We start from the raw sequence: 72089 nt of genomic DNA on the forward strand, positions 1-72089 counted from the left end.
CACACGAGGCTCGGCGACCGCTAATAACAGCTGCCGAATCACAATACAATACTTTTTTTCTATCTGTCTCATTACGGTTCAGTTCGAAGTTTGGCACTTTTTTTCCTGGCGCTACTGACCTCGACGAACCATCATTATTTGTTGCTGTCTCGGAGATTACCTAGCCATTTAAGAGTCTGTCATGGTTAAAATCGCGTCGGTCATTAGAGAAACAGCGTGAAGACTCGTCCTTGCCACCACTTTTTTCCCGAGCGTCCGAAAGCAGAATTTCAATAAGTTTAAAAGGTGACTTGAATGCACAGCTTGAAGGGATCGGATCGCCTTATAAAGCATTGAGCTAAACTGAATGGGAGCTTTGTGGCGTCCCTTCATCTTGATAACCTTGCATTCATGTGCTTGATTTCCCTGGATGTGTAGATTGTCTTGATAAATGGGGCTAATTCTTCCTGATGGCCTCCTAAGTGGTGCGGTTAGCGGTAAAGATGTCCAAGGCGGCAATACTGATGGGGGGAGGAGACGTGCAGCAGTGAAGGATGGCGCGAACTCAGCGAGGAAGGAAGGAAACGTGCAGATAAACTTTTAGTGTTGAAAGAATTACTTCATAATAAGTTGTGGGGATGAGGGAGGAAAATTGTACCTCGGAAATTTACGTAGAGGAGTTTGAGGTGACGTGAAGTGAGTTACATTGAGCTTTTGGAGTTTCTGAGCTTGACGATGGTTTGTGTTTTAGGGTCTTTTGGTTAGCGTGGAAAGAAAGAGGTTATAATGAATTATGAAGGCAGTGGAGGTGATCCTTACATTTAAAGTTTGAAAGATTTTCACTGGAAATAAGTGTGTTAGTAAGTTGTAGAGCGACGGGAATGAACTGTATATTATGAGGCGTACAAAATTATAAGAGCTGTGGAAATACGTGTTTTGTGAGTTACGGAGTGGATAAGGAAGGCAAAGGTAGGGTTGAAACTCCAGTATGGTCTGATCTACAATGGTTCAATCTGCTGAAGGAAAAAAAAAAAAAAAAGAAAAGAAAACAGAGGGAAAAAGAAGTTCAGTCCCAGATTCCCGTTGTTTCCATATGTTCGTGGCGGGACATTGAACTGACCGAGGCGAGCAAGAACACGTGACGAGGGACGAAAGGAAATGATCACGGCTGACCAGTTCTTTTCGCTGGATGTGGTCAGCACGCCACTCTTCCTGTTTCTCGTGCTATTGTCACTTTTATGGCGTCTGGATTAGCTGGCCGCTTCTACCTCGCATCTACCCTGCTGCTACACATCCACGTGCCCTCTGCTGCCCCTGCTTATGCTGATTATGCTTTATCTGCCGGTGTGAGGACGAGCGGTATATAATCTTTATGGTCATCTAAGAAGAGTCTTGCAGGTGTGGCTGTTAATGGCGCCGCCGCCAGTGCAGTAGCTGTCCCTCTGTGCTGCATTATATTGCTACCTTGATGGAACCGCTTCCTGTACCTCCTGACCTTGAGTTGTGCTGTTTTCTCTGGCTACCGTGTCTGCTGTTTCCTCCGCTGGCGTTATAGATAATATTTATTAACCACCGGACTTGTCTGGGGAAATTGAGCGTGTGGAAATTACTCATGGTAAAATTAATGCGTTAGATATCATATCAGCATGCAAGGTACAAGTGTGTGACTGCTAACCTGTTTCCCACGTAAAGAAGAACAGTTCGTTAGTAATCTTTGGACAGCTTTCCCCGTTATTAGTTTGTGATGGATTAGTGTCAGGTTATTGGCCACTCCCAATCCTTCCCCGCCACCTCCCCCTGGCTGCTGTGCGATGTGTGCTGTGGGATGTGCATGTCTGGTATTATACTGTACACAAGCGTTGGTATGTGGCATTGGTTTTTCAGGCGTATTGCTTTGTTCCTTCCGAGAAAAGTGATTTGTAGCCGCATGACCGTTTTGTTGGCGTCGTGTTGCGGATTAACGGCGTGGACAATTCGCCACCTCTCACCGCCCGCAGCGAGTGCCACACTGAATGTAAATGTAACACTCACAAAGTGCGCAGGTCGTGTGTGTGTGTGTGTGTGTGTGTGTGTGTGTGTGTGTGTGTGTGTGTGTGTGTGTGTGTGTCTGTCTGTCTGTCTGTCTGTCTGTAGACTGCTTATTTCTAAGATTCCCGTTTCAGTATTTTATTCTTGTAAAAAAGGAAAAAAAATTGTATTTTTTGTTTTTCTCGACAATTTATACTTGAGAGTTGATATCACGCCCTCACTGCACCTCCTCCTCCTCCTCCTCCTCCTCCTCCTCCTCCTCCTCCTCCTCCTCCTCCTCCTCCTCCTCCTCGTGTCAGCCTGTCAGAAAACTCTTTCACTTGCCCTCATAAACCAAGCAGTCTTACGGTCTTCCGGGTTTTCTTTTTCACTTTATATATATATATATATATATATATATATATATATATATATATATATATATATATATATATATATATATATATATATATATATATATATATATATATATATATATATATATATATATATATATATTGTAAGTGCGTAATATTTTGAGTACACAGTGTCTTTATGTGTTGCGTTTTGAGTTGCATTAGGGCGTCTGTGGTGTCGTTCGTCGTGCTACACGCCAGGTCTGGCTGGTGTGTTGCTGTGTTAAGACAGGCACGAGGCGCGGCAGTCACTCTCAGTTTTGTCCCGCCGCCGCTGATGGAGTGCACACAGGCGGCTGGCGAGGCAGGGGTAGCACCGATAGCGTATTAGTATGCAGTCACAATGTCGCGAATCCGCGGCTCCGCGCCCAACAGAGTTACAATGCGGCGGTGACCGTACCTCCTCCTCCGCATTAATACCCTTTAGTCCATTTACTCAACAATTATATTAATGTAATAAAGAGGAGTAGATAACGAGGGGCAAGACGCGATCGGACGGTGGGGACTGGTGTGCCTCCCGCAGGCGAGAGAAGCTTTATGTGAGACTCTGAAGAGACCGACCCGTGCAGGTTGCTCGCCCCCCGCCGGGTTAATGGCAATCAAACTTCTATAATTGCCGCGACCACACAGGAGGGGCAAGACAGCAAGGCAGAGGCTAGGCAGGGGCAAGGAAGGAACACTGTGTGATAGATGAACAGATACATCTAAGGAGGCCTTGGGGGGCGGGGGATTGGGAGAGGGAGACAGAGGAGAAAGGTGGCAGAGCCTGGGGTGGGGTCTCTGTGCGTCCTTGTGAGTTGAACCGCATCACTTACAGGTGGTTGGGTGAGAGTAATAAGGCTGTGTTTCACGTGGTGGGCAGGTGTGGGTGATGAAGATCATTGGGCACCACCTGGCCTCTGCGCAGGTACACGGGAAGGCGGAGGACGCGCGGTGGTCACTTGGCAGTTCGTTCATCCGTCACCACCACACACGGGGACAGTATGTGCCGCCCCGAGCTGAGTCCGACCGACACCAGTTACCACGTCTGTCTGGTCCTGGCATGCCGGGGTACTTGTCAGGGATTTCGGTAATTGCGAATATTCTTTGTGTGTGTGTGTGTGTGTGTGTGTGTGTGTGTGTGTGTGTGTGTGTGTGTGTGTGTGTGTGTGTGTGTGATTCATCTCGGTCGCCTGCTGGTCACCCAGCCAGTCTTCCCCATTACGGAGCGAGCTCAGACCTCATAGACCGATCTTCGGGTAGGACTGAGACCACAACACATTCCACACACCGGGAAAGCGAGGCCACAACCCCTCGAGTTACATCCCTTACCTATTTACTGCTAGGTGAACAGGGGCTGCACATTAAGAGGCTTGCCCATTTGCCTCGCCGCGCCGGGATTCGAACCCGGCCCTCTCGATTGTGAGTCGAGCGTGCTAACCACTACACTAGAAATAAATGTGTGTGTGTGTGTGTGTGTGTGTGTGTGTGTGTGTGTGTGTGTGTGTGTGTGTGTGTGTGTGTGTGTGTGTGCGCGTGCGTGCGTGCGTGTCCATGTGTATGTGCGTGCGCGTGCGTATATGTGTGACGTTAGACAGAGAAACTGGAAACCCTTGACAATTTAAGTTTTATATTGTATCAAATCCTGACAAGAAAATCTAAAGTTTCCTGCGTGATGGGGATCGTCTTTGTATACCAGACACAGTAATAACACTTGGAATAACTGTCCAGACATTACTGACAAACTCCCTCACTGTGAAATGCGACGTAGCACCGAAGCGTCTGGCGTGGCAATCAGAGGCTCATTCCCTTCACTCGCTCCCTCGTGAAATACTGAAGGAGATAAGACAGAAGGCGAGTCTCTTCCTGCTGGCGGTTTAGCTTCCATTACACGTGTCTCTCATAAGTGCTGATTATTTTCATTTCTCTCAATTTGTCTCTTATTTTTCTCTCTACTTTTCTTGGTATTGTGTTTCTTTCCTTATCAGTGATTCCTCGTATTATCAAAAAGTGTTCGTCTTCGGTGCGTTTCCTCTTCTTCTCCTTGATCTTCTGTCGTCTCTCGTCTACTTTTTGTCTTGATGTCTTCCTTTTCCCACCAAGACGAGTTTTCCTTTCTTACATCTCATGCTACCTTCCTTCTGCTTCCTCCTCTCTCATCCTCTTATCAGGAATCTGTATAATTTTTGTTCATTCACCACATCCTCTCATTTCCTGGTTTTCGCTTTCTGAGTTTTATTTTTTTATGCTTCTTCCTTCTCTTTTCCGGGCAGTATGTCACTCCATTTATTTCTTGCATTATCAAGGTCTCTCTTCCCTCCCGCCTTATCATCACTGCTTCCCATGTCCCTATTTTGAATATCCTCTCTCATATACTTTGTCTGTCTCCGTGCGGTCCTGTTTTCTTGGCTTTTTTTTTTCGTGAGTCACTTGCTGTATTGTAGATTTCTAGTTTTCTTTCCCTCCTTTTCTCCTCTCTTTAGTGTTAATACAAGTCATTATCCTGAATCAGAGCGCATGCTGTGTTTATGTGCGGGAAAAGTTGTTCTATTAACGCTATTCATTTTGTGTTTTTTGTATCTTTAATATCCTGTGATTTTTACAATTGTTTGGTGAGATTGCGCATACTGTGTATACTCCGACTGCTTTATTGCCTTTGCTTAGAGGTGTGGGATGATGTATTGCCATACGGGGAGAGAGAGAGAGAGAGAGAGAGAGAGAGAGAGAGAGAGAAATCATGACTGCTTTTCTAGTCTATCACATCTAATACTGATATTATACTACTACTGCTACTAATCCTCCTCTAACTACTACTACTACTACTACTACTACTACTACTACTACTACTACTACTACTACTACTACTACCAGCGTTCCCGTAAGTCACTACAGTTCCGTTACGAAACGTGAATCCCGCCTTGAGTAAAAACCACAAGAATAATGTCGATTCCTGCTAATTCCCACCGCCTGTTATAAAAAGGAGAGTTTTACGACGAATTTCGGGACGCTTTTGGATTCTGATCACGTCCTCTTGGGGTCAACTCCTTTGTGGTATTCAGGACTTTTATTATCTCTATATGCCATAAAACTCGACGGTGGATTCGCGTCGCATCTGATCCTTTTACGTAGATTTCGATCCGGCACGCGGTGAGAAGCAAGCAAGGAAGGAAGGAAGGAAGCAAGCAAGCAGCGTGGTGTACTATAACAGAGGTGTGCGTGGGAGGGGAGATGAGCGGGAATCCTGTTTGATTATTATGAATGACTCCTATTTTCCTGACTTTTCGCCGGAAAATCTGCTGTAGTAGGTAACTGACGTGTTTTTTAGCGGTGTTCTAGAGAGTTCAAGGTATAGCGTGGTGTTCTTGCCAGCGTCACTTCCAGTCTCATCAAGAGCGAGCCAGGGAATTCGTGACTTTAAGGGCGTTTCAGAAAGTACAGGATAGCGTGCTGTACTCTTTCCGGCTCTCCCTTCAGTCCCTTCAAGAACACCCTCCATAAAACTCCGCCGCGACGTGTGGGAGGGACGGCAGTAGTTTATGGTTAGGGGGAGAGGAAACAAGATGAGATTTGGTTTGGGAAAGCAGCTCCGGTAGTCTGTCGTGAATTTATGCTTCCGAGAAATACAGCAGCAAGTTGGGCATACAAAATACTAAAGAACAGCCTGTTTGTTCCCGCCTGATGTGCTTCACTTCTCTTCACGTGTCATTCCCCGGAACTCTCATTACGGAGCAGAGGTTCTTGTGATACATCGATGGCGGATCCTTGTTTAACACCGGTGTTTTTTATAATTTTTTTTTCGTAGCTTTTTTTTTTGACGCTGACAAAAGGGCATATATATATTTTTTCGAATGTGATGTGGACTGGTTTTAAGATTTATTCATGGTGGTGGCTTGTATTGAGACCAAAAATAGAGGGTGCAGTAATAGGACATCTTGTTTTGCATTTACATGATTTCTTTATTTCATTTCATTTATTTTTTCATCTGGCAACGACTTTGAAAGAATAAATAAAATTATCGAATCTGCAGTGTATCCATCATAAAACCCATCCATCGCGGTCGGTTTAACTCCAAGTGACCTAAAAAGTGGCTATGCATCTTCTAATTTCCTGTCGGAGCCTTTAATGAACGCAGTGACACCGCCGCTGCGAGGGTGGCGGGCCGTCCCTCCCTCCCTCGGGGCAGTGTGCAGTGATGGATGGCTGGCTGATATCGGTGGCGCCCTTGACTGATCAGCTCAAGGTGTCCACAGAGGCAGGTCGACTCGCTCCGTTGCCCAGCCCTTCGATATTTTAGCAATTTTCTGAGGAAGTATAATTTTGACGAGACTAATGGCCCAGCGGGATGTATTTACTGCAGCGAATATGATGATAATGCAGTAGGGGAAGTGAGTCAGCCGGATCACATAATGTCCCCAACCAACCCCAAAAAAGTGTAATTGTCACTCGAACGATGTCTCCAGATTTTCCAGGGGCCAATTAAGTGCCTTGGGTCAGTGGCTGCGGGCGCTCCTCCAGGGAAATGGTATCGGAAAGGTGGAGTATGTGAAAGCTTAAAACGACACGAATAACTTACAGATAAAATTGTGACTGCTTGCTGATCTGGAGAGAGAGAGAGAGAGAGAGAGAGAGAGAGAGAGAGAGAGAGAGAGAGATTAAAGCAAAAACATTACATTAGTACACACATCTTTGTACATTGATAAAGTAAGTAAAAAAAGATAATGAATACAACTTTTTTCATGCCAGAAACATACATGCCCCAGTACGAGAGAGAGAGAGAGAGAGAGAGAGAGAGAGAGAGAGAGAGAGAGAGAGAGAGAGAGAGAGAGAGAAAATAGATAAGAAGACAAAGTGAGTTAAGAAGACAAAGTGGAGAAAGAGAAAAAGAGAAAAGGGGAGGGAAAGGAAGAGCAGTTTACACGAGAGAAGACTGACTCAAGGAAGAGGTGGCGGTGGGTTAGGCTCTCACCTGGTCACCTGTGAGGACCAGGTGACGTTGGAGGGTGTAGACGTGACTAGGGTGCAGTAGCAGGGAGGGAAAGGGAAAGACAGGGAGAGCGGGAGAGGCGGGAGAGGAGGATGAAAAGGTAGGAGGTTTTATGTTGTAGGAGTGAGGCAGGTTACGGAGGAGGGTAGAGGTTGGGAAGGATGTAGGGAGAGGAGAGGAAGCGAAAGGATAGGAGAGGAAAGGTGAAGGACGTGGCTTGAGATGAAGATGGAGAAAGTGCAGAAAAAAAGGTCAGAGGGAAATGAAAGAATGGCTAGGAATGGGTTTTCGTGTCATGTGGAGGGAATGGAAGGATACGTAAGATGTAGATAAAGAGAGAGAGAGAGAGAGAGAGAGAGAGAGAGAGAGAGAGAGAGAGAGAGTCCGACAGATAGGCATAGAAATAAAAAAGAGAAACACAGTGAAATGGTGTGATGAGATAAAAGAACCGGGGAAAAAGAAATGACACAATAGCTAATTTAATCAGAGGAAGAATAATTCATTGTGTAATACTCCAGGTTACTTCAGACACTAAATATGGAACAATGAATGAAACGAAAACCCGATTAACTGTGAAAATGTTTAACGTGTAACTCCTTATTGTTTCCACGGACAGATTCTTTTTCCACTCACCGACAAAATAATGCTGACAAATTTTAGAGACGAAGTTTATTGTTACAAAGATGCGGATTTTTGTTTCACTGTTAAGGTATAAAGTTTCAAGGTAGAGATTTCTGTGCTGACTAAATCAACTTCAATCTGACTAAAGTAATCTCGTTCATGTGGTGTGTTGGTGTTTTGAACGCAACGTTTTGTTGTGTGGATTAGTGACTTGCTCTTCAGGATTGTGTGGGTATTTGCAGTCGTTCCTCAGCACGCTTCGGGGTGTGTTCACTCAGCAGAAAGTAGGGACGGACACAGGTCGGGAAGCTGTGACCTTGTAGACTAGCAGAAACGAGTAGCCAGGAATCTTATCCTCGTGTGTGTATGTGAGAGAGAGAGAGAGAGAGAGAGAGAGAGAGAGAGAGAGGTTTCCCAACAAAAATAGATTAATAAATAAATAGAATGAGAAGTGAGTGTGGTAAGACACTAGAGCGAATGTTCCAAAATCTCCAAAAATTTTGAAGTTCATGAAATGTACGCCTTGGCAGGAGCAAAATGGTCCAGAGCGGTGCAGTTATGGGGACATTGTTAGGTATTACTGATTTGGTCAAGGTTAAAGAAGGTCGTGGCAAGGATTCAGTGCTAATCTTTCCCTGAATCAAGTTAAAATTCTTCAAGCTAGCTTTTTTTTAGCATAGTACTGTGCTTTTGGAACATTTCACAATTCGTGGATGTATAAAGCAGGTGAAGTTATGGCCACAGCAGGCAGTGATGGAGGGCGTGACTAGTTACCTGTCACACCAGAGGCGCCGTGTTACCAGGTGGAGGTGGTTGCCGCCACAATCAAGGTGAAGCAGGAAACCCGATCCTCACGCTTTGAAATATTGCGCGCATAAGTGCTTACCCTCCCACCCCGCGAGAGTAGGCGGCAGGCAGCGCGGCGGGGCGGCATCCAGGTGGCGGCCGTGCAGCGTCTTGGTAACCAGAAGGCTTGAGTGCGGACAAGTTTACAATAATCTCAGTGCCACACGAGCAGCAGGGGTGCTTTATAATGCCCGAGTTCTGGCAGCAGTGGGGAGCATCGGGCGTCAGCAGGAGGGTGCCGCCGCGCCACTGCTCTGCTGTGTTCCTGCGCCACATGGAGAGGGTCAGGAGGCGCCCCCGCTTGCAGCCTGTCGCGTACCCAGCCGAGTGAGTTATGCCCCGGCGCATAACTCACCGTGAACTGCATTGATCACAAACAGATAAACAGATACGACGGGCAAAGTGGCGGGAGATGGATGCTAATTGTAGACCGCACGAGGAATGGTTTTAGGAGGTAGAGGGCTCTTCTCGACGCCCCGCCGCCGTGGCCCTCTGCTCTGCACGTCGCTGCTCCTCCCCTCGCACGGCACAATCACTATCTCATTCTCCACGCTACATATTTCATCCTCCATGCCACCTCGTTCTTCTCCACACCGTGTAGGTTCTCCTCACTCCCATACTCGTATCCTTGTGTTTTCAACCTAATTCCTGTCTTACATATTTCATCCCTACGCTTCATAACTATTTCTACCACCTTTTTAAATATTTCCTTCGCGCGCCCGCCACCTGCTGCACTTTTCACCTCGTCCTCAAGTTTATATCCTTCCACGTCTCCCTCCCGCGTTGCTTCTCCCACTCTTAGTGTACCTGCCATTGGTTTTCTTCTCAATCTGTGCCACCTAACTCATCCCATACGCTGTCAGCCTGATGCTGAGTGTTTGGAGGCTCTACCCCGCACATTGAACCCGTCCTTATGTCCTTTAGGTCTTCACACTCCTTAACTTCTCTGCCCCGTCCCTCACTACGTCCCTGCTCCCTCGCCCTCCACTCGTGCTCCACACACCTCTGCCGTACCCCAGCACACCTGCAGTAATAACCACCTCTCACAACTCCCATTTATCCTCACCACCTGCCCGCTGAAACTTGTAGACACACTTTGCATTAGCGTCTTCAGGAGCGTGTGGCCGTGACGCTGCAGGGAGACTCGTTGGTGGGTCTGCTATTATATTCTGAGGGAAATCGTGAAAAGGAGTTTGTGAGCTTAGGCAAGATTTATGAGCCTGAGGGGGCGTTGTTGCGAGGGCAGCAGCCCCTCACAATGCCTACACCCCAAGCGTCAGACTCCTGCTGTTCTGTGAAGGAAAACTTTTCAGAAATTAAACGCGAACAAAACCTCGGGAGAATTTCCAAGGCAATTCAGCAATGCTTATACTGTATAATTGTTGCATTTTATCCCTGAAGGTTGATGATGTACTCGAATAACTTAAATATTTACTGTTAAAGTTTATTTTCTTTTTATCGTTTGCTTATTATTAATTTTCCTAGAAGGGCTGTTGTGTAGAATGCGTGTATTAGCGTGGCCTTGTGTTGTCTTGGGGTGGTGGTGGTGGCGATGGTGGAGGCGCCGTGTCCTTCATCACTAGCGAGGGTGACCCGGAGCAAGGCGTGGAGGGTGAGGTGGAGGTCGTGTGCCTTGACATTGAAAGCAGCACATTGATTAATTGCCTTGGTTTCAAAAGAAGGATCGAAGCGAGTGTGTGCTCGGTGATTGATACACTCCAATACAATACCTTGCCTTGCTGACTCTCCTTTGGCGGGAAATACGACAGGATATGCGCGTGTGGTAGATTATGTTAAAACTAAATGTATTATAAATCATTACCTACTTACTCATCTATTTACCTAATTAGATCTGTCTTGCCCACCTATCCGTTTTGTCTGTCTATCTGTATGTTTACCTATATATCTATATGCCAGAGAGAGAGAGAGAGAGAGAGAGAGAGAGAGAGAGAGAGAGAGAGAGAGAGAGAGAGATGGGGGGAGGGAGAGTCAGGGAGACAGATACACAGACAAAGACAGACAGACAGACAGACATTGACACACACACACACACACACACACACACACACACACACACACACACACACACACACACACACACACACACACACACACACACACACACACACACACACACCGGTAGCTCAGTGGTTAGAGCGCTGGCTTCACAAGCCAGATGACCGGGGTTCGATTCCCCGGCCGGGTGGAGATATTTGGGTGTGTCTCCTTTCACGTGTAGCCCCTGTTCACCTAGCAGTGAGTAGGTACGGGATGTAAATCGAGGAGTTGTGACCTTGTTGTCCCGGTGTGTGGTGTGTGTCTGGTCTCAGGCCTATCCGAAGATCGGAAACAATGAACTCTGAGCTCGTTCCGTAGGGTAACGTCTGGCTGTCTCGTCAGAGACTGCAGCTGATCAAACAGTGAATTACAGTGAATTACACACACACACACACACACACACACACACACACACACACACACACACACACACACACACACACTGAACCAGAAAGAATCATCATCACTAGCATTAATTAGTAAGCACGAACAATTTTCCACCTTTCCCTTTCTTTACATCCTTTCCTTTAACTTCCCATTTCGTATATCTGGTGGTGTCCCTCTCACCCTCCTCCTGCGCCGCCTCCCTGTTGCTGTAACGCCTCACTGCCCCGAAACAATTGGCCGGTGGAAGGTTTTTGCGGATTTGGGAGGTGGAGAAGGGACGGGAATGGTATGGGGCAGGGAAGAGGAGAGAGGCATGGCTGGGCAGTGGGTGTAGGATGTAGGGTGGGAAGGAGAGAGAGAAGAGAGGAGAGGGAAGGTCCGTGCAAAAGGTGGAGCGGGTCTCGAGCGCGGTACCAGGAGTCAGATGGTCAATTAGCCAGAAATGAAGGAAAGGTATTGTATTTGATTAATGTTTGATGCAGAGAGGATGTAGTAGGTAGGTATGTAGCGTCTCTCTCTCTCTCTCTCTCTCTCTCTCTCTCTCTCTCTCTCTCTCTCTCTCTCTCTCTCTCTCTCTCTCTCTCTCTCTCTCTCTCTCTCTCTCTCTCTCTCTCTCTCTCTCTCTCTCTCAACTTCCATGCTGTTATCAATATGGTGAATGTTTGGATAAAGTAACATAGATATGATACATGAGAGAGAGAGAGAGAGAGAGAGAGAGAGAGAGAGAGAGAGAGAATTAGAATATTGTGATAATGTAGAGAGAGAGAAAAATATATGACCAAGACCTTAAGATATTCAATGTGAAGTGTTTGTGAACATACTCGAGGTGGATGTTTTACGGCTTTCGAGACCCGTCCAAACACAGCGCCTGACTCCGCCTTGCCAAACACGCTTCCATCCTCTCCAGAAAAATCCCATACGTGGTAGGTTCCCCATTCAATCCCTTAACCCTCCCAAAAACCGTGAATCCCTTCCTTCTATTCGATCCTGTTTTTTTATTAGTTTTCGTAAATCAGAAAGAAACTCAGTGACCGATAGTATTTGCTTCGCGATTTCTTTATTTTCTGTCGACCTAATGTTTGCTTGATCAACAGTAGTGGAGTATCGGATAGTGCATTTAAGGGGTTCTGATCTCCTGTGCCTGCTGCGCCGCTCTTCAGTCAGATGTTCTTTGATGTCTAGTGTTTGTTGCTGTATAAGAAAAATTCCACAACTTGCATGTGTAATGTTTGTGTTGACCGGTTGAAAAAGATGTGTTTTTATCTAAGGAAAAATATCATGTAAGGACGACAGCGACAAACAAACATTAGCATCAACTTAGTAGTGGTGTTTTAAAGCTGTTTTGTTTAGACTTGTTCTCCAGTGTTGTATTATTCTAACGAGTCATTTCAGTAAAACATAAGAATTCATTACACTGTGAAGGCACGCACGCGCACACGCATACACATTAGAGTGTACACACACACGCACACGCACACGCACACACACACACACACACACACACACACACACACACACACACACACACACACACACACACACACACACACGCCTATAGAATAAGTCCATGATTCTTAGAGAGGTGAGGCGGATGACCTGCAGTGCATACATCTGTGTGGTGGCGTCCTGCACGCGCCACAGTAAACTATTATATTACTCCCGTGATCGAACTGCCTCGTGTGCGATCAATGCGCTTGTCGGACGTCATTTGTCAGGTGTCACAAACTAAACACGTCCACATCGAGTTGTTGGACACACAGGGCCAGCAGAACAACAAGGCACCGAAAGCGTAAACTGGAATCAAGTGCGTTTCACATTACAGTAAAGTGAAAGAAATCAAGTCCTCAAGAGCCATTATCACTGGTAAGTGTTATACCCGGATGGTGTTTTGGCCTCGTGGTTCCGGCAAGTGACACACACACACACACACACACACACACACACACACACACACACACACACACACACACACACACACACACACACACACACACACACACACACACACACACACACACTCGAAGGAAAAGGTTCTAGCGCAGGAGTCCTTGTTCTTGTGCGCGACGGTGATTGCGGTTTGACAGTTGTGGGTGGATGTTCCCCGGCCGCCCCCGCCTCCCTAGACAGGTGGGTGACCGTGCAGCAATCCCACGCGGGGCCCAGTGTCTCTGCGGTGATGGATTGCTGGTAAATATCGCCGTGGAGCTGCCAATAATTCACTGCGAACCTTTCCTTTATTCTATCGCCGTCACCTGGGTTCCTGTAATTTCTAAAGCGTCGCCGGCCTTCCTAAGCCCGTGACTGCGCGACAATGATTTGCGGCAAGGCGTCCATGCAGCCGGAACACACACACACACACACACACACACACACACACACACACACACACACACACACACACACACACACACACACACACACACACACACACACACACACACACACACACACACACACACACACACACACACACACACAGAGGGGGAGAGAGGGAGAGGGGGGAATCATTTATTTACTCTCCTTACAACCCATCTTCAGTAAGACACACATTGTAAGAGCCTCTTCAACTTTATGGTGTTGCAAAGCCATGAAGTAATAAAGCTCGGCACAATGAACAGTCACTCAAGTTTAGCGATACAATACCGACCCATCGCCGCCCCATTATGTTGTTCGCGGGGAAGTGGCGCGGCGTCCACCGGCCTCGTTAACTTAGCTGGTGGCTGCCAAAGCTGTAATAGATTCCATAACTCTCCTCACGCTGGGTATAATTAGCGCAGACAAAATTTTTAACGCAATTTCACCAGCGAGGGTCGAGTTCCAGCCGCGGGGAGGTGACTGATGGGTTTCCTGTTGTAACATTTGAAATTCTTTTCCAACTGGGCAAAGGAAGGATAGTCACTTGATTTTATGCGACGCCAGCACGCAGTAACAAAGATCTCAACCACTGTTTAACGAACGATCGAGGACTTCCAGCGGTGGAGAGGGAGACTAATCAAGTTTAGCGTTTCATTTCGAAAATTGTCGCTTGTTCCTGGATTCGTATTACTCCTGCATCCCGTAGATCCAACCAACTTAAATCCTTACCGCAGTTTTACCAGCGGTAGATGACTTAAAGCGGCTGCAAGAGACTGAATATTCACTGTATTTCCGTAAGTTTTCCATACTTCGAGTGAAGAAAAGTAGCTCTCGCATTTGTGTGACGTTCGTAAGACAGACTAGTCCTGTAGTTATGGTAGACGCTCCGCACATTGTCAGAGCAGTGGTGGAGGACTCAGGTGCCACGGGAGAGCCAGAAGTCCCTAGGGTTGGGGAACGACTCCCACCAGCAGACAGGATCCCATAATCCTCCCTCTGTATGCAGGTCCTGCAGCCAGGAGACAAGGGCGGCTAGGTCACGATCTCCAGATTATTTGATTACTCGTCTGACATCTGCTGGAGCATCCTGTGGGGGGAGGGACCGCGGGGGGAGACGAACTGCTCAGGGTCACCGTAGAAAGCAAGGATGTGCGATTCAATTCGATTATATGAGTAGATGTTAGAGTTTTATCCCCGTAGAGAAGGATTTCCTGTTCTTTTCATTATTGAATGTAGAGGTATTCGGTGTTCTATGAGTGAGTGATGAGTGTGTCGTAGAAAACAAATAAGCTCTTCAATTATGAGTCTCTTGTGTAAATTTTAACAAATAGTGTCTTAGGAACGCCACAACTGAGAGCACCGGAAAGAGAGCTCGCTTTCCTCACCACGAATGACGGTTTTTACTGCGTGGGTTAGTGTCTCCTCAGGCCATTACTGCGTCACAGATGCGTATTTTATATCAATGGGAGGCGAAGGCAGCGACCACAACAAGGCAGGGAGGCGGGGAGAAGGTAGATTATTCGAGACCAACGTGTTTAATCCCCCCACAGACCTTCATTATCAGGCACCTCACCTGTGGGGCATTAGCAGGTGAGGAATGCAAGAGTAGTTGTAGTAGTACTTTGACACCAGCGTTGTTTCCTAACTACTACTACTACTACTACTACTACTACTACTACTACTACTACTACTACTACTACTACTACTACTACTACTACTACTACTACTACTACTACTACTACTACTACTACTACTACTACTACTACTACTAAAGTACTGGCGCTTCTGTTGTTGTATAGGCACGTCTTGTACAGTGCTGAGACGATAAATAGAATGAAATAGTTATAAGTATTGAATGCGGGAGTGCGCCAACAGTCCAAAGCGGGCGAGAGTTTGTGTTGGGACTCTCCGGGCAGTGGTAATGTAACAATGGAGAGAGGACAGTGGTGAGGCAAAGAAGCATAGTGGGTTAGTGGTATAGCAAGGAGGGAATGTTGGGAGGTACTGGGTAGTGTTGGTGTGGGGTAGTAGTGTAACAAGATGGGGAGAAAGAGGAGGGAGAGGAGAGGAGAACTGGCCTGAGTGATGGCCAAGGGGATGAGAGGTGACAGCCGAGGCCAGCATCAATCAGTGAACGGGCAGTATTGGCTGTCACTGGCCACCCTCGATGCTCAGCTGCTCCTTCACTGTTACCTCACCTGTTCGCATATATACTGTGCCTTTGTTTAATTTTTCCCCGTTCTATCCCGTGTTTTTTTTTTTTTTTTTTTTCTTAATTTCTAGTCTCATTTTTTCTTATCTTTTGTCAGCTTTCTGTCTGATTGTTACGTTCATCTTATTTCGTCTTTTTTCGTTTATTTTGGTCAGATTATGTTACTTTAGTTTCTATTTCTTCTCTTATATTTCTCATTTAATCTGACTACTCTTCTTTCATCTTATTTTATCTTTTTATCGTGTGTTGCCTTCGATTGACTGACTTCTCTCTCTTTGTTCTATGTTCTTTTGTAGATTATGTCTTTACTTTAATTTTGTTCTCATCGTGTATTTTCTCCGATTATATTTTTCATCTCATCCCCGTGTCTTGTTTCTAATTCTGTCTGATTAATACACTTTTCTCCTTTTATTCCGTTTTATTGTGTAGATAATGTCATTGATTTTATTTTGCTTTCATCTTGTATACTAATTTTTTTTTTCTACGTCGTTTTCTTTTAAATGGTCTGATTAATCAACTTTCCTTTCCCTATTCTGTATTTTTAAGGGTTATGCGCTAAGGTTTCGTTCGTCTCTATCGTGTATTCTCTCTACTTTCTTTCTTCTTAACTGTTCCTTCCTGTGTCGTGTATTCTGTCTACGTGAAAATGTTCCCCTACATCATCATCAATTCTTTCTGGTTACCTTGGAGTCATTCCCCGCTCCCTCCCCAATCATGCCTCATCGGTAGAGTAATTGGTGCATTCTCAACTCATGCAGGTATTTTCTAAGGGTTCAGAATAACTCAGTAGCTATTTCTGCAGCTGGTAATTGTGGTGGAATATGCTGCTTGTTATTATAATGTCGGAAGCATATATTACAAGTCGGAATGGGTTTTTTTGTCGGTGTTCTTTTTATTTCGATACAAATATAAAGACAAGGTGAATGTATCGTGGGACCTTTGCATATCAGTTTCTATTATTTTTTTCAGGCAAAGTAAGGCTGACTGATATAATTCGCCTCAAGTATTGTGATTTTCCTTTTTTACATTAGCTTTCACTTCTCCATGTAAAGTAAGGCTGGCTGAAATCTTTTGCCTTATGTATTGTATATCTTTTTTCAATAGTTTCTGTTCCTCCAGGGAAAATGAGGGTGAATGAAAAAAAAATGTTGCTTTGGGTATTGTGCGATTCGGTTTTTTAATCAACTTCTATTATTTCATCCATGTAAAGTAAGGCTAGCTGAAATATTTTGCCATAGGTATTACATGTACAGGCTGAAAGCGAGATGGTGCACCAGTGTCCTGACGTCTTCCAGTACCAGCAAACTTGAACCTGTTATCTACACACCGTTGTGGCGTAAGTCAGTGGTCCTGTATAGGCGAACGGTCAGGCCGTGTCCTTATGTCTAGTATTAGCAAGACTGACCACTCGTCCATTATCGTGGCATCTCCCATTGCCTCATTACTGTACAGTGGGGGATAACGTACGAGAGGGTTCACTAACAACAGTATATTTTGTTCAGAGTACCAGAGGAAGAGAAAATATTGAGGTTCGTATTGCCAAACGTTTCGGCGTTTGTGTTTGACAATCTTTAGCAGGCCCGTGTTTTTTTTTTTTTTTTTTTTTTTTTTTTTTAGTATTCTAGCGATAGTTTGGTGAAGGTTCTGTGCATTTAATAAAAAAAAGTACATATTGATAATCCTGCTGATCATTTCTGTGGTCTTTGAAAATAGTCCTAACAAAAGCCCAAAACATTTACGAACCATTGCGTCACCGCGTCCCAAAGCTCCGTGAAGTGACCAGTATTTATGTGTATCATTAGTGGACAGCTTTGTGGGTTTATTCAGAGTTACGACTGGAGATAGGTTTGAGGCGGTGAATGTCTTGTAATGATGTTCGTCTCGGTGAGGAGAGTCTCCCACGCAACACTTGCGCCCATGAATTTCGCAACTTGCGCTGCCAGGTGGATTTAGTAGGTGAGGGTGAGGTCCCTGCGTACACCACTTACTGAGACATCGTTATGGAGACGCCGATTATCACATTTCCACATCCTTGTAGAAATTACATTGCGCGTTTCCTCATTTCCGGGTTAGCATGAGTGTTTTACGGCGTGCGAAGTGCAGCGGCGCCCCTCCTAGCACTGCCAAGGGTCCCGCCGCGCCCGCAGGCTCGCCACCGCGCAGTGATCTATGTCCCCACCGGAACTAATGCCTGCTGGATCACGGGTCCCGTGGCCTGCCTCATTTGGAAAATCCGAAGCCTTAAAATGAAAAAATATATTGCAAAACCGTGTGTCTGATTGAAGGCCGATTTGGTGCTGACACTATGCGGCCTTCCACCCATCCACCCCTCCACAACCACCGTCACCACCACCACCACCACCACTGCTGCCGCCGCCGCCGCCTCCGCCATCATGACACGCTGTGACGACACCGGCTCAGTTTTTGCCATCATTCAGTCAGCGAGTGATCATCACCTTTTATTTATGGCGGGCCAGAATACTGTAATAAGGTTCCCATGGATTTCTGAGTGTAGAATTGCGTTCAGGTCTGTGCTTGGTGTCGTGTGAACCTTCTTGCCTCTAACCTGATCGTCTTGTTACACGGCGGAGACTGGCTAAGAGGTGCGAATGAGACCTCTACAACTACTACTGCTGCTGCTGCTGCTGCTACTTCTGTTGTTGATTTCGTTGCCTCTAAAGATTCGAATACTCACGGTAATGATAATATAAATAATAATAAAAAAGAGATAAGAAGATACCAGGCAGTGATTAAGCAGTTGTTTAAGTGAAAATAATTCAAGTGATATAGTAAAGTAAATATCGCTTTTATATATGTGAGTGTTTGCGTGTGTATGCCTCCTCGACACACACACACACACACACACACACACACACACACACACACACACACACACACACACACACACACACACACACACACACACACACACACACACACACACACACATGATGTGGTCTCAGTCCTACCCGAAAATCGGTCTATGAGCTCTGAGCTCGCTCCGTAATGGGGAAGACTGGCTGGGTGACCAGTAGGCGACCGAGGTGAATTACACACACACACACACACACACACACACACACACACACACACACACACACACACACACACACACACACACACCGCGTAGTGTAGTGGTTAGCACGCTCGACTCACAATCGAGAGGCCCGGGTTCGAGTCCCGGTAAGCGGCGAGGCAAATGGGCAAGCCTCTTAATGTGTGGCCCCTGTTCACCTAGCAGGAAAATAGGTACGGGATGTAACTCGAGGGGTTGTGGCCTCGCTTTCCCGGTGTGTTTGTGTTGATGTGGTCTCAGTCCTACCCGAAGATCGGTCTATGAGCTCTGAGTTCGCTCCGTAATGGGGAAGACTGGCTGGGTAACCAGCAGGAGACCGAGGTGAATTACACACACACACACACACACACACACACACACACACACACACACACACACACACACACACACACACACACACACACACACACACACACAGAGGTGGATTCTTGAGGTCATAAAGGCAAGGCTAATGAAATACCTGGTGGAGGTGCCGAGGACGGAACATGACGTGAACATGACCACCACACAAAGGCCACGAAGCCCACCTACCTGGGACACCACCACCACCACCACCACCACCACCACCACCACCACCACCACCATTCCTCCTTCGGTCTCTTCCTTCCCTCCACTATTACACTCCTCTAAACCTCAACATTACTATTCTTATGAAATTAACCGTTTTCAGGTGAGAGGGAAGTGGCACAATAACCGGCAGAGTTTAATTTCATCACCCTGATAGTTACGTCCCCTACTATTCATATTACCTTTTCACAACCACCACCATCGCCGCCGCCGCCGCCGCTTCGTCCTGCAAAGCCGCGGGTAACCAATCAATATCTCGGTGCCACTTGTGTCCGGCTTGCCTTTGTTGTGCCTGTCATAAACAAGCTCGTAACAATGGCTTCTTCCCGCTCGACAAAAGCACAAATTAAGCACCAGTTATGCGAGAAACATAAAGTAAAGAGAGGCGTTCATCATCATCTCCCTCCTCCTCCTCCTCCTCCTCGCCTTGAGTCATCTGATCATTTCGTTCCCCGTTCCGCGCCACAACTATAGCATTTTTTTTCTCCCTCCTTCGCATGACTTGCATCTTAAAAGTAATCATATTTTCTGTTCACTTGTCTCACTTTTTTTGGTTGACACTTTTTTTTTTTCCTTTTATTTTTTCGTACCTGATCAAAGTTAGCTCGGATTGTGGCTACTTATTTTTCTTCGCGTCTGTTGTTGCTTGTTGTCATTCCTCGTCCTTCTGTTGCGTGTCTTCATTCATTCTGTGCGCAGTTTCCTTCTTTTTATTAATCCCTTTTCTCATGTAGGGATATTTTGAGTCATTGCTTGCCGCCACTCACTCATCAAGCTCTTCACTAGGCAAAGAGTAATTTTTTTTATCTATTTATGATACTAAGTGTGTTATTCAGTGTTATTCATTCATTATTTCAGTAGTTTGTCTTTCTCTCACTTAATCGTTCAAATTTTTATCATATAATGTCTTTTTATTACATTTTCTTGGAAGTGTGTGTGTGTATTTGGGTTCACATTATGATTCATGGAAAGTTGATCTTGATATCTTGCATTTATATGAGAAAATTATGTTTTATTGTACATATTTCCTGGCTTGTTTACACCGACTTTTGTACCTGACTGTTTTTTTTTTTTCTTTTGACTACAGGATATTTGTGGTGATGGTCCTTTTGATTGTTCGTATATTGTTTTTATCATTGTATTTTAAGTTTGGATGTGTTGTCTTTGTACACTGTGGTCAGTAAACTATCTATCTGTCTATCTGTGTGTGTGTGTGTGTGTGTGTGTGTGTGTGTGTGTGTGTGTGTGTGTGTGTGTGTGTGTGTGTGTGTGTGTGTGTGCGCGCGCGTGCGTGTGCGTGTGTGTGTTTGTGTGGTGACTACTGGTAGCTGAGAAAAAAAAAAAAAACAGGTTGATGGTCAGACACTTGTAACCAATCATGCCCTTTGGGGAGGCATTTTTTCATCTCACACATTGCATTTAATTCTAATCCTCCGTGGCTCAGCAGGTCCACTTGTCTTCTCCTCGTGATGCATAAGGACAAATTATTACTTTGCATTGTCAGGGGGAAAGAACTTCAGGAATATAAGGAAGTGGCTTGGCCTGAATGAAGACGCTTAGAGGTGCTATTAAGTGATAAAGATGGTCACAGCCATCAGGTCATGTACAGAAGTTACCTAGTCCCGTATTCTGAAACGCTTTGTCCTCTCACCGCGACTACTTCAAAACCCATGGAAATGAATAGAGGGATTCTCAAGAGTGTTTTCCCCAGTTCATAGTATAAAATCATGTTAATATGCTAATAGAACCGAGAGAAGATGTCTCAAAATTCATGTCATTTCAACTGGAGCCTTTTGGAAGTAGTCGAGAGGTGGCGGAGAGGTGCCAGAGAGTGGAGGGAAGTCCTTAGCTAACTGGGATGAAGTGTATTAAGCCTTAACACCACAAAGCGGGGAAGGTCTCTTTGGTCTCTCATATCCTTGTAGTACACCGCGATAGTGATGTTGCTCTTATGCTCTCTCTTCCTTGATGGAGCAACGGGGAGGGAATAATGTTTAATAATGACGCGTTAGGAAATAGGAAAGAAGACAAACAAAGGATTTTCTGTAGGTGTGTAAGGTCAGAGTTTCCATAAATGTAGTGTTTTCTCTCTTTGGATATTTCAGTGTTTGGAAAGTAAAGGTATATTAAAGTCATTAAGAATCGCAGGTGTTAGAGAGAGAGAGAGAGAGAGAGAGAGAGAGAGAGAGAGAGAGATTGCTGGCTGGTTACGCATACTTTATACCAAATAAGAACATACGAAGCTGCAAAAAGCCATCAGGTCAACACGTGGCGGTTCGAACATGAGGCATACCTACCTATTTCCACCTTTCACCCTCACCATTTGGTCTACAGTACAGATATGAGGTTAGAATGACGCTCTCTCTCTCTCTCTCTCTCTCTCTCTCTCTCTCTCTCTCTCTCTCTCTCTCTCTCTCTCTCTCTCTCTCTCTCTCTCTCTCTCGTAGTTCCCATGCACATTAGAGAACTTAGCATCAGCAGGTACGAATAAAAGCAAATTTTTCTCCACATTTTCCATCCAACGCCACGTAATCTTGGTGAAAATGACTTTAATCGGTGGCCTTTTTTTGTTGCCTGTATTAATTTAGCGATCTAGATAATTGTTGAGGCCTTAATTAATCTTATATCGTTAACCCACTCTGGCAAGGGGGAAAAAGTGTTGAAGAGTATGCATTTTATTAGGGACACACCAATCATAACTGCTGCTTGTTCTGAGGCCGATTCGATGATAAGAAGTCTTTGTTATTTTACAATTTACCAGAACACTTTCGTCTGCGTATAATTTTTTTCTTTTGTTTTTTACTCAGAGAGAGAGAGAGAAAGAGAAACAGGTGGCTACTATCGATAACAACATGAGATAAAGAAATGGAGAAGGAAGTAGTTTATACAAAGTAGACAAGTGCAGCTGGAATAAAAAACGGCGAAAAAAAAGTTGGATGAAAACAAATAACTGGCGATGCATATCAAATGAAAGGACGGGAGAGGGAAGAAAGGTGGACGACGCTAAACAGACCAGGTGTGTAAGGAGAGTGGGCAGGGAGGAGACAGTGAGATGAAGACACATGTAAAGGAAGGGAGGTGTACATTGTCGGAAACTATTAGAAAAAAAGATAATCGTGGTAAGAGAACAAAAGAGAGGATAAATAAATGATAAGAAGCAGATGTTAAGGAAGAGAGGAAACATTTAGGAAAGCAAGGCAGAGAAGGAAGGAATTACAAGTACAGAGAGGAAGAAGATAAAAATGGAGATGCGCAGATGTTGAGAGAATACCGTGGCTTGTTTGTGTGTCTTTTTGCGCGCCTCAGTTCGTGTTCCCAGTAATAATAATGATGTGGTGTTCAGAAATGGTGCGTGTTGTTTTTTCCCTCCTGGTCTTCTATTCTTGCCAAATCTCGAATGCTATATGTTTTTTTTTTCTATTTTTGCTTGCTGCGGGCGGCCGTGTCTCGCCTGTCTTGTTTTTCGGACCATTAAAGCCGCAAAATGTCTATGAGCGAGACAAATGTTTTTTAATTTTTTACCTATGTATGTATCATTTGGATCATTGTAGGGGTTATCTCTCTCTCTCTCTCTCTCTCTCTCTCTCTCTCTCTCTCTCTCTCTCTCTCTCTCTCTCTCTCTCTCTCTCTCTCTCTCTCTCTCTCTCTCTCTCTCTCTCTCTCTCTCTCTCTCTCTCTCTCTCTCTGTGTGTGTGTGTGTGTGTGTGTGTGTGTGTGTGTGTGTGTGTGTGTGTGTGTGTGTGTGTGTGTGTGTGTGTGTGTGTGTGTGTGTGTGTGTGTGTGTGTGTGCTTGCGTGCCTGTGTATATATATATTGTGTACGTGTGTGCATGCGTGCGTGCTTGCCCCGGCAAAGTCAACACAAATATTGTAATACTGATACTGCTGGTGCCACTGTTACTAACTACTATTGCTGCTACTAGTGGTGGTGGTGGTAGTGGTTATGGAGTGATAGTGGTGGTGATGATGGTGGATGTAGTTGTAGCAGTGACGGTAGTAGTAGTAATAATAGTAGTTGTAGTGTTAATGTGATTAACGATATGATGATGTTGATAAAATGATATAAATTATACCGGCAATTTGATAATGTTGATAACGATTATTATGTTCATTGTTAATATTACTATTATTATTGTTATTGTTATTATTATCATTATTATTATTATTATTATTATTATTATTATTATTATTATTGTTATTATTATTATTATTATTATTATTATTATTATTATTATTATTATTGTTGTTTCTATTATTATTATTATTATTATTATTATTATTATTATCACCGTCATAATAGTCATAACAGAATTAATGCCACGCTCGCCACCACAACAGTGACAACAACAACAAGCGTTATTTACCTGAACGCTGGTGACGCCACAAAATTTTAAGCGTCACAGTGGATGGTGTATGGAATTTGAATGCAGGTGTGTGTGTGTGTGTGTGTGTGTGTGTGTGTGTGTGTGTGTGTGTGTGTGTGTGTGTGTGTGTGTGTGTGTGTGTGTGTGTGGGTGTGGGTGTGGGTGTGTGTGTCTGTGTCTGTGGGTGAGTGTGTGTGTGTCTGTGTGTGTGTGTGTGTGTGTCTGTGTCTGTGTCTGTGTCTGTGTCTGTGTCTGTGTCTGTGTGTGTGTGTGTGTGTGTGTGTGTGTGTGTGTGTGTGTGTGTGTGTGTGTGTGTGTGTGTGTGTGTGTGTGTGTTTCACTGTTTGATCTGCTGCAGTCTCTGACGAGACAGCCAGACGTTACCCTACGGAACGAGCTCAGAGCTCATTATTTCCGATCTTGGTATGTGTGTGTGTGTGTGTCTGTGTCTATGTCTATGTCTATGTCTATGTCTATGTCTGTGTCTATGTCTATGTCTATGTCTATGTCTATGTCTATGTCTATGTCTATGTCTATGTCTATGTCTGTCTATGTCTGTGTCTGTGTCTATGTCTATGTCTGTGTCTGTGTCTGTGTCTGTGTCTATGTCTATGTCTATGTCTGTGTGTGTGTGTGTGTGTGTGTGTGTGTGTGTGTGTGTGTGTGTGTGTGTGTGTTGGCCGTAATGGCATAACCTCTACGATATCATAGTATTTCCACAACCTTTGCCAGGCACGCTTGATTAAGACTTGGGAGGGGAAGAGAGGGAGAGGAACGGCTCAGTCTTCACCCTCTCCCTCTCTCTCTTCCTCTTCCTCTCCCTCTGGCTCTCCCACGGCCTGTCCCTCATTTATCACTCCTGCCTGCATGCTTCGGCGCCCTAATGACTCTCCGCCGCCTCGTTTTTGGCCGCGATATCAAATGACAGACTAATTGTGGCTGCCGGCTCTCTTATCAGTTAATGATAAGTAACATTTCTTATTTATGAGATGTAATAGGCACAGAGATACCACAGAATCTTCGGCTTACTTTTCTTTTACCCTTCGCACGCTGCGCCAAGTTATTGCATGTGATTTTCGGTGTCCTGCAATTACGCCAGCGCTTCGTAATATTTTTTAGTGGATGGGGCAGGATGTTTCGTTTTTTGCTTTTAATGGAGAAGACAGATGTGGACAGGCGGGCCAGGCCGGTGCAGGCTGAGAGGGATGCCACGGGACGCCTCCTCGCTGGTCTGCTTTAGTGCCCTCAGAGTTTGCTTTAGCGCCGCAGAGGGATGGACGGCGTGTACGGAGGTGTTTTTATGCTTGAGTTCACTAGATTCTTTGTAGTTGACGCTCTTGTATGATTCGTATCATTGTGGTGTGTGTTGATTCATGTCTGTCTGTGATCCTTAGGTGTGGTCTGTTGATAAAAAAAAAAAAAAAAAAAATGTAAAAATTAACTGGTAGGGTTTGTTAAAATTCGAGTGTTTTGTCACTTGAAAAAAATAGATGATAAAACTTTTGGTAATTCTTAAGTTTAGTTTGTGTTAAGAAAGAACCGGACTGTATTGATTAAATGTCGTGTTTGTAATTAAACTTTAAGTAGTCGTGGAACCTCATCTGTTTGGTGGCCTTCCTTGAGGTAAACGAAGATACTAACCTAACCTAACCTTCAATTCTATAGTTGTCTTTTACATCTCTTGAAACACTTAAGCCAGTCTTTTCCTCCACATCCACATCCACATCATCTTATCATCCACACAGCTATCCACCATCACACTCATAACTTAGTCCGTCCTTCCACACCACATCCACATCACCTCACACACAGCTATCCACCATCACACTCATAACCTAACCGTCCCTCCACACCACATCCATATCATCTCACCATCCACACATCCATCCACCATCACACATATAACTCGTCCCGTTCCTTCTCACCACATCCACATCACCTCACCCACCCATCCACCTTCACACTCACGCCCAAGTGGACCATAACCCTTGATAATCTTGGCTCGTTTGGGCTGCCCTCTGATTGCCTCCCGCAGTAAAGCGAAATGAGGGCTGGTAAAACGACGATGCTAAAAGAGATGCGTGAAAGAGGGAAATGAACGGGAGGACGATTAGCGGTGTGCGGTTTCTGGCTTGGCTTGGCTTGGCTTGGCTTGGGTTTAGGTTGGGTCAAGTTGGGTTCGCCCTTTGTCTTAAGTAATGAAGGATACTCATCAGGATGCAGGAATCGTGGTATTTTGACTGAGAATAAAGTTGCTGTGGTGGTTTGGTGGTGAAATGGATTACTCTGCTATTTTTTGTGTGGTAACAGGAAGTGAGGTCAGGTTAGATAGCAAATTCTAGTGTAGTACTTGTAATAAGGCCACCTGAAGAATTGATGTGCAGGTGTTTGTGTGTAAAGGAGACAGGTGACTTGTCCCTCCATGGCAGCCCCAGCGTGGCTTCCATAATGAATGACGTGTTTATCTGCCAAAGGAACGTATTAAGGCACAATACATCACTCCCAGAATTAGTGATTGACGAATAGTATTCAAAACCTTGTGTCTCTTGAGTCTCGCGTGCCACTTTTCACACCTGAACCAACCTTTTGCTATGTGGAGGGAATGACTGAATGTTTAATGCAGTAACTGGATCATGGAGATAGAGGGAATAAAAGTACAAATAGCTATGTTTTTCAGGACTTTAATGGTGAGATGCTGCGACAATAAAGAAGCAACCATATGAAGGTTTGGTGTAGTGAATGCAGTGGACGTGGCTGTCTTGATTCACCACACTGGTAACACAAACATCACTCAGGGAAGCAATATCACTTCTTGATGACTTTTCCCTCACCAGACACATGTAGCTCCTGACTCACTAACTCAACATCTTATCGGAATAACAACTTTCCTCCATCAATACCAAACATTCACAGAGACGTTCGTTTGCTTACCTCTTCACATTCAGCACCACGAAATCTGGATCTTGGAAATCCTGTCATCTTTAGTTGTTTTTCTTCATCAGTGTATCTCAACAAGGTCACCCAAGGTCACCCAAAGGTCAAAATGGTGAAGTAATATCAATTTATAGTATGTTTTATCGCCGAGCTTATGACTTTCATGGGAGAATGCGTACTCAGGGTCATACCGTTACTTCTTTGTTAATACTTAGTCACGTTCCTCAGCCCTAGTGTGTTGTGGCAGAACGGTAGAGAAAAAGAGAGAAAAAACGAAGAAAAAAGACATAGGACGCGTCATAAATAATGAAGTTATAAATCGAGTGAAGACTTATTCAAGCTGTCACGTGATGTAAGATGAGAGAAGACGCCATAAAGTTAGACAACGTATTGATTTATTAGGTAGTGCGTTAAGTTTTGGTATTTACTGCGTGGTGACATGAGTGTTTGCTTTGCCTGCCACTTCGCTAACTCCTGTATTTATTTAAACATGACGTCATAATATTTTCCAGTAGATTCCACTTTCAGGCAGCGGCAGCACGTAGCATTTCAAGTCCTGTAGTTGTATAGGAGACTTTACCTCGGTGTTTGCTTTACCTGGATTTATTTAAACATGGCGTCATAATATTTTCCGTGGGAGAGTTCAGTTTAAGACGGCAGTAGCAAGAAAGAGTACAAGTCGTGTAGTTGTCTGGGAGTCTTTGTCACCTTCACTATCATGCTTACTTCAGATTCGACAGTGTAAATTATCGATCTTGTAAGGGTCAGCCAGTCTGATTCTATGTTGTACGAGACGCTACCTTGCTGCAGACAAACACCACACCAGAGCATCAACACGCATCAGAAAAATAAATTGGCCGTTCCGTCTGGTCTTTTGTTCTCATTCTCATTTTTTTTTGAGAGAACGACATTATGGACATGCTTTTATTATTTTAGTTCCCCACATTTCTTTATCAATCTGTTAGTTTTTTGGCTCTTACCTGATTTCAATTTTGAATAAAGAAAATAGTTATGCCTTCAGAAGATGCATGGACAAACCCAATAACACAAGGACACAAGACTATATGGAAAGTCACTAGAAGCCATGAGGCTCAAATACACTTGGCAAGTCTTTATAAAACCTTCTGCTAATCTCTACCTATCACCATCCACATCTTATCCTTAAATACAAATAAATACAAATATACTTAACTAGCATACCCTAAAACAGTAACGTGATGATACACTTACAACCCGTCAAGTCCAAAGTGTCACGCATATAGAGACTTTTAGACTTTTAGTGGTGGGTGAGTAGCTGCCTTATGCACTGAGGAGCCGAGGTTGAAGGCAGGCTGGGTGCGGATGAGCCGTGTGTTTTTTGCCGTCATTACTCAGAGGGAGGAAGCGACCTTGCCCTCACCTGTTGTTGCTGATCAATGTATGTTTCAGTCCGTCGCTTAAATCTGCAGACACCGTTGTTACAGGGTTATCTTCAAAATGTGTGGAAATGTGTATAGTCAGAGAGAGAGAGAGAGAGAGAGAGAGAGAGAGAGAGAGAGAGAGTATTGTAGGTAAACATTATTTTCCGGACAACTTTATTCTTTTTGACCTCACGTAGAGTTTTAGTGTGTAGCTTTAACCCCTTCAGTACCATGAGGCATTTCCATATTCAATCTGCTTATTATTTGGTGATTTTATGCAACATCAGAAACTTATGTGGTGGATTGAAATAATGAAGACTGTGGCCACTAATCTTCTGACCTCCATAAACCCTTACTAATATCAATGAAATAGTCTAATCGTACATAAATATCAAGGTAAAAATGTGTCTCAATATTGAAGGAGTTAATGGCTCTCTGATTCTTTTAATGCCTTCAAGGACTACATCTCCACTAGTGTCATAGTTAGCAAGATGGCGTGAAAGGTTCTTATTTAGGTTTCCAGAGGCTGAAAGGCGTGAACTGTATGTGTAATCTGAGAGGGTTCTGAGCTCTGGTGCCTTGTGGTCTATGAGGTTTACTTCTGCAGATTGGGAAAGTGAGGTTCTTGACGTGTGTGGCTTTGAGGTATTAAGTGGTGGGTTGGTCGGGTGATGAATTGGTGGGGTACAGTGCTGGTGGACTGGTGGGTTAGTGTATTGGGATGGCTGGTGGGTTGGTGTGTTAGTGGGTTAGTGAGCTGATGGATTGTGGGCTGTTGGGCAGGTGGGTTATTGTATTTGGTTGGCTGGTGGGTTGGTGGGTTAGTGGGCTGGTGCGTTGGTGTGCTGGTGGACTAGTGTGGTGGTGGGCTGGTGGACTAGTGTGGTGGTGGGCTGGTGGACTAGTGTGGTGGTGGGCTGGTGGCTCTGTCTGAGGTACCCTGACACCTGAGACGCCCGTAACCAGCCATCTGTCAGCCGTCAAGGGGACAATGGCGGATGGAAGTGTGTAATCCATCAGCCTAATCTCTAGCCTTTATTTTCCTTCATTAAATGTCGGTGTGTGGTGAACGCCTGGCCTGTGACGTCAGTGTGTGTGTGTGTGTGTGTGTGTGTGTGTGTGTGTGTGTGTGTGTGTGTGTGTGTGTGTGTGTGTGTGAGAGAGGATATTGAAACTACAGGAATACTATCTCTGACTAATAATAATAATGATAGAAATTATGCAAAAAAGTAACACACACAAAAGAAAGGAAAAAAAAAAGTGGTAAAGGGACAGTGGGAGGTACAACACTAGCAGTAAAAAATATTCAGCACTGCTTGTCTATGTAAATCTAAACATGTTAACCAGCAAACTAAATGTATAATGAATGCTGAGAGAAGTGTGTGCTGCAGTCGCTTCAAGGTGTCAGCCATCTTCAACATACTCCTACTTCCCCTCCTCTCCCTCCTCTTCCTCCTCCTCCTCCTCCATATCATTTATTTTGCTGCTGTTGGCGGAGACAGACCATCAGCAGGACTGGCAACACTGCGAAAGGTCCCGTGTGCAGTGTGGGTTGGTAACATTTTGCGCATCTACGTTATGTTCCGTGAGTGACGTTCAAAACTGGAATACACTGGACCTTCACTCTTTTTCTTCTACCAACTAAAATTCCACAGTAGCTTTAGTTATTAACAAAAAGAAAAAAAAAAAAAAGTAAGAGGAACTGATAATCATTATTAGTATTCCTCTCATTCATGCGAAATTTTCAGCTAGCTAGATCTTTCATCATCATTACGTCCTTGCCTTAGGATACAGTTTATTGTATTCAAGTGAATCTGCCTCTCACTGCTCAAATCTCCCTCGTAATAACACTCGTTGAACTCTCCACTTCCTCCTCCTCCTCCTCCTCCTCCTCCTCCTCCTCCTCCTCCTCGTCCTGAATGACACCAGCGCTTGTGTCACCCGGAGCGAGATGAATTATTGAAGCCTCTCTCTCTCTCTCTCTCTCTCTCTCTCTCTCTCTCTCTCTCTCTCTCTCTCTCTCTCTCTCTCTCTCTCTCTCTCTCTCTCTCTCTCTCTCTCTCTCTCTCTCTCTCTCTCTCTCTCTCTCTCTCTCTCTCTCTCTTAATGATGTGGTCCAGGAGGCAGCTCGTCGCGTCACTGCCTCAGCCACGTCTTATTACTTTCATTTGTTGGACTTGCTGCTCCGGGACGCCGCCAGATGCACTCTAATGAGATTTATAACACGTTAACATCCGCGGGGAAAAAAGGGCTAAAGCAGACCAGCGGGGTTGTGAGGCAGGGCAAGAAATCTGAGGGTCTTTGGTCTTCTCAGTCTGGCCTCTTCGCCTGTTTCTTTCCTCTTTGGTGGAATACAGAGTGCCGTTCTCCTCCACGTTGACCTTCCTGCAGAGTGGCATGAACTGGTGTGATTCCCGAGGCCGTTTAGGTGGCTAGGCATGGCGAGGGACGAGGGAAAAATGAGCCAGGTTTGATTGCTGTTCTTATTTCTTTGGTGGAGTTGAGAGATTTATAGTCGAGAATCCCAAGGCGATTGAATTAGTCTTGCCGTTTTCTTCCTCCGCCAAGGTGTCTCTGAGAATATAAAGATGATGATTCGAGCACAATTCTGCGGTCATAGCTGTACAGCGTGACTCGTTGTTGAATGAAGCATTTTCATTAAATTCTCATTTAGACGCAGTGTCGTTTCGCTCTTGTTTCGCGCACAATAACGTGATCGTTTCTCTTTCACCAGTCTTGAAAGTCATCCGAAACGCATTGTGTTATCATTTTTCATCTCAGCCACTTTTAATGATGAAGCGAAAGACCTTTAAGAGATTCCCAACTAATGAGGCCCAGGGGTGACGGAGGCGGTGCTGCCCTGCCACGGAACACTCCATGACACGGTGAGGCCGCCAGCCCGCCAGGCACCGCGCAGGCAAAAAGTGTCTCCGTCCATGAGTCGGCGTCCTTGTCCCCGTGCGCTGATAGTCGCCTTGGACGCCACGTTGGACTGGACGTCTGTGGTGAGTTAGCAGCACAAAGACGCCCCGCCGAGCACCCTGGTAGCGAGTGGCCGAGCACAATGGCGCCTTCCAAGAACCAGTGAGGGTCCAGGAGCCTCCGTAGGGCCACGCGTCACTCTCCTACTGCTGCCTTTATTAATCGCTTATAGATGAGCCTTGCCTCTTGTCCTGCCAGCGACCTCCGCGGCGATGAAGACTGCTAATTGATTCTGGAACAGCATGAGAGGCAATAGGTGTTTACTACTGTCACTTGGCGCCATTCATAGGAAAAGAAACGTTATTTGGGAAAGGGGTGATAAATGTAAACATAAGAGGAAACTGTTAAGTTGAACGGCGGGGTCACATACGCGAAGGACTTAGTTCAAGAGTCCCAAGCTTAAGGAAGACTCTCTAGAGTTTCCATCCAAGTGAACTACAACTCTACCTCAACACTGCCTTTATCTTTATCACCAGGCAGCTTTTGTGGTTACAGTAATTTTAAGTTGCTGCTATTTACGCTTCCTGCTTTACGTCTGCATGTTGCTTGACTTCATGGAGGCGAGTCGCGGGGGGTGTGGGGGGCAGGGAGGGAGGGAGGGAAGGAGGAAGAGCGAGGTGGAGTGATTACCCCAGTTATCAGGTTTAAGGTCGCTCGGCTTCCGCAAGTTGGAGGTATAATCCGATGAAATACGGGGTGTGGCCAAGCTAGTAAGTGCCGAGGGAGCATAGTAATCCATGCAAATTCGGTATTCCCAGCATTCTCCTCACTCTCACTCGTCACGCTGGAGTAATGCCCTCTTCCCCTTAAACAACCTCTGGCTCTTCCAATCATTGTATCTTCCTTAATTTTCTGCTGATAGATGTGGCTTATGACACCGCGCTCGATTGTCTTTGAGTGTCTTTCAGGAAACTTCCCACTCCGTCTCCAGTCTGTTGTCAGGGGAATAGATTCGTGGTTTCGTTAGTGTGCAGCAAAAAGTGCGTGCGGTATTGCGTGCATACTAACTTCATTATACTTGGAAAACCTCATACTTTTCCTCTCTTGCCGCTTGGGTTGTGTGCACGTTTTTCTCTTTTTTTCCTGGGTGAGGGGGGCTTTGAAATTGTGCGAATTCGCGTAATTACGACTGGGGAATATCAGAAACAGAACAGATGTGACCACAGAATGCATATTTATATCTGCTGGAAATGCCATGGCACTGTTTACGTTGCTTCCATTCTGTCAAGTCATGTTCTCTTTAATATATTTCACGATGTGCGGTCAGTAAACAGATTTAGATTGGCTGCATTTCCTCCTCATTTAGTTGAAATATATGACTCTGCTTTCCGCTTTCTCAACAATGGACATGACAAGTAGAAAGGATAACAAGAATTAACGTTGGAATTAACTCTTTGAGCAACACGCCATCAGTCTTCGTATTTCCAAGTTATCATTAGAGGATTTGAGTTTTGTAATGCTATCAAAGGTTAAGAATCGTTCGAAGTCACTCATCGGCTACTTAACATTACTATTCTTACAAACAATAGAGGATTTTGGGAAGTTTGAAAGTCGGGCCTACTAGTTAATGTGTTAAGCCAGCGTACGATGTCCGGCAAGTGATGAGAGGGGATCGAAATGGCCCGCCGGTGTGTAATGGTTGGTTTCCTCGTCACGTCGTTCCTCGAGAGACAGAAGAGAGCGTCGTGTAAGAGCAACTGTAGGCGTCTTCTCCGCTGTTAATGCTGCAACTTTTTTCCTCCTAACATTTCGAAGCGATGAAAGTTTGCTACATTGGCCAATAACAGTAACCACTAAACACCTGTGAATGAAAGGTGAACGTAGGTTTGTGATGATTGCAGGAAGGATGTTCACCTCAGACCGTCATGGATCGGGATCATTTTTATACTTGGCTTTCTTTCTCATACTTGAAGATATAAAAATGAGTTATTGAAGTGTATTTCATTCACAGGCGTGGCTTTACCTTGATATTTATAACGACCGGTATTACGGAAATAACTTTAGCCTGCTCATACCTAAGCACTAACCACTAATTTCTGATATGCTATTTTTTCATATCCTTATCCATACATCGAAGGAATCGGCAAAGAAATCGATGAACTGAATAAATATAAACTTAATCAAACCTAACGTAAATTCTCACATGAACCAAAACAGTAATTTCAATAATTCTACACCGACAACTTGAGACTTTAAAATGAACATCACGTGATTTCACAACGGAAAGGTCTCTTCCTCCCTGGACCCGGCAGAATTTCGTAAGCCTCGCCGCGGGCAGGCTGATGGAGGAATGACTGGGTACAAGCTGGCCCAAGCCACGTCCCCGAGTGGTCATGGGAGGGAGGACACCCCGAGCAAGGTCACGTACTATACTTACCACCTACTGAAACACGTGGGTCTGTAAGGCGGCCGTTGACTCGTCAGAGAGAGAGAGGAGAGGAGAGGAGAGGAGAGGAGAGGAGAGGAAAAGAGAGGAGAGGAGAGGAAAAGAGAGGAGAGGAGAGGATAGATAGATAGATGGATGGATAGATGGATAGATGGATAGATGGATAGATAGATAGATAGATAGATAGATAGAGAGAGAGAGAGAGAGAGAGAGAGAGAGAGAGAGAGAGAGAGAGAGAGAGAGAGAGGGTAGGGTAGGAGGAGCAGGGGAAAGGCTTGGGTCCTACTGTATTTATGATGATGAGCTACACCCTCGGAAGAAGTATATGGAGAGGCGGCACTCTCATGAAGGGCTCCCAGATTCCTGCTGTTCCATTGCCTCATTACACGACCCATTCCTCCTCTCTCTCATAATTCAGCCTCACCCACACCTGCATGGGATCCCTAGCCACCAGTGTGTGTGTGTGTGTGTGTGTGTGTGTGTGTGCGCCTTACAAAATCTTAAGTACAGCAGATGTTCTTATTCATTACATGGTTGCTGAAGATAATATATAAATAAGATTAATATACATAAGTGTACATAATCGATATTGACTTTAAGAATAACGATTTATGTGTATTTTTGTGTATCTCTTTTTTATTCGAGGGCTCTTAAATTCTCTGGAAGACAATCAAATAACACTCATCCATAACAAGTAGTGAGTCTTCCTTTTGAGTCCTGTGTGTGGAAATACTGGTCAGAAGTTGTCTGTTCCTTGTGTCCCTGTTGTGTGTTTATAGTGCGGTAGGTAAATGAATTACGTAATTTTTTTGTGCAACTCATTCCAGTTTATAGATGTTGGAGATTCTTGGGATTTGTAAGTGTTTGTATAAAGGAGACGAATGTTCATAATGGTGGACATTTTTTACTGGTCTTATCATTTTTTTCCACATTTCATGGAGGCAGTTGTTGCCTTCCCCCACTGCATTGCAATACTGGAAATAATAGTAAAATAAAGTATAGTATACAATTACTGGAAAGTCTATGGAGAACTGATGTTTTAGTCTCTCTCTCTCTCTCTCTCTCTCTCTCTCTCTCTCTCTCTCTCTCTCTCTCTCTCTCTCTCTCTCTCTCTCTCTCTCTCTCTCTCTCTCTCTCTCTCTCTCTCTCTCTCTCTCTCTCTCTCTCTCTTTTCTAACCTTTGTGGATGCGCCAACTACCGGTGGCTAATGACCAATTAAACTTTAATCTCGGGACAAGAATAAGGTTGATGAGTTACGAGACAGAGCTCCCCGCGAGACCTTTGCCGCCGAGGCCCTATTTGCATAAAGCAGTTTGTAGGGTGGTAAATTTCGTCCTCCGAAGATGAGGGTGCGTGGAGGGTGTAGTGGAAGTGTGTCTTGGTACTGGTACTTGGATAGGGTGCGGTGTTGCGTGCTTTGCGTGTGTTGGTGAGGGTTGTGGTTTTCTTCTTCTGGTGGTGGCTGTTGTGTTGTGTTTTCTTTGTATTTATTGGAGAGGAAGTAAAATATTTGGTTGTGTAGTGAGTGTTCCCTCCCTAGTGAGAACGGTTCGCGGTCACAAGGGATCACCCGGCTACACGTTTATGCTGAAGCAGAATTCCCATGATTGAATATATCTTACTTACACACACACACACACACACACACACACACACACACACACACACACACACACACACACACACACACACACACACACACACACACACACACACACACACACACACACACACACACACACACACACACACACACACACACACACACACACACACACACACACACACACACACACACACACACACACACACACACACACACACACACACACACACACACACACACACACACACACTGTAGCACGAAGAGAGACGAGTGAGTCGCTATCATTCTGCTCTGAAACGATCCAAGCGATCATATTCTCTCAGTTATGTTGTCACGCAAATAGTGAGCTGCTGCTTGTGGTCTTCACTGATATATATATATATATATATATATATATATATATATATATATATATATATATATATATATATATATATATATATATATATATAATGAAATTTAATACTGGGAGCTTTTTGTTGTGGGGCCACAGTTCTAATACTTTTATGTAAGACAAGTAATTGAATAATAAAATCGAGCTATCTGATTTCCTAAATGTTTGAGGAACATATTGCTAAATAATTTTTGCCACATGTCAGATGCAATATACGTGAAATTATTATGCTTATTCTGTTTCCAATGCGATGAACGCAACGCTGCGATGCTGGGCAGTGTTTATGAGCAAGGCCCTGGAGGCGCCGCACCTGAGGGACGTCTACCTCTCCTTGGTGTTCCTTTTACCGCCACCACTGCCGCACTATCGAGTATGCCTTACATTGTTGCGCTCTGCACCTGTGGTAGAGGCAGGTTTCCAGCTGACAGTCAGCAACGATGCTTCAGCACTTAATATTTTCTTTATTTCAGGTAGTGGAAGGAACACAATCAACGCACCAACATCCTCATCGCGTCCTGAAAGGTAAGTGACTCAATCACAGTGTACTACATTGATAACACCTCGACCTGTAGGTGTGAAGTGTCTCGTGTTTGAGTGCTGGCAGTGGTGACTAATTAGGGAGAGGCGACGCGACTACCTCAGGATAACAAGACCTGACATGTGTTTTAGATGTCTGCTTTCGATATGTGACTGCCTTCTTGTTTAATTTCATAATGACTTTATTTTCTTATCAAACGGAACTTCAGATACCATCGTGGTTGAATTTTGCGTATCATGTTGATTGTACGTGTTTTGAATTTTCTATACTTCTCTGAGTGTGTCGTTAGACAATCTTCACTTCGTTGTATGAATCTTGGGAAATGCAGGCCTTCAATTTTTTTTTTCTCTACAGGTGCTGTTTATTATGCATTTTTACTCACTTGATATACACCAGAGGATGAGACCAGTTTGTGTCGAAACGCTGCTGTAAAGATTTTCATGGTAACCCCTGCGTGTGCTGCTTATTGTGCAATTGTGATGTCTTTGTGTGTGTGTGTGTGTGTGTGTGTGTGTGTGTGTGTGTGTGTGTGTGTGTGTGTGGAGCGCGCGTGCGCGCGCCAGCCACGGATTTGATTCCGAGATAACACACGTACCAAGGATATGCATTCAGGTCAGTCAGTGGTGAAACATTCCTTGCAGTACGCTATGGAGTTAACGTACCTCACTGACGCATAGAGTACAGGGGTGTGGAGGCGAGGACTTGGGACAGCGACGCGGGGTAAATCTGCTAAGTATTGCGGGGGAGGGAATAAAACACGAACATTATGACCCACACTCACTCCCTCGCCGTGACGGGCATCGATGCGTAGATGATTTACTTCGGTTGTGTAGCTGTACGGGAAGAGAGTTGGGTGTTAGTGTGAGGCGGTGCAGGGGAGACAGAAGGGACAGGAGGGGAGGGAGGGGCGGCTAGATCATGATGGACAGCCAGACAGGTAGATAAAACCCTTGACGGCACCCTTGTGAGCTCCGGTGTCCGCCATCAGGGCCCTCATCCCTTCGGCACTGGCTAGACGCCCCTAAGTTATGTCTTATCTTAATTAAGGGAGTTATTGTGAATGTCCCACGCTGGCTGGATCCCCCGGAGTGCTGCCTTCCGGAGTCTGATGCCCCTCCTGTGGGTACTGACGGTGCGTTAGCGGGGATGTAGTGGTAGTTGTGGTGGTAGTAGTAGTAGTAGTAGTAGTAGTCATGATAGTATTAGTAGTGTTGTAGTAGTAGTAGTAGTAGTAGTAGTAGTAATAGTAATAGTAGTAATAGAAGTAGTAGTTTGTTGTTGTTGTTGTTGTTGTTGTTTTCTTTTGTAGTAGTAGTAGTAGTAGCAGTAGATGAACTAGTGGTGAGATGGTACAAGAGTGGGGACGTGATGAGGGCTGGCAGTGTGGAGAGGCTGTGGTCATGGTTGGTGTGGTTTAAGAAGCCTTGTGGTAGTTTGAGTGGGTTTCGACAATTTTGCTGTGATTGTGTTGACTTGTTGTGCTTTGATTGGGGGAGGAATTGCTGTATCGGTGTGAAAACAGTGAAGAGCAAAGATAGTCTGGTTAAAATATAAGGGGTTTTATTGGTGATGGTACTCCGGTAATGATGGTGGTGGTGGTGGTGGTGGCGGTGGCGGCGTCGGCTCAGTGAGGGGAGCGCTGTGTTTACGTTCAGTTTTCAGTTGAGGGAAAGTTCGGAATATTAATCGGGTTAGTTGTTATCATTTCTAACATATAAACACGCTTTCCCTTATTATTCATTCCTGGATACTGGCAGCGGCAAAGTTTTGAAAAATGCACTACGTATATTTACACAGTTCCTCTGCAAACCACTATTCATTGTTATTCGGATTAATATAAGCAAAAGGTAAGAAGATAAATTAATAAAAAAAACGAATAAAACAGACATTTCCCATCATGGATTTAACTCTTAACTCAATAGTGAAAGAAAGAAACCTCGCGATATTTTCACAAGTATTCTCGCATAATTTCCAAGGTGTAATTAACAAGGAGACAGACATGCTCCCACACGCCCACAAACCAATAGATTAACCTGTGAGTGATGGCGCAGGACAAAGGGCGCACCTGTCTCCTGTCATTCCACAATTAAAAGTCATGTACCTGGCTGTCTGGGTGGACGGGGTGAAGAGGGTGGTCAGCGGGGGTCAGGTGGGGCGTCGCGGCGCTGAGGCACGGTGGGAGTGTCGCCCATGTGGTGGAAGATGAGTGAGGAGATGTGTGTGTGAGCGCGCTGTGCCTCGCCTCCGCTGGGTGCTTCTACGGATGATTGTGCATTATCATAGGTATGTGTGCACAGAGGGGAGGGCGGCGTACACACACACACACACACACACACACACACACACACACACACACACACACACACACACACACACACACACACACACACACACACACACACACACACACACACACACACACACACACACACACACACGATGCTCTTCCTACTTAATTTTATAAATCGTTGGGCCTCGGTGCATTATATTGCCCAGACATTTACCAGCGCTCTTCTCACGGCACATTATAGCCAAGTGTCTCCTCACAACAAGGGATTCTTATTTTATGTTTTTTAAGGTTGCATTCTTGGCGTCACTTTTAAAAATCTAGCTTCTGGTAACATGTGGGAGCTAGCAATGCAATATTTCAAAAGGAAGATGTATAGCATGTCTACCATCTTAACCAGTAGGAACAAAGTATACAGCTTAGACTCGATAAAGATGAACGATAAAGCTTTACTGCTGTCCGTTAGCTCTACACTTTTTTGTTCATCTCACTCTCAACATACGCTAGTCCATTCTGTTAAGCATAAGACAGTAATGGAAGAGTTGATTGATCGCAGAGCCAACCACGTGTAGCTCTGATGGTGTGTTCCAGCTCCCTTACTTTCTTATATTCTTAATTTTTTATCCGGTGCGTTGGTATTATTATCCTTACTTTCAAGACCCTGAAGACGCTCTGCTGAGGAAGCCGGGGGTAGAGGGACTCATAACCACGCCCTTAAGAGACTGGTGTGCGAAGCGGCCGCAACACACGCGTCACTTACCAGCAATTAGTGAGAGTTTACACTGTTAGGGAGGGGATTAACCGTTTCTTTATAACTGATAAGGGAATAATTGACAACCAAAATAATAGTAAACGAACAGTATTTCTAATTAACCATATTAGCATTTTACACTCTGGGAACGAAAAGTTTTGCGTGCAATCTCCTTATAATTACAAGGGAATTAGTGGTAACTGAGTCTTATTAAGTCCAATTAAAGTTTTTTTTTGTGTGTTTTGGGGACAAATCTCGATGGGTGAATTGTATAAAAATAAGGACTTGTCACTGATGAAACCCTCGCCTGCCAACCGTGGGCATGATAGAATGTCGCTTAGAAGTAACATGTAGGAAGAATTTAATGTGTGGACGGAATCTCTAAACCGTATTCCTAAACATTTCGTCATCTTCACTTTTAAAGGCAGTAGAGGAACTTGTGTGGGTTTTCAAGGGTGCTTTCATGATTGTTGTGTTAGTTGAACAAGGATTCTGCATCATCGATTGGCCAAACGCTCAAAAGAACACGACTAATCATGTTATAGGCTGTGATGGAAGTTATTTGAGGTTCCATTGATGTTTCCATGAATGTAATGATAATTTTAACAAGATTTCTACATCATCGGTAGTACAAACACTCATGAAGACGCGACTGATCATCTTTATCAATTCTGTCTTTGAAAATACTGATGAGAGAACAAAGTGTGTATGAACATGAATGACTGCTATCCCATACTCTTTAGTACAAGGGTGACGTAAGTGAACGAGCGAGGAAAGACACACACAGATCTATTCTCTTTATTACTATTTGTTATCTATTTTGTAATTCATTATACAGATGAAGATAGTTTGATATTTGAATATTGTGTTATCTTTCTTGAGGCATTAATTCTTCCACTGCTATTTGCCACATCTTTCGTTAATCACTAACCTCATAAGGGATGTCTCTTTTCGTTCCTCAACCACCTCCAAACGTCACACTGGCTAGAAATGCCAAGACCGATTCCTTTTATCCCGTGTTTCTATTAGGCGCTTGTTAGGATTTCATACACTGCTTTTATTTAGTGCTGTGAAATATTGTGTACCGTATTTCTTTATATATAAGAGTGGAAAACTGATGTAGTGGAAAAAAAGAATGAACAAAAAGGCCCATTGAGATATCAGACGAGATTCCAGTCACCGAACAGGCTCGAGAGAGTAAGACAAAATGACTTAAAACCTTTCTTAAGTGAGTTCATAGGTAGATGGAAGTACAGGAGCATACCAAGAGTTTGCGAGAGTAAGTAATAAATGACTGAGAGTAATTGAGCATATTGAAAGTATTGATAAAGTAAGGCGACATGTGGGTATCAATTTTACGGAACATTAAGTTGATGTGCCCAAGTAACAAGCAAGGATTTGGGTATCAATTTTATGAGACATTAAAGTGATGTGCTCAAATAAAAAATGGGCAATAAATCAAGTCAAGAACATCATGCTAATTAACATTTACCAACACGTGGCTTACTTATGCTAATTAGTTAAGAGTTTCCATGGACAATCTGCTCTTACTCTCTCACTCCATCTCTCCCTCTCTCCTGCAGTGTGTGTGTGTGTGTGTGTGTGTGTGTGTGTGTGTGTGTGTGTGTGTGTGTGTTTGGTATTCACGATGGTGGTTTTGAAGGATGGATTTGGTGATGATATAAACAAGAGATAATATGATTGGTAGTCCGTGGTTGTTGGTTGGTTGGTTTGAGCGCCCGTGTGTGTGTGTGTGTGTGTGTGTGTGTGTGTGTGTGTTTGTGTTTGTGTTTGTGTTTGTGTGTGTGTGTGTGTGTGTGTGTGTGTGTGTGTGTGTGTGTGTGTGTAGTAGTAGTAGTAAGAGCAATATAAGGCGCGGTGGCGTAGTGGATAAAGTGGTGTTTTTGTTGTAATTAATTTATTACGCAGAGAAGCGTCAAACCATCATAGGAAATTACAAAATATTACTAAAGACAAGAGTTAATGAATTACATACAAAATAAACGCAATAGAGTTAGTGATGTAAGGGTACAAAACTTAAGTCAAAAGACATAACCGTCAAAAAGGATACATACAGGAAGATGTCGTTGTTTACAGTGGATTAAACACCACCAAAGCGTGGGTAGCGAACAAGTATGGTGTCTAAATGCTCACCAGAGAGTAAAAAGAGACATATTTGTTCTAATGTTTCTTCCCTAGGGAACATATCACTAACAATGGGACACTGTAGGCAATAATGTTGTAAGGTGTTTGAGAAAGGTGCATTACAGAGTTGACAAGTGGTGAAGTGCTGCTCTTCCTCCAGCCGTGCGACTTGCCACACCGGCCTGTAGCCCAGCCTGATGCGTGCCGATACCACGTTGTGTCTACGAACCATGAGGCCCGTACGACGATACTTGAAGGAGTGCGCCCTCATGGTGTCATAATGTTGGATAGACTCGCTGATCACTCTCTGAGCGTCCATCGCCTGCTTCACAGCCAACATAGCAGCCGACCTGAGGCTCCGCCGATAGCAGTGCAGGGAAGGTGGCGGCTGATCGACGCGCGGCTCCTGCCCACAAGCTGCCTTCGCCAGGCTGTCCACAGCATCATTATGGGAGAGACCAATATGAGAGGGGATCCAGACAAACTTAATAACTAAGGAATGATCTTGTGCTGTGGCCAATAAGGATAGGATTCGTCTGGCAGAGGTAAAGGAGGGACGCAAGGAGGTAATAGCCTGAAGGGCTGATTGCGAGTCACAGATAACACCATTAACTCTCCTCTGACAAAGAAGCTCCACAGCGTCGAGTACTCCCTGCAACTCACAATGCGTTGAACTAGAGCCGTCAGGGAGTCTACGGCCAGTCCATCCTCCTACCGGGGGATCCAAGTCCGGGGAGAAGGCTGCACTACCGGCCCGTCCGTCAGGTTGCAGGGAACCATCGGTGAATATGCGGTGCGGCGTCGGAATAGATGAGGTTACCGCAGCAATAGTCTCCAGGGTCCGCTGCTGCTGCAGGACAGGTATCTCCTCTTTCGATGTCTCAGTAAAGAGAACAGCTGGGAGGGGAACACGCCAGGGCGGTGAATCAGGAACAACCTCTGCCTCGTCAATACTGATGTGGAGACTATGGAGCAGAGAACACACATGCTTTATCAGATTACGACCACCATGGTGAATTCGGGGCAGTCTTGCGTTGGGACCCATGGCTGTCCTAACAACATGAGTGTAATGAAGTGCAAGGTGTGGTGTGTGAAGACATGTGGTAGTAAGAGAAGTGACATTTGAGTGTATTCTGTCTGCAAGAAAAGGAAGCTTATTAACAATCCTTGTTGATGACGGGCAACCCAATATAAACCCTGTTTTGAAATTTGTCAAGGGGATCCAAAGAGACTTTAGGGAGTTGGATTAAGGCAGGGGAGAGATAATCCACTACTGAGCGTATAAATGTCACGCAAATGGTCTTGGCTAACGGTATTGATATACCCTTCTCTCTGGTGGCGAGCGTCCTTAGAGGCGTGAAGCGCTTCTCGAGGCGACCCAAGAGATCCCGGATGATAGGGTGAACACGACGTCCCGGAGTGGCTCGAGGGATAAGGTGGTGAGCGTGGGATCGGACAAACTTCCACGCCTAAGTTCGAATCCCCCCACATACCACTTTGAAACTATGCCATTTGTCGAGTGGATTAAAGTTACCTACATGGCACCATGATACCCAGGTTCTAGGTGGTTATACCGAAGATGCACTTGGGTGGTGATATGGGCCCTAATATGGGTACCACTATAAATAGAATTGCCTGCGCCACTAATGGACGGAAGCTTAACAGCACTTCCAATACAGGCGCTTTAGGTCGTAACATAAAAAAAAGTAGTAGTAGTAGTAGTAGTAGTAGTAGTAGTAGTAGTAGTAGTAGTAGTAGTAAGTAGTAGTAGTAATAGTAGTAGTAGTAGTAGTAGTAGTAGTAGTAGTAGCAGTAGTAGTAGTAGTAGTAGTAGGAGTAGTAGGAGCAATAGTAGTAGTAGTAGTAGTAGTAGTAGTAGTAGTAGTAGTAGTAGTAGTAGTAGCAGTAGTAGCAGTAGTAGTAGTAGTAGTAGTAGTAGTAGTAGTAGTAGTAGTAGCAGCAGCAGTAGTAGTAGGTTAGGAGTGGTAGTGGTGGTAGTAGTAGTAGTAGTAGTAGTAGTAGTAGTACGAGTAACAGCAGTGTAAGTGGTGGTAGTAGTACTAAAGTCCGTTCATCCAAAGAATCCAGGCCGAAACTGCTAGTTCGGTTGGCAGCCCTGCCCCCGCCACTAAACCTTCCCGACTCTTAAATTTTCTTCAAGTACATTTATTTTTCTTCAAGCTATAAACTTGTATATCTATTGAGTTAAGTGAAGAAAAATAAATGTACTTGAAGAAAATTTAAGTGTCGGGAAGGTTTAGTGGCGGCGGGGGGGGGCAGGGCTGGCAACCGAACTAGTAGTCGTAGAAGGAGGAGTAGTAGTAGTACTAGTGGTGTGAGAGAGAGAGAGAGAGAGAGAGAGAGAGAGAGAGAGAGAGAGAGAGAGAGAGAGAGATACAGCCAGCCAGTCAGCCATACAGACAATCTTTTCGCTTTTTCGTCCAATAATTTACTGCACCTTACCTTCCTCCTCTATCGCGATACTGGCGGTGTGTGAGGTGCAGAAGACAGGAACTAGTGTGGGAAAGGAAAACTGGACGCGTACTTATCACCAACACTACTTGATGTATCGAGCTGTGGTTTGATATGTAAAGGTGACTCATAATTGAGAAAAACTGAAGAAAATATTTACATTGGAAATGATTTTTCGTTGCCGAGGCTTGGGGGAAAATCTTGTGATATTAGAGATAGAAAATGAACATGAAATTATACATTACGACCTTGTTATGCGATAGCATTTAATATCCTTTATTATACCTTTCAGGAAAACTTGGGAGAAATAGGAAGAGAAAGAAGGAAAAGACAGTTCCTTGCAACCGAAAGGCAAAATGAGAAGAAAAATCTTTTTCTATTCATTTTAAGCTTAAAGCAGGAAAGGTGGGAAAGTATCTTGGTCTTAAAGGGATGAAAGGCACAAGTATTCAGTGTCATCGGAAATGTGAAGTTATCTCCTTCAGTGAAAGAACGCGTGGTGGTTCTTGAAGAAGGATGAAGCGGTCAACAGTGTGAAGAGGAGTGTTGCGTGGTACAGTGGAACCATGCGTGCTTTGGAGTGCGAGTGGTCTCCAAGCGCACGGTTCGAATCCTGTCTACGGCCCGAGTGTAGGCTGGGCCTCCTCACTCGGGGCAACGGTTTCCTAGCTGGTGGGGTTTGAAGATAGGAGGTACCCCAAAAAGTATCTCCTTTAGCCCATAAAATCCCGTGAAAAGCCCGTATCGTATAAAAAAAAATGGTTTGATATTCTCTTTTATATCTAAGGACAACAAAATCGATTAAACAAGAATGGCCAGTTAGATGACAATTCTCAGAGCCAAGTTATTAAGAAAAAAAAATGGAATAATTTGAGGTCATAGGTAGATGGAAATACAGAAGCAGGTAAGGAGTGATGTGACATGAGATGTAAAGACGAGAGTGTAGCTGAGGTGTCTGGTCGGTTTCCAATATAATCAGATTCTTAGATGTGTGAAGTGTGAAGAGTTACATTTTCTGGTCTCAGATTTAGTCAAACTCTTGGGACGCTTTCACACGAACTAGTTTCCATATTCGGCTGCTGCAACTTTTAGAGAATTATTGTTTTACATGAGGCCATTTACACGTTGCTACCGCTGTTACTGATCTGACATTGCCAGTTAGGTCTTGTGTGAAAGTGTTGTTAGAGATATCAAAGGTTTGTTCAGTACGTTATGATAAAGCGTTCAAGGTCCATTTAGCTTCCTTAAGTTTAGGTTTGTGGTTCATTACTCGTGTTCGGTTGAGTAGCGAGCACCAGCATCATCAATTCCACGTGGTATCTTGTTCAGGATTACCTTGATACCTACGGGTCACACACTCAGAGCAGGCGGGTGTCAATTAAGAGCGAGGTACACGTATGATTAATTTAATAAGTCAGGCGTGATACATAATCTTTCGATTTCTCCCGACCGCAAAGAACTGTGGATGTTACTCTGAGCCTTGTACGTGTGTTATCAAGCTCCGCCTTTTTGTCTTTGTGCTTCATTATGGATTTTATGTGTGCGTTTTGCAGTTATGATTCTCTTTGTTGCAACTCATGACAGTAAAAGTAAGAGATGGTGAAGAGAAATGCCGAGACGTTATCACAGGTTCTATTTGAGGCGAAAGGAAGGCAGAGAGAGTTTTAATAACAGAGGCAAAGAAAAGCTGACGTAAATCCCTATATAAAAACGGACAGAGAGAGAGAGAGAGAGAGAGAGAGAGAGAGAGAGAGAGAGAGAGAGAGAGAGAGAGAGAGAGAGAGAGAGAGAGAGAGAGAAAGAAAGAAAGAGAGTCGAAGAGACAGAGAGAGACAGAGACAGAGAGAAGCAGAGAGAACAGAAACAAACACACACACACACACACACACACACACACACACACACACACACACACACACACACACACACACACACACACACACACACACCGCGCAGTGTAGTGGTTAGCACGCTCGACTCACAATCGAGAGGGCCGGGTTCGAGTCCCGGCGCGACGAGGCAAATGGGCAAGGCTCTTAATGTGTGGCCCCTGTTCACCTAGCAGTAAATAGGTACGGGATGTAACTCGAGGGGTTGTGGCCTCGCTTTCCCGGTGTGTGGAGTGTGTTATGGTCTCAGTCCTACCCGAAGATCGGTCTATGAGCTCTGAGCTCGCTCCGTAATGGGGAAGACTGGCTTGGTGACCAGTGGACGACCGAGGTGAATTACACACACACACACACACACACACACACACACACACACACACACACACACACACACACACACACACACACACACACACACACACACACACACACACACACACACACACACACAAACCGCACTCATCCCCTGGTCCCTTCACGCGTGACGCACGAAGACCATCTCCCGCGACTAATGCCTCACCTGCAATACTGCATTACCTGAGTCACCTGCGCGTTTTGGTCACCTGATAGGCAATGGGACGCGGCGCTGGATCCTGACCGCAGACATCCCTCGCTTCCTTTCACATTGAAGCCCAGCCCAGCTTATCCAGCCAATCTCTATATAGTCAGTTAATGGCGGTTATTACTTCTATTTGGGCAGGAGAGGAAGGAAGTTGTACTAAATCTTGATGCGTGTCTAGGATTTCATGTGCTAGATTATTGTGTGATTTGAAGGACTGTGATTGTTCTCTGAAAGTTTCATTGCTTTTGGATGTGCTACCTTATTTTCTCGACACAGTGGAGATATTTTCTTCTCTTTCGATTTGTATTGAAATACTAAATTTTTGATGTTAAAAGTAATGGAAAAAAAATTTAAAGTGAGATCTGGGAAGCTTTGATTTCATGTCACGTTAGCTAAGAGTTCTTTCCCTTTATCCTTTTCAATACCTTGCCGGGTTTCCATATTCATTTTGCTTACTATTTGGTGATCTTATATAGCTTCAGAAACTTATGAGAGAATTATAGTAGTAAAGACTCTGGCCATTAATCTTTTGACCTCCATAGATCCTTCCTAATGCAAATAGGGAGGCGGTGGTGAAGTGGATAAGGTGGTGAGCGTGGGATCGGGCAGACGTTCATACATAGATTCGAATCCTCATACTCTATAAGTAGACCTACAGGCGCTATTGGCTATAACAGAAAAAATAGGAAATGAAAAAAATAAAATCGTCTAATCATAACCAAAAACCATGGTAAAAATCCAACTCAGTACTGAGGTGGTTAAATATATTCACTACAAAGATTCGCTCTGAAATATTAAACTTTTGATAATAATTCGTTAGCTCTAAAATATTGAATCCCTTATATCGAACGTAACCAAGAAATTAAGAAGGATGTAAAGACGCTCACGGGATTTTGAATGCTTTGTTTATTGCTCACTTTGTTACGAGTGTGTTGGGTTACGTTCAGTGCCTGGCGTGGTACCCCGATGAAGGACTAGTTAGCATGGCGCAGTTAACAGAAGTAATGGTTTCCTGTCGTAAGAGGCAAAGGATAGTGGATTTTGAAGCTTAAAATTTTATCTTTTATTTAGTGCCTGTGCTTGCATCGCTTGCTCTTGTTTTTCTTTACGCTGGATATATTTGTAGCTCACACAGCTTTCTTCCTCTTCTTCCTTCCATTGTGCAAGGAAGGCTCTAATTGTGTGTGTTTGGATTCTCGAGTGTGTCGGTCAGTGAGGCGTTCCCGGGAGAGAGAAATTAATGGAAAGAGAGAGAAAAAAAATGTTCCGGTTGACTTTACGCGACGGTGAGCTTGGGAGGAATACAATGGCGGGTTTTAAGTATGCAAATCGTGCACGTTAGTTGTTTAGGTGACTGGAGGATGACTCATGACTTCCTGCAGGAGATGAAAGACTGTCAAAACAACGACCCTTGGAACATAAAGAGACCAAACGTTAATACTACCCTGCCATTAGAACCTGGGAGACATCTCATCTGTGTGTGTGTGTGTGTGTGTGTGTGTGTGTGTGTGTGTGTGTGTGTGTGTGTGTGTGTGTGTGTGTGTGTGTGTGTGTGTGTGTGTGTGTGTGTGTGTGTGTGTGTCCTGCCGTACACCTGGGCGGGCAGCGACCAGCGACCCGGCACTGGAACGCTTCTGAAAGGAAAAACTCGCCTCGGGTCGGAAGTGATTAAGTGAGAACTGGAAGAAAAAGTTCCAAGCCTCTGTTCCCACCAGCCAGCCATGAGAGAGAGAGAGAGAGAGAGAGAGAGAGAGAGAGAGAGAGAGAGAGAGAGAGAGAGAGAGAGAGAGAGAGAGAGAGCCAGCCTAGTATACGTAGTTTACCCCCCTCGTAAAAATGACTCACTTGTATACATATTTTTTACGCCTTGTCGAGAAGTATCTCCTCCATAGCACCTGACGAAGGCCTGGGAGAGAGAGAGGAGTGTTGGGAAGAGAGAACCCGCCTTTAGAATATGATAGTGGAGTGAAATGTCTTGGAGTTAACCCTTTCAGTACTAACCAGTTAACCCTTAGCATTTTTTCAGATATTGTTTTTGTGATAGCGTATTAATTAGTTTTCAGCTGTAAATGTTACTTAAGGGCGCCATAATAGTGAAAGGGTTAAGGTACAAAATAGCTCTTTGATTTATTAGCCTAGATAGAAGGAAAAAGTTACCTATAGACGTCACCTGTCACCTGTCACCTGGTAGTAACTGTCATCACTATTCATGAATTGGGTATTTTGATACTCGATGTATACCTGGAGAAATCAACAGTATTGAAGCTTTGATATCTTTAATCATTTCTTCTTTTCATCCTGTCATTTTTTATCCCTTTTTTCTCCAATCATTCCCCATTTTCTTTGCTCCTTTTCTTCGCTTTCTTTCTCCTCCTCCATCTTCTGTGTAAATCCTTGTGACTTTTCTGTATATTGGCTCCTAACCTCCTCAGTGTGATCCTTTTCCCAGTTTGATACAATATGCTGATACTTACGAGGTGATAACGTACTTTTGAAAGACATCAGTGACACTAATAAGAAAGATCGACTCATTTAAAGCTTTTAGTGCTACAAGTTAATTTTTTTTAAGCACAGTGATAAAACGAAAATTTACTGGAACCACAAGCATCATATTCTAGTTAGCAGTGAAGGAGTTGATGGATACGCAGGTAACTACCATGTGGTGATTACAAAATTTTCCACTTGTTACAGACTCACTTAACGTAATTAGAGTTTAATTGACCTTGAATTTTTACAAAACTTCTTTATTTTTTTTCACATCCGAGTTAATTGCAGACGAACAGGTGAAAAGATCGCCTTTATGAATCGCTCCAAGTAACCGGATATTGTTGTGTATAAGTCGTGAGGGTCTGTGGTCCACCTGTCCACCTGTTTCTCGGGATGTGGCGAGAAAAAAAATGGAAAAAACTATACATTGTGTTCGAGGTGGAAAGTAATTTAATCTATAAAAGCGATGAATATTAGGTTAGCGTTTTTTTTTTTTTTTTTTTTTTTTTTTTTTTTTGCTTCAAGTGACCGTGGGAAGGTTTGAGGTCACGGCCCAGCACACCAGGAGGTAGAGTAACATTAACAGCAACAGCAGCAGCAGCAGCAGGAGAGGCAGCTTGGTAATGAAAGAAAGCACTGGAAGATAATGTTAATATTCAGCGGAGGACAGCTGGCAGTGATCCTAGAGGGAGTAGAGAGAATGAGTTCGGGGAAGGAGCGTTAGCTAGCTTGCACTTGGATTTTGAGTGAGTCGTTAGTGGAAAGTCAAATAGTGGCTTGTGTTTTATGATGTATGATGTATATTATAAGTATTTGGTATTTTCTGAAGATGATTTATGCAGTTAACTTAATCTTGAATATAATTTTTTTTTTTTTTTTTTTCCTCACGAGTGTAGGTTTTGTAAAGCTTTCATGCAATATTCCTGTTGGACTTTGTGTTGAAGTAGTTTTAATGTACAGTTTCCTTTAAATTTCTTGAACATTTGTAGTTTTTATTAATTTAGTTAGTTTGCTCATGATTTCCGTATTGCAAGTTTTGTATTTGTAGCGAGTTTTACTTCTAATTACGTAAGAACACCGGTACCTTAGTGAACGTTATGCATGTGGCCTTTCGTACAGGATACCCAGCGTCTATCAGCCAACACTACAAAGAGTACAAAGAAAAAGTAACGTAGCTTTCAATTTTCACACAGACCCAAATGGCACCGTTACATTAATGAAAGTCATAGATGTGGTCACTGTAGTGTTCTTAACGTGCAGCAACAAACACTACAAATATACAACGAAAAAAATGACGTCGCTTTCGCTTTTCACACAACCGAATGACACTGGTTTGTGAATACGTAATGCAACCAGGCGCACAATTACAGATCGGCAAAATGTCTGTATACCTGCATTTGCAATCATTTTATTATTATTATTATTATTATTTTTTAACTCTAACCAACCTGCATTCGCACTCATTTTATTATTGTTTTTTAACTCTAACCATTTCCGCTCGTTTGGGAAGTCTGGTCCAGTCTGTGGTCAAGGCGTCTCGACTTTTTCCCTAGTCTTCGTAATTGTGACTCATTGATTGTCATGCAAGGGGGCTTCTTTCCCGGATGTATCGATAACTATAAATGTCTCGAGGTCTGAACATTTTTGCCCATCAACCTACCCACCTTGCACTTTTAATTATATCTGTCTATTACGCCTAAGTTTTTTTTCCTAATATACCAATGAAGCGGTGGTGGTAAGCAATATGTGAGCTGTGAGATAAGACATATTATTACCTTCTTACTTGTTTAGGGGTTTGGTCAAGGGCTTGAGAGAGAGAGAGAGAGAGAGAGAGAGAGAGAGAGAGAGAGAGAGAGAGATTATTGATCTAATGTTACTGAAATTAAATAAAATTGCCGTGATGTTATTAGCTATGAAAGTCTAAATGAGTACCTCCTTATGCAGTCTGCCATTTAATGGCTATTTTGTAGATTGTCCCGACTCGGGTCAATATCTTGTGTATGTTTGCATCCGCTGCAGGTTGTAAAAGATGAACGAATGATCGAATGAAGCGGAAATTTACTTACCTATGCCGAAACCTGAGGGATGTTACAATATACCAACATTTGTCATTTTGTTGAACTGTATCATGTTATTGACTTAAGTGGCACCTCCGTAACAATGGTTGCTAAGCTTTACACTTACATACAAGTAATACCTGCTGAACATTTTAGAATGACCACCTTATGACTCATGTTTCCTACTTGTTTGCAAAGGTGTTTGTTCAGGTTTCGACTGATTCAAGAGTTTATTTGAACGTAACTCCCGACCTATCGACCATCTGGCAAAGTGTATATGTTACATCAACACACACTAGTATAGCATAAAAACCTGATGTAACATTTCTTGCCTGCCATAGGTTCCGATACACACATCTTATCACAAAACCACACATTTCCACGAGGCTAACGAAAGATATATATATATATAACCTGTAAATAAAAAAGCTAGAAGTATGGAAGCGTATTTCGCTCCATGATCTGCACCGCAGAGCTTGAGTCGGCAACACCACGACTCAGGAAGGCGAGACAAGACGACATAATTTAATAACCTGTCGTCCGGGTCTTATTTTGAAGCCCTCATTGTTGGTATTTCCGATCCATTACCCCGGGGTCACTTAGGGTCTGGTCAGCTATAATGGGACAAGATGGTGACGAGCTGAGGAGGATGTCCAAGGGCCGCCTGGACGCCATTACGGGGCAGTCTGTCGGGGTAGGACTGGGCGGAGGGGCAGGATAACGTGTACATAACGCAGACACTCCTTCCCGGGAATGTGTGCAGTCATGCGGTGGTGTTTAACTGTGTTAATCATTCCTTCTTGTTTTGTTTGATCTCCTAAAGGTCGAGTCTCCTCCTCTCTTCACTCTCTTCACTCTCCTCACTCTGAGCTGTAGTCAAGTCATCACCTGTTCCTGGTCGCGCCACTGTCAAGACTCTCAAGGAGTTTTATGTGTAGACGGTTCCTTCTTGTCTTTTGGACTCCTCTTCCTATCCCTCTCGTCACCCTCCTCCAGTCATCACCTGTCCTGCGTCGTCGCTGTCAAAACCCTGACGGAGTTATATGTGCTGACGGTGCTGGAGTGTATATACTACATTTCCAGACACGAGTTGAGTTGTTACTTGAAGTTATGTGGTAGTTATACTCCAACTGACGCCGGCCACTTGTGGTGTAGATGTGCAATTGTACCTGCCACAAAATCTTTATTGGAATAGCAGTTGTTTTTTGTATTTGATTTTATCTGTTTTTCTACTACATTGCAGTCTGGTCTCTTAAGGTTTGTTTTTAAGCGTCTAGTATTTTATGAAGAAAGGAAACGAATGCGTACCCAAGTGTTGTCATGTATAGCGAGACACACCGCGCACATACCAGCCAGGGACGTAAATATATGAACACTAGGGAAGATTTCAAGCCTTCTGTCACGTGCTGAAGTGGTGGGATGAGATGAGCGAGCTAATGAATGTTATGGTGTTGGTAGAGTCAATTGACGATGGTGTTAGGTGTTGAGAAATGTTAATGTTTGTGAGGGCTGCAAAAATTTTCATATGTTAAAGGAATGTTTATTGGTAAGGGTGTGAGGGGCGAGATAGTGTTTGGGAATACTTGTAGGTCATTGGACTAAATTAGTCTTTCAATTAAGTCGTTTTGCTCGACTAGATTTTCCATCGTTGGTGCGCAGTTATGCAATTAAGTGAAACATTACAATGCTTACTTTGAAGGTAACATTTATATTGTTTCAATAACAGTAGTTGGGGTCGATGTCTTTGGTTCAGAGCAATTTTGGGATTTGGCTACGAATTCCTGATAGATAAAGAGAAGAAAACAAAATTGGAGGAAAGGAGGGAGGGAGAAAGGGAGTGAGGGGGGCATTGCAACCCGAGCCAGTCACGCGGTGCGCCACAGGCAATTCTGCCATCCATCACCTGAGTGAGCTGGCCCTCGAAGAGCTGCCTCTGTCCCGGCCACTCCATCCTAACGTCGTACACAGATCCACCAAATCCTGGACGCTCCATTTTTCTTTGTCCACATCATATAGAAGACGTTCGGCCCCACTATTTGCGTCTGTTTTCGAAGAACGAGGAAAGAGAAGTGTCTGAATGCCTAGGCAGGATGTATTAGTTCAATATGTCACTGCCAGTTTGCCATTGTTGGCTCAGGATCAACAGTCGTCACGCTCGAAATTTTAATTGAAGGCCAACGCACCGTCTGGTGGATGTACCCGCGCGGCGCCGCCCTGACTCGGGGTCTGCGGTCCCCGCGAGGCTCACGGCCACAGTACCGCCGCACAATAACATGACCAGCCAGCTTCTCACTCGGTGCCTAAGAGTGACTTTATTACGTCCTTCATCCATCCCGCAGCGTCTCCAAATGTTGACGTTAAGTATGAAAATGTCCTGATATAAAATGATAGTCTTTTGGAATGAGACAGACTTATCAAATCTACAGCTGGTTCTTGCAGAGAAAAGAGAGAGAGAGAGAGAGAGAGAGAGAGAGATCACATAGTTGGAAAAAATGGAAGAAAAATGTTCATAGAAACTGATCGGAAAAAAGGAAAAAAAGAAAATACTCAAGTGAAAAGTCATAATGGAAACCTGGCAGGAGAAACCAAGACCCGCGTTTCTCCCTTGGCTTTATTTCTCGGCCAATATATAACTTGAACAGCAATCAGGCGCCTCACCATCACACCATCAGCGACAGTACCACCACCACCACCACCACCACCACCACCTTTATCTTCATTTTTCACGTCATTACTTAATTAAGGAAATTGAAGATGCAGTTTTTTTCTTACGATAAATTTCGTGATTGATGGTCGAGGAGAGTTCCCATCCATATATCAGCCGCGGTCGTCCGTAGGCACAGGTCAGCAGGTGGGTGGCGAGGGGCGGCAGGGAGGGGGGGAGCGGCGGGTGAGCGGACAGGTACAGAGGTGGCGAGTGTGCAGCCCGGCAGGAAGGTGATGAAAAGTGGAAGTGACAAAGCTGTGGAAAGATTGTAGGGGAGGTGTTGATAGACAGTTTAGTGACCAGTGGAGTATTTCTAAGGGAGCATGAAATGAAGGGCAAAGATAAAGACTGAAACAGTGTGATACTGATCTTTACGACACTCGCCACCAAATAAAGATGCTGAGTAGAACAAACAAGACACTGAACGGACAAATGGTAGACGCTGGGTGGAACAAACGTGAAAAGACTGAGCTCAATGAACACAAAAATACTAAAAAGAACAAACATGAAGAGGAAGAGCCGGAGGAACGTGTGCCCTGATAATCCCAGACTGCTGCTGTGTTCCTTGCAGTGTTGTGTTGAGTGGCCGCGCCGAGGTGATGGACTAGTGGCGGGGAGTACATCCATTTTTCACCTGGTGTTTCGCGGGACGTGGGAGGCTTTTCTGGTTCTGTACCTCGAGGGCGACATATGTTGAATCTGGGAAATGTATAGCCTTCGGTGCTGAGTGCAGAGTTATATTTCTTGCCATTCAGCGTCATTAGTGGGGAGACAAATGGTACGGAGGGCGGCTATTACTCATGCGATATGCAATGAGGAACTCTCCTCTACCTCTCCTCTACTTCCTGATTCCAGACCATTCCTCCTGTGTAATTACTGTATTCTCTGGTATACGCCCCTCGATATGAAAGAATATATTTTAGCAGCATATATATACAGTAAAAGTGAGTGATGTATGGATGCGTGTGGTGACTGCCGGCCTGGTACATAGATAGATACTTAAGATACAGTAATAACGAGCCACTGGAATACCTCTCCCTGTCAATGTGAAGCATAGCCAGCAGGCTTTTCAGATTACAGAATTTAAGCACGCGGTATCTATTGCGTGAGGCGAGGACTGCAGCGCTGAGCCAACACAAAATAACAAGCGAGGCTATCGCATCACAACTCACATGAAAGTAGTGGTGTAGGGAATAATGAAATTATAATTGTGATAGATGATGTTAAAGCCAGTGTTGCAACAGAGATAAGACAATTACTAGTGGTGGTGGAAAGAAGTGGGAAGCTACAGAACGCTAGAAGACAACAAGACCAGATGGAGGTAGAACTGAAGGAAAAAAAGGTGTAAAAAAATGTGAACTAGCCTAACCTATCCTTACTGAACTTAACCTAACCAATGATGCTTCAGACAGACAGAAGGTGACGGGACAGTGTGTAGGTACCGCAGCCCACTATCTGTCCTCTCCACTCTTCGACTTAAGAAGTTTTATAATTAATCTAGTTCTTGTAGATTTTGTCTTCAGATTTTTTTTTCATGGCTACTAGTACGTGCGAGGCATATTCATTGCTTCTAATAGATTAGACCTGAATGTCGCTTAATGAACGTGAAAGAAGCATGAAGATTTTCATTTTTGCAATTTCACTTTTTTTTCTTTTCAAATGTACGAGGAAGGCCAGTTAAGAGATCAAAGTTTAGGGAAGAAAATTAAGTAATTTGTCGCTCCCAGAAAAATAAAGTAAGTGTAAAGAGACACGATTAGAAAACTGTAGTAGATGTATCAATAAGAACAAAACAACAAAACTACCTGCTAATTTACCACTTCCAGAAGAACGCATGAGGAAATAATTTAACAAATGGAAATATAAATCCAAAAACGAAGGAAAAAAACACGAGAAGAAAAGCAGATGAAGACGTCCCTCTCTTATGCATCTATCGGTGGAAAAGAAGAGTCGGAGGAGGAGGAGGAGGAGAAGGAGAGAGGTGGTAGCAAAAGACGTAGTAGAGGCTCCTATAGCGGGCGGGGTGAAGGGTCATCAGTATGCCAAGGTGACGCTACCTCCCTGACAGCAGTTTTGTCGAGTGTTGGCCCCGTCCTCCCCTACAAAGTCTCCTCCTCCTCCTCTTCCTCCTCCCTCAATCCCGTAAACGCCTCCACATCGTAAAATCCTCGTTATTAGAGTCAACCTCCTCACATCGGCTGAATATTTTTGCCGTCACAGATTTGCTCCTTTCCCTAAACTCAATTTTCCTAAACGATATTCCTCTGTTGTTTTTTCGTTCGTTTTTTTCCTCTCTCTCTCTCTCTCTCTCTCTCTCTCTCTCTCTCTCTCTCTCTCTCTCTCTCTCTCTCTCTCTCTCTCTCTCTCTCTCTCTCTCTCTCTCTCTCTCTCTCTCTCTCTCTCTCTCTCTCTCTCTCTCTCGATATGAAGGTTTGTTTTTTCTTCGCTTCTCGTTTTCATTCATTCAGTCTTTTTTTTTATTTTTATTATGTACTCATAGACATTGTTCTACTTAGTCTTCTTTATCCTGTTCCTCCTCTTCCTCCTCGTCAACCCACTTCATCCTCATTCCCATCTTCTTCCTCCTATCCTTCCTTATCCTTGTCCTCTTCCTCCTGGTCCACCTCGTTCTTCTCGTCCTCGTCCTCGTCATACCTCTCATGGAGCAGCAGCGTCAGGCAGCACCATACGTCGCAGCGCAGAGGCAGCACTAATAAACTATGAACTGCTGCTACTAATTGCCACTTTACATACCGCCCACGAAGTAATGAAGGCTTTTTTGTGGGCGGCAGGTAGCGGGTGGATGGCAGGGGGAGGGCGTGGGCGTCAGGGGTGGCTCTTTATAATTGAAATGATGGACAGGGACGGTAGCAGGGCATGCAGGGTGTCGGTGCCTTAAAAGGACCACAAGTTGAGGGTCTGACAGGGACTCAGTGGCCTTATCTTCTGGAAATTTGTTCTGATTGTATATGTTCGTGTGTGTGTGTGTGTGTGTGTGTGTGTGTGTGTGTGTGTGTGTGTGTGTGTGTGTGTGTGTGTATGATAGGTAGGATCAGAGAGAGAGAGAGAGAGAGAGAGAGAGAGAGAGAGAGAGAGAGAGAGAGAGAGAGGGAGGGAGGGAGGGTGGGAGAGGGAGGGAGGAATCCCGAACACATTAAATCTGTAACTTCTTTAACCTGAATATCCTTGAAAAAAAAACTTGAAAAAAAAAAAAAAAACGCAAGAAACAAACATCCTCGCAGCACAAAACCCAAACAAACACACACAAACAAAACGGACGCAGTGATGACATCCCTTTGGACAACAGGACAAGACCGCCATGCCAGTCGCACGCCAACCACACACCAGCCACGCCAGCCAAGCCAGCAGCGCCGCCGTCCATACCTGCCTCGTGCCATCACTCAAAGTCCATCAGATATTAACTAATGCGCTGGTTGAGGGGCCTAGGCGGCGCCCCACCATGCATAACACAAGGCCAGACATCCCTTCCCCAAATACCATCCAGCTGCATCTAATAACATGAATATTCAGCGTCTCCCCGAGGTGTTCCGGCCGGGGCTTCTCACATATTAACGACTGATATTCGGTATTAATCCACCTCCTTGCAGCGCTGGCCGAAGGAACCTTGTTTTTATCCGTGTATGTTTTGCGGTGGGTTTGTCTCCTATCCTCTCGCATCCTGTTTTCATTGATACGGGCAAACGCAGTCACTTTTTCTTTCTTCTAATTGTTTGTGTGTATCTGAAAGTCTGGTAAGTGTCTAATTGCAACTATTTCCTCGTGATGACGTACATAATTACATGGTTGCGTATAATTTTGCTTGAGACGTCCTTCCTCTGAGCGTCGTGTGATGGATGACGAGGAGAAAGGAGGATGTGCAAGTGAGCGACTGTTCAATGTGTTATTCTGAGTCCCGGCTTCCAATTACCCGCCAGGAGCAGCAGACATCACTCTGTATTCCGGGCAAGACGCTCCTCCTCCTGCGTACCCACATCAGCCTGGTGTTATGGGAGTGTTGGTGTGTTATTCAGGGCCCGCTGGTGTCCCGGCCCGGCCTCCTATGCCGGTGGAGAGGGGAGGGGGAGAGTGTGGGCCCTAAGCTCTCCTCTCCATACTAATGCCTGTCGTTGGTCCTCTTCTGTCCAGCGACAGTCAGCCTCTCTTCCTTCCTCCCAGGCTTACAACAAATGTCCTGCCTTAAGAACTTCGAACAGATTATCCTTTTTCCCTCTTTCCTCAATTATTTAAGTATTTTTGGTTTTAATGAATTCTCTCCTTCGCTCTGCTCTTTGTTTACTTCACGGTAATTGTGTTTGGTTTGCCTGAACCTTATCTACCAACTTATCTGTCACAGGAACGTGCTTGCTTGATGTATGTGAGAGAGAGAGAGAGAGAGAGAGAGAGAGAGAGAGAGAGAGAGAGAGAGAGAGAGAAATTTCATGTGCTCCAACATGGTATTAATACTGAAAAAAAAAGAAAATCCAAGACAATGTTATAATCATGGTACAATAACTTTTTGATAGGTAGACGCACGAGAACATTCTTGGAACCACCAGCTGACTCAGTGACGTCATCCGGTCGTGTAAACAACTCCATATCTTCGAGTGAGTGTACACGTGTGGCAGAATTTGATCTTGGATTGTATGTTTCATGTGCCTTAATATTAATTTCTTATTGTTAGTATGGGCAAAGCTAGACCTTGTGCAGTGTATGGATGCACGCCTGCCAAGTCTAGTAATTTTAAATATTATAAATTCCCCAAGAACAAGACCATCGCAAGACAGTGGCTCCAAAAATGCTATCGTGCTGACACAGTAAACGTAAATAATGCCGTGATTTGTGAGCAACATTTTAGTTCCGCCCAAATTAAGCGCAATTTGAAATATGAGTTATTAGGTTCCCCAGTTCCAAGGAGTTGGAGGGATCTAAAACTGAGGCAGTCCCTGATCAAAATCTGCCATTTCGTGGACACGATAATGGAAGTGGCCTTTCTGCAGAAAATACAGGTAAGGAAACTTAGATTTACTGGCTAAATCTGATCAGTTTCAACACTCCAAATTAGAAATTGTATAATCTGCTTATGCCTAATGAACGAAATTAGTTCTACTAGTAGCCTAGACCTAGTCCATAATTTACAGGCTATGCCAGCCTTACAGGCTACTGACTGTACCATGGTACAATAACTTTTGATGTCTCTCGTTATTGTACCATGGGTTTACACTCAAGAATAAAGTACCTATATGAAGTGTGAATAGTTTAGGGCCGATGCAAGCTAAAGGAATGGATTGCCACGTTTAAATAGCGGTATACACTCACGGTCCATTCATATTACATGCATTTCAATGGCTTACGGTCCCCACTGAAATGCATTTAGTATGTGACAGCACCGTAAACAGAGCGTGACCGTCCCTGTATAGTGTGGATCGCCTTTAGACTCATACGTGCATTAGCCTTTAGCCTCTTGTAGTTTTATATGTAGAGAGAACAGTGAGGTGCTGAGGAAGACGACGAAGGTACATGAAGGCGAAGATGATCAGAGGAAATCAATGTGCACTATGCAATTATGAATAATATATATGGCTTGAAAAATCCACTAACAATGTTTTTTGAGCCACATCTACTAGGCTATCAGACATGTCTTTATCCGTACAATATCTTGTCTATCGCTATGAAATATCAACATTCAATCACTAATGTGTATCATATTTAATTTTCGACTGCAAAACTAATGGATCATGAAAAGAAAAAAGTTTTATTTTAATTATTCATGATTTATTGAGTAGCAGACTATCGCGATCAGAGCTGGCTAGGCGAGTGGATGACGTCACAGAAACAGCGTTTCAGAAGACTTACCAGTAGGGCTGTGAGTTCAAGACTCGTGCGTCTACCTGTCTCGTTATTGTGCCATGGTTATAATAACCTTTCATTTCCAAACTCTGGTATGCGTCTATCTGTCTCGTTATTGTACCATGGTTATAATAACCTTTCATTTCCAAACTCTGGTATGAACATGGGAACAATTTTTTTTTTTTTTCGCATTATCATTAACAGACTCTCTTCTTCACTTCCCAGTAAAAAGCTGAAGATCAAGTCGCACAAGAGAGGAAAGAGATTCCTTGATGTTATTTTTTCTAAAGTTTATGCCGTACTGTGACTGTCCTGGGCGGTGTGTGTGTGTGTGTGTGTGTGTGTGTGTGTGTGTGTGTGTGTGTGTGTGTGTGTGTGTGTGTGTGTGTGTGTGTGTGTGTCAGTGTTCGCCTTACTTTTCTTTTCCTTATTGTCATATCTGTTTTATCTAGTAAGAAAAAAAATAATGCTAATTATACGTGTTTCATTTCCCCGCCAGATGCCTCATTAGACACCTCGTTTTTCGTTTCATCCTTTAGATTTTCCCTTGAACATTCAGGAGATGACCACTTACGCAGCAACCACGTCAAAAAGACACCATTCATTAAGATACAGTACAGGATATCCCCTTTCAGATTTCATAAGTACTTGACATAAAGCACACTAAGATTTAGGAGACTCACAGACGCCGGAGAATTATGGCGGAAGAAGAGTAAGTTTTGCGAGGCGGCAGGATCAGCACCCTTAGCCACTCCCTAGAGGCCGACGGGGGAGAAAGCGAGGCGGGGAAGGGAAACAGAGGAGAGGGAGAGACGAGCGTGATCTGTGACTTAGGCCGCCTCTGATTTATGTGGTGATAATGATTTTTACGAGTCTGGCATTTGGTATTTTTAAAGTGGCTTAATCCTCGCTAATTGGGGGATTATGAACCCTTGTGCAGGTAGATTAGAAAGGGATTTACTCGTGTCTTAGGGGGAAGGGGTGTATATGGTAGAGTTTTTATGTTTTTTTGTTACGTTTTCTTTTGAAGAAGGATTAAAAAGAGAATTCTTATACGAGAGAGAAAAAAAAGTTCTTCATGTGCCCTTGAATGTGATTTTTTTTTCCTGCTTTTTACCTTTCCAGAATTAAGTTTTTCGGTATTTCGTTATCGGTGACGTGAAAAGAGGGTGGTAATTGTAATGTTTAGAGACGCCAATGCGGTGGTGCGCAGGAAGGGTTTGGAAAATGTATTTGTACTTTTTTTTTGCTTTCCTAAACGAGCTATATCCGGTTAGTACTGATAGTCTCTCTCTCTCTCTCTCTCTCTCTCTCTCTCTCTCTCTCTCTCTCTCTCTCTCTCTCTCTCTCTCTCTCTCTCTCTCTCTCTCTCTCTCTCTCTCTCTCTCTCTCTCTCTCTCTCTCTCTCTCTCTCTCTCTCTCTCTCTCTCTCTCTCTCTCTCTCTCTCTGAAAAAGCCATCTTTTAATCAATTCACAAAGGAAAACCTTGGAAAATCACACTAGCTTTATGTAAGACTGAGTTCAAATTGTCGTTATTCCCTCGAAGTATTGCCTGACAGAGGGCAAGGATAGGCGAGGCGAGGGGAGAGGAGGGAAGGGGATATGCGGGAGCGTGGGCTGAATCGGATGGTACAGGTCACAGTCAAGAGCGTAGCGTTGAGGGGAAGGTGTAGGCAGAGATTAGAAAGCATGCGAGCTAAGCAGGTCGGTTGTTGCCTGAGGGGGAGCCACTTTCAAGGTCACCAGCTGTCTGCGGTTTACTAAGCTCTGTTACAAGTGCAATTAGTGTCGATTTCGTGTGTATTTTTCCGAAAAGAGATTTATATATTCAAGAGAACATAGTAATAATGTTTTACGTGTTCTCTGCAGGCGATGTAACGAAACACGGCATGATGACAGTTTGAGTGGAATATTTACTCGCTTATCCTTTTACGCATAAACCAAAATTCTGAATGTCATAAACATTTCTTTTATAAATGTATTTTATCTTTACTGACAAGCTAACGAGAATTACTGGAATAGAGAAAAGAAGGAAGAGAGAAGGGGAGTAGAGAAAGTAGGGAGAGAAAGGAATAAATGAACGACACAACAACGATAAAAAGAGCACGGATATAAATTTAGTATATATAGTTTGAAATTGTTTTGGCTTTTTCTCAAGTAATCAGATTTCGGTTTTGCATGACTACGAAGAGGTCCCTCTTTTGTTCTTGTTTCTTGTAGTTTTGATCCTTAACTCTGTTCCCGGACCCCAACAGCCTTTGTATTACAGCAATCGAGCACTTGAGTCGCCACTAAAAGGAGTGTGGTTTGCCAACTTCCCAGCTTTGAAAGGAGGATGTAAAATTAATCAATATATCCCATTTTCCTCTCTTCTCTCTTTTTTGTCATTATGAAGGTTATCTGGGAGTCAGCTGCAAGTGGCTGGATCATGGTCGTTGCGCGGACATCGCCTTGCTCCTTGTTCCGCCATGACAGTCATTTGTGTATTTTCCACGAAGCTCAGCTGATTCCTGTGTATCGCAACGCATTATTGTAACCACTTGCCAGTCCGACTTGCACGGCGGCGGGAGAAAAACCAGTTAGTCGTCTTCCCGTCGTGCCGCGCCAGCTCCGGGACGTCTGAACGGTTGCCTGTTGGTTTTAAGGGATTTCTATTTAGTCATTTTTTTGCTCCTTACCTTCAGCGTGTGGGAATATTCATTGACCCCTTCCAGTGTGTTGATCCCAGACGCACCCACAGCTCCTGGCTGATGTGGCTTATAACTTTTAGTTCCGAAGCGCTGATGTGACTAGATACCTTGCCAGTCGAGCGGTTAAGTGTAGAAGTGATAGAGGCGGTGGTGGTGAACGATTATAGTTGACAGAAGCGTTAGGATTCACTGAGTTATTTGAGTTAATAGGTATAGCAGTTACGTGAGCTTTAGAAGTGACGGGAGAGAGCGAAATAATATGAAGGGTGGATCCTGAAGTGATCGGGTTGATACCAGTGGTTGAAGTCTTTCCCTTCTTTGATAACATATAATCCTAAACCATCAATAGAATGATAAAAACACTCGCAAACCTCGCATCCTCTCATTAGGATAACGTATTTTCAAAGCCCACAGTGATGGTTTGTCAGCTTGTTGACATTTTATCCTCCTCTAATGGTAACTGATCTTAGCATCACTAGAATCATGAAAACACTGGAAAATTCTGACGACTCCTAGTAGAACTTGTCAAAAGAAATCAGAGGGTAGGAAAGTGGAAGTTATTTTCCCTCATCTGTGACACAAAATCCTATACGCTCTGTTAAATCACAAAAAATAAGCAAGTAAATTTCGTATTCCCTCATATAAGGACTAGTTTCAATGGCCACAGAGATTATTCGTTGGTTGTTATTGATGTTTTCCCCACTCTTTAACCCCTTCAATACCACCACGCATTTCCACATTAATTTTGCTTACTATTCGGTGAATTTTTATAGCTTCATGACCTCCATATACCCTTCCTAATGTCAAAAAAATGGTCTAATCGTACACAAATCTCAAGGTAAAAATGTGTCCCAGTATTGAAGGAGTTAATGATATACGATCTTACCATCACTAGAATCCTGAAAGTAATCGAAAACATTAAGAATCCCTACTAGAACCTGACATAAGCTGTAGAGGTTAGATGCCAAAGTGCGTAGGGATAACGAACGAAGTGAAAGGGTAGCTTAGTTCACCAGGACGAAGCAAACAGCGAGGCGTGCGCAGTCCATTGTGAGGCGGCAGATTTACAACGCGTGATCCCGGCTTAAGATGTTTGTCACCAGCAACAGTGTTCATGTAATCCAATATTCAGATTCACTTTATGGCAGGATTTCTGGAGTGACTCGTCTTGGGTACAACTGGGCTTGTTATCAGTGCAGTGCGTGAAAGTCGATCTGCTAAACTCCTCTGGTCTCCCAAGGTCGATCTGGTAAATATAACTTGATTCTTGCCTTTTACGGATCTCTGACTCTCTTAATGATCAACTTCGCCTCATAAACTGAAGGAAAACCAACTAAATTAGTGACATAGACTGAAAGTAATGAGGAAAACAGTCACGGGAGAGGCGGCAATGACTGAGTTGCTTGGGAAAATGTTTTGAAATTGAGAGAAGTGAAGCCAAATTGGGTACAACCTTTGACAATAAATATAAAGATACGTCTAATAAATAACTTGATATACCCAATACATTACCACCAGATTTTGAAGAGGGGAAAAAAAAAGTGATAATCCTATTTGATCTCTAAGGTGGCAGTTTGTTGTAGGTGACAGGCGAATGGGCGGCGAGGGGCGAGGCAGAGATGGGCGTGGGAGGGCGTCTGGCCGTGGTGCTGCTCAGGGTAGCTTCGTGAGGGTGTGTCCGGGTGGCTGTGGTAGAGGATACTGGTTACTGGTAGCTAATGGAACACGCACACGCACACACACACAAACTCACACACACACCCACCCACCCGCCCACACACACACACACACACACACACACACACACACACACACACACACACACACACACACACACACACACACACACACACACACACACACACACACACACACACCTCATTACCGCTACCATTACCCACCTGTGCACCAGCAGCGCCTCTGTCATCGCCTCCATTAGGAACGTTCAGTGGGCAGTGAGGCGTGTCCCGGAAACAGCACGGGAGGTAGGAGATGGGTAATGGGGGCGGAGGAGGGGCTCGAGGGAAGGGCTGCTCTTAAGTCTGTTTATATATATGTTTTTGGACGTTGATATACGTACGTACGCTTCGCCAAGGCCAAGGGAAGAAGAAAATATCCTGTATACTGTTTGCCGGGCATGAGCGGCCATCCATGTGTTGTTTTTAAGGTTAATGATCAGATCCAGAGTAATTGGTGGATTTGGGCAGCTTTGGTGTACAGGTCTGGGAGTGGGTAGTGTGTGTGTGTGTGTGTGTGTGTGTGTGTGTGTGTGTGTGTGTGTGTGTGTGTGTGTCGTGGTTTGGTCCTACTGGTTTTTTGAAATGTGTCTGTTTTGTGTACTTTGCTTGGATCTATAAGTGTTTTTGTTTGTCTCAGTTTACTTATCTAGCTATCTGTCTACTAGGTAATGTATATATGCATGTAATGTATGTGTGCATGCATGTATAAAAGTATGTATGTGTGTATGTATATCTATATCTATTTATTTATCTATTTTTATATCTAGCCGTCTTTCTTTTTATTTGTCTATCTATATACTTATTTATGTCTTTCTGTCTATTTTGTTTATTTATTTTCCTATCTAACTATCTATCTATTTATCTATATCCATCTATCTATCTATCTATATATCTATCTTTCTATCTATTTACCTACGTGTGCCTTTCAAAACTGCTTCTCTCACGCACCAACTCTAAGCTTGCCTCACCGTTCCGCTCACTGCCTCCTCAACACCACGAGAGTCACACAACACGAGACACACAAAGTGATCCGCACCACCTCACCCACATGACACTCCGCAGGAACCCACGCATTACAGAACCACATTAGCTCGCTCCAACACACCTTCACACACACTCACATATTCACACAACCATTCAAAGTAATTAGGGAGCGAATGCAGGGAAGAGAAGACAAGACGTAACATCAGCAGACCGAAACTGAGGATCATGAGCTTAAAGATACTCTAGAATTCACACGACACACACACACACACACACACACACACACCTGCAAAATCCCAGCGGGTGTGTGTGGCAGGGTTGGGAGTCTTTTTCCTGTAACGGATAGTGCAATTGGAGGAACAGTGCAATTAATTGTTGATGAGCCGAAATACGTCACTGGAGTAATGTTTAGTATCAGGGGTGTGACGAATGGCCGATGAGGAGGCCCCTCCCTTCATCAGGCTAAAACAAGTGCTAATAGCGAGCTTCTGGGTGTAATTGAAGCCGCACCCTGCCTCGGCTTCCTCCCCCGTGATAAATGCGGGCCTGGGTGAAGAAATAAGAGTGGTTCTGGCACACATAGACCTTAATGATCCCGCTATGTCTTGATAATTAAGGACCTAAGGGATCTTGTGGTACTTATTTTTATTTTCTTTCGGTATGACGGTTGCACGAGAGGCGTGGGGCTCAAACTCCCTGGAACTTGTTAAGGTACTATTGACTGGTGAACTTACTCGTGTTTTGATTCTCCATTCATTCAGATTTCGCTGTCTATTGTAAGTGTGTGTGTGTGTGTGTGTGTGTGTGTGTGTGTGTGTGTGTGTGTGTGTGTGTGTGTGTGTGTGTGTGTGTGTTTTCTCTAAGTTAGGTGGAGTATTTCGTAATTAAACATCCCCATTACTCAAGGAAGGTGGAGACGGTGTAGTCAGGAGGGACAGCTCTTTTTCGGTTTCTTTTTTCTCCCCTCTTCCGGCCAGACTGCCCAGGAGCGTCGGCCGACCACCTTTCCGCTGATCAGTTCGTTGGTCTGTCGGCTGACTGACTGACTGGCTGGCTGGCTGGCTGGCTGGCTGGCTGGCTGGCTGGCTGACTGGCTGGCTGGCTGGCTGCTGGGGCTAGCCGTTTGACCGCGACTTTCTTGCCGTCCCCAAAAACTTTATACGTGACCCATTAAAGATTAGATTTATTAGGAACTGAGCCCTGAGAGCCCCGCCCACTGAGCAATTACTCGGTGCCCAAAGGTTGGTGTGAGAGGCCAACCAGGAGGGAAATGAGACCACTCGTGCTGGCGATGCGGGCGGCTTAGTAACATAAGTCCTGTGAGGTTTGAGATGCTTACTGAACGCAGGCCCTTAATATCTTTTCTAAGCACGGAGACAGGCGAGAGTGTATGCCAGGAGGCCACGTGGGGTATATCAACAACGCTTAGAGATACTATACACTACGCAGTTCCGTGCTCTCTCCTTACGCGTTTGACGTCAAGTGCAATTAAATTTCTTTCCTCTCTTTGAAATAAACGTCTATAGGAAATATATAGCTCAGGATAAGGACTGATGACTTACAGAGGCACAGGCAGCGCAGCGTATCCGTGCATTCCTCGTGAGAGTCACCAGGTGTGTTCGTGCTTTCCATCACGCATTATAAGAAAGGAGCTAAAAACCCGCCAAATTATCTTCTTTAACGGCCAGATGAGCGCTGACACTGCGGTGTAGATAACAACGGCTCGGCAGAGACAGAGAAGTGGCAAAGATGGAGAGGAAAAAATATATATACATGGGAAGCGGCGAAACTGGTGTAATTAACCGTGAGTGTTTTCCTGAGATAAAATATTGCATTACTGGAGGCGTTTGTGTGGAGCGAGAGAGAGAGAGAGAGAGAGAGAGAGAGAGAGAGAGAGAGAGAGAGAGAGGGAGGGGGGATAGGGTAGAGAAGGGATGAAGTAGGACGGGAGGGAGTGTGAAGGGGAGGAGGACGAGGCCAGACAATGACAAATGACGTGCAGCTCGACACCAGTGATTTTGATCAAATAAATCCTCCTGTGCGAAGTTTCCCGGCATCGAAAGGGTTAAAAAAGGACGGAAAAAAATGTTGAGAAAAAAAACTAGAGGTGACAAAAAAACAAAAAAACAATGTGACGTGTCCACAATCGCGGTGGTGAAGAGTAACTCCTGATCACGGCGGGTTATAGTTTTAAACCTTCTAGTATAACTTAATAACCTGTCCAGCACGTCTCATATTTAACAGGAAATCGTGTTCGTCTTGTCCTTGAAGGTAATGATATCTGTTTCTTCTAAGGGTGAGCTGGGGTCCTGAGGGAGGCTTGGGGCTGGGGGAGACTGGGACTGCAGGCTAGAGAATAGGTGTGCAGGGCCTGGGGGATCGCTGGGGGCGGAGGGTGAGGCCACGATGGGGTTATTATCAATGATTCTCAGGTACCGAGTTACACCTGACCCCGTCGGTTGAAAGGATAATGATGCGTGTGTTTGACTGAGCCTAAGTTTATTTTGGGTTTGGACGGATGGGTTACGTACACATCGCCTCACCTCTGTAAGACACACCCCTTTCTCTCGCCTGATGTCTTGTCTCTGCTACGTGATGTACAGGAGATATTTAGTTTTTTGTACATCCAGCTATCTCTTACTTTCCCTTCACTCTTTATCAGCCACACATCTGTACACGCGTTTCTCTCTCTCTCTCTCTCTCTCTCTCTCTCTCTCTCTCTCTCTCTCTCTCTCTCTCTCTCTCTCTCTCTCTCTCTCTCTCTCTCTCTCTCTCTCTCTCTCTCTCTCTCTCTCTCTCTCTCTCTCTCTCTCTCTCTCTCTCTCTAGCCTCACCACACTGTCACCACCACACATCTGCACCTTCTACAACCATTGACTCACCTCCAAGCACTCTTCTCTCATCCACACACTCGCCACATCTCTTCTGCGCTCCATTACCTCCCTCACAGCCTCCCATGTTAGCCTAGAGTGCATATAAATCACGGTAATTATCGGTGTCATTACCTGTGCTGTGATCCTCTTTAGAAAGCAGCCATTCTTTATGTGGAGCGTTATTACGTTTGATTCACAGCCCTTCATTTTTATTTACGTGCACCTCATAATTAAATCATCATAACGGACTAAGAGGAGAGTCAACCACCGCGGGATTCACTTGCCGAGGTTAAGGACGGCGTAAATTCACCTGTTGGTCTATAAGGAGTGATACGTCTAGGTTCACTCAAGCCGCCGTGGCCCTCAGAAGACTCCGCTGGTGCAACGCTAATGGCCAGCATGCATATGTACCCAACACCTGAACTCTCATCGTAATCAGTAGGTATATTAGGGGGCCGCTCTGACTGGGAGTGACACACAGGTACACTGCCGTCACTGCGTGCACACAGGACTGGCAGGCAATGTATTGGTTCATAAATAATGCATGACAGCGTGCCTAATGATCTGGCTGCGTGCTGGAGGACTCAGAGCATCACACGACGCGAGGGGGAATGCTGATAACACACCGTGGACTTAATTCTCTCCTGCAGCAGAGGTGGTGTGAGTTTGCAGGAATATTATGAGACGAGAGGTGAAGAAATTTAAGGAAAAGAGGATGGGTGGATAATGTGTTCGTCTCTGTTTGCAAGAGTGTGAGGAGACAGTCAGTGAACAAACATGAGGAAAGGAGAGGAGGAAGCGAATATTGATCTCTGTTCACAGAACAAAAAATACGGAAGGTGCAGACTTATATGAGCAAAAAAGAGAGGAGGAAAAGAAAATTCATCACCATCTGCAGAAGAAAATGAGAAAGCAAATGATGATAAAAGGAAATGAGTGTGAAAAGAACACTTGAGGAGGAGGAGGAGGAGGAGGAGGAAGAGGAAGAAGAAGAAGAAGAAGAACTGCAGAAAATAAGTAATGAGACAAACAGTGAGAAAACATAAGAAAAAAGAGAATGAGAGGAAGGAAAATATAACTAACAAACATTTTCCAACTGCTTAAACGAAAAAGAAGTCAGATTAGACTATGAGAAACCACGAAACCATGATGAAACGAAGACGGGGCAGACGCAGGATATTAAAAGGCATAAGTGATATAACCTGATGAACATGAGGAGTGACGAGCTGGGGAGGAAGCGTGGTGGGGGATGCGTGGGAACTGTATCATTAAGCGCATAGATATAAATGACCACACAAGCACAGCGCGGGACCTTGAGACCTTGAGAGTGGCTGCAGGTTGTACAAAGGAGAGCACTACATTTTCCTCTTGGCCGCATAACATTAAGGTATAAATCAGGGAGAACATAAAGACACCTTGCCTTCTCGTGAGGTAGGCAGAGTCGTCGGGCGAAAAAAAAATCAGCAGCTTAATGACAGGATACTTTTGTGTTATTATTCGATGATAAATTCTCGTATTTATCTCGACGAGTGGAGATTCTTCACGCCACTTTCTTTATGACCGGAAAATCTCTCTTAGCTGCTCCCTCCTACTGTGCATACCCGGCTGCTGTTCTCTTACCGTCCGGCTGTTCTTTTACCGTTTATTTTGTTCAGGCTTCACGGTAACTGCCTTCTGCGTCTCTGTCTTGAGCCTAAAGTTAACTAGTCTAAATTTAATACCAGTAACCCAAGTACTTATCGTACAACTTTCTTTTTTGGCAATGGAAGAAACGCACATTTATTGCCTTAGTTCCTTGTGAGTGTGGCAGCCAAGTGGTGAAGGAGGGGAGGGTGGGGAGGAGGGCGCTGCATGCGATGGGGTTTTGGAGTGATGGATGTGAAATATTAGGTGGGCTGGCGGACGCTCGTGTGTGCCTGTGAACAGACGCACGACTACCCGTGGTCCTACACGCACGCAACTACGTGGAATTCATTCTCTCTCTCTCTCTCTCTCTCTCTCTCTCTCTCTCTCTCTCTCTCTCTCTCTCTCTCTCTCTCTCTCTCTCGTGAGAGAGAGAGAGAGAGAGAGAGAGAGAGAGAGAGAGAGAGAGAGAGAGAGAGAGAAGCAGACCTATAACTTTGCACTACCTAACGAAAAAATAGAATGAAATAGAAAAGTCTTTCAAGCAGCCAGACAAACCGAATACTCTTGTAAAGGCGAGAGCTAGAGGCGAAAGTGACCAGGCTGCAGATGCCGGAGTGGAATAAATGAGGTGGAGAGAGGGCGGTGGGGACTGACTGTATTAATTGGTCAACTCACCGCCTCTGCTCCCGCCGCGACTTTCCTACTGCGATTTGTTATTCATACACGGAGCGCCTTATCATCGGGAAGCCGGGGAGCGCTGCGGGGCCGCCCTTCAGATTAAGCAAGTGGTCGTTGTCAACACACACACACACACACACACACACACACACACACACACACACACACACACACACACACACACACACACACACACGGAGATCTCGTCGTGAACGGAATGGACGCCTCTCTGATTACCGTGTTTAGTTAATTTGTTCCTTGTCCATGCTGGAAAAAGAGTAAAATAATACGGGCAGAATTAGGTTCAGCTTGAGGAATGGGTTATGATTCTTAGCTGACGTTCATTAAGTGCATGGCTTTGAGACATATTGCAGTTTACCTTGACAGTTACTAAGAGAAATTGACAGGTGGTTACACTGCCTTTTTTTCTCTTTTTTTCGTCAGTAATTATCTTTGCTACGTTGTTCGCTCGCAAACTTCATTGTAAAGTAAAGACACACCACCTACTTTACCAATGAGAAGCCTTGTGAAAAAAAAAGTTACTGATCATTAGGTTGAACGTTAGGCATGAAATAGTCACTCCGAGCTTTTTTTCCTTTTCTGTTTCCCATGCTACGAAGGCAGGGATGCTGGACACTCGAGTGGGGAGGGAACTATCTTGGCAGGAAAAGTATCTACGGATCATTTAGTTTGTAAAATACGCCTCTTGTAAATCTTAAATGCATTACCAATTTTTGATGCACCGTAGGAAACAACCTTTGCAAATGTTATAAATACAATCAAGACTTTATTTAATCGTAATATCAGTTTCTTTTGATTGAATTTTTTTGAGAATTTGTTTAACATTTCTATAAGTATTTGTGATTTATCTAGCAAGCTGTATTCTAAAATGGCAAATGTCACGATAAGCACCCTGTAAGTATTAATATCAAACTTAGAGATTTTTGAAGGCTTCCTCTATTGTATTTTTTTTTTTTTATTTATACCATGTGGGCTTTTCACGGGAATTTATGGACTAAAGGGGATACTGTTTTAGGGTACCTCCTATCTCAAAGACCATCCGCTAGGAAACCGTTGCCCCGATTGAGGAAGCCCAGCCTACACTCGGACCCTGGACAGGATTCGAACCCGTGCGCTTGGAGACCCCTAGGACCCTGAAGCGCGCATGGTTCCACTGTACCATGGCATTTGTAGTTTTCTGAAGACTGTCATTGCTGTTCGCGTGCCTTCCAACTGAAAAGATAACACTGGTGTTTGTAGGCAGCAGGAAAGGCTCAATAACATGTCTTTTATCGATAACCCAAACATTTATTCCTCCGAAAATCTTGAGGCGATCCAATCATTATCATTACTGAATCAGTGTTTTAACCGCGGCATTACAAGGCTGATCCTCACACTCCTTAAGGAATCATGGTAAAGATAATACCACTTCCTTAGAATACCTGACAGATTCACTTGAACTTCCTTTGGTAATTGTGGTAATATGATAACTTCTATGTGTTTTTAACCCCTTCAGTACTAGGACGCGTTTTCATATTCATTGTGGTTACTATTTGACGATTATATACAGCTTTAGAAACTTATGTGGGAATTAGAATAGTGAAAACTCTGGCCATTAGTTTTCTGACCTTCATAGACCTATCCTGATATAAATTAAATCGTCTAATCACACCAAAAATTCATGATAAAAATGCGTTCCAGTACTGAAGCGGTTAATTTCCATCAATTAATCTTGTGGTGACGAGGTGGAAGTAGTATTGGTTCTGTTAGCTGTGCTCGATCGAGTTCGGCTTGGGAATCGCGTCTTAAGCGATGCTGAAACTATTTCATTTTAATTTGTAGCATCTCAACCGCGACGCTAAAACACTGCTGATTTACTGTTAGGCCAAAGTTGTGATCAGAAGTTTATTGATTTGCATTATTCTCTATTGTCCGTAAGCTTTCCTTCAGTCTTGAATCTTGTGTGTTAAGAACCAACTTAAAAACACTTAGATATTGAGGTTTACAGCAAATCAAAGGACGAGAGTGAGTGAAAAGCTAAAGAGATTGGAAGTGTGTGTGGTGCATCACTGTATATTGATTATTAGTAAGTAATAAATGAAGGCTACAAAGACTTCCTCCTTACAAATCCAAAGCGTTAATAGATTCACAACAAAAGGGCTTCAGGAGATCAGTGAAAGTGAGTGTAGTGTATTACTGAACT

Source organism: Portunus trituberculatus, chromosome 25, assembly GCF_017591435.1.
Source record: "Portunus trituberculatus isolate SZX2019 chromosome 25, ASM1759143v1, whole genome shotgun sequence".
Classification (NCBI taxonomy): domain Eukaryota; kingdom Metazoa; phylum Arthropoda; class Malacostraca; order Decapoda; family Portunidae; genus Portunus; species Portunus trituberculatus.